We start from the raw sequence: 72,089 nt of genomic DNA on the forward strand, positions 1-72,089 counted from the left end.
TCTTTTTACCCATCTGAGCCCTCTGAAAGAGTGTGGACGTCTACCAGCAATATGTGTGAAAAACATCTCTCACCTGCAAGTAAACAAGACAAAAAATGAGATGCATTTCGAAAGCACACACTTCTCAAAATAAATTTGCGATAGAAAGTACTCTTACTAGTCATGTCCATGATGTCACGTTGTCCTGACACCTCCCCCTCTTGAAGATGCTATGGAGGGTCTCTCTCTTGATCTTCATTTGTGGGGTCTCCCTCTTGAACATCATGCATAATGTCAAGACGTCTCTTTGTTTGCCTCTCACGTTGCACTTGAGACGATGTAGATGTACGCTCTTGGTGTGATTGTGGCACTCGTGACAGTGGTGTGGATGGTTTTGGGGCCACGCGTGAGGATCCAACTACTGGAGACTGGGTCAAGTTTGTTGGCTGTGGGGAAGGTATTCTAGAGTGTTCTTGAGTTGGGGGCTCTCTTTCAAGCTTAGATTGGTAATTCTTAAATTCTTCAAGAAATAGATCAAGATAATTTGGTAAAAAGGTAGAAATCCCCAGACCTTTTTGTATATGTATATGTATGTAGGTTTATATGCTTGTATATATATATGTATGTATATGTGTATATGTATGTATGTATATGTGTATATATGTATGTATGTATGTATATATATATATATATATATATATATATATATATATAAAACATATGTATATGTATATGTATGTGTATATGCATATGCATATGTATATATATATATATATATATGTATTTTATATGTATACATATAAAATACATATATATATATATATGCATATGTATATATATATGTATTTTATATGTATATATATATATGTATTTTATATACATATGTATGTAGGTATGTATATGCATATGTATATGTATATATATATATATGTATTTTATATGTATATGTATGTATCTATGTATATGTATGTGTATGTATATGTATGTACGTATATGTATCTATTTATATGTATATGTATGTAGATATGTATATATCAAAACTTAACGTTTCTTTAAAATCTGATATGCCAAACCTTAAATGTAACATGAACTATGTATGTACGTATGTATGTATGTATGTACAAATTTGTAAAAAACTTGGACAGCATCTCCTTTGCATTTTCTAAAAAATCCCAAAATAAACTTCAAAACTTAACAATGTTTCTTTAAAATCTAACATGCCAAATCTTAAATGTAACATGAAATTTGTATGTATGTAGGAATTTAGTATATAATTTAGTGTATGTATGTAGGTATGTATTTATGTATGCATATGTATATGTACATATATGTTTACATATGTATTTGTATATGTATATATATGTATATATATGTAATATGTATATGCATATGGATAGTTTATATATATTTATATGTATGTATAGGTAGGAAGGTTTACATATACATATACATTTACATTTACATGCATATAATTCAGTAGAAAGCAAAAAAGTACCTTTTTCTAGGAGCTCCTCACTTGGAGGCACATGATTTAGAGGATAGTCCAACCACCAAGGACATCTCTTATACTCCCAATCAGAAATCCCTCTCTCAATCCATTCCTTCGGGTACATTGTTTCCGAGGAATTTGGATCTGCCCATTCTTTGATTGCTTTCGTCTCTTCGTCCATTAGACCTTGGCCAATGAGTAGCTAGACCCACCTACATATCCAAAATAAAACAAAAAGCACTAAAATATTTTTTTAATGCGTATATGTATTTTTTGCAAAAATAGAATGGCATTAGAAGATATATACCTGTAGACAACCCTCTTTGCGGCATTCTCCACCTCAGGTTGCTTTTGGCCTTCCTTCACTTTTCCAATCTTTGCCCACACCTCATGGAAGACCCATGGTATGTGTTTCGATCGCTCCTCTTTCACCCATTGCATAAATGGTGGGGTGTAGATAACATCATCATATACCAATAAACCCTCCAAAATAGAGTCCGCCTCCCCTATTAGCTCTTCCCAATACAACTCTTTCTTCATATGCAGCAACGTCTTTTTGTTATCCCCAAACATCTCCAAAATTACCTTGTCCTTCGCCCTCCCGGTCATAAGCATTTGAAGCAATTCCGTCTTCCTATTTCAGCATCATACCAAAGCCATAAGAGATAAGATGTTAAGGTTAGTTTATGTTAAGGGAGGTTTATTGACATGTGACATACCTTTGAGATGAAATCCGAGATATGGCGACTGTGTAGAGCTTTTCTTTGGTCAGAGCAACCAATCCCTTCTTAGACCAATCATAGTTATATACGAGTTGAAAGAATGCATCACCATTGGGGATGGGTTTGCAATTATGAGCATCTTGTACGCTCTATCTCAAAATGTTTGTTCTACAACACGTCTGGCTTTCTCACATTTTGTCTCATATTCTTGCAACCCCATGGCATGTCTATCAATGCATGATATAGCTTGCTTCACCACATTTTCAAACGATGTCTACATATAACGAAAAGGACTCATTATCACTCACACGATTAAAAAACATTGATAATCCGTTTATTAATAAAAGATGGGAAATGCAAACACTACCTTCCACACAAGCTGTGCCAAGATTGTAGCTGGAGCATTGTACCATTGCTCTCCACTTCGTCGCTCCAAACTAAGCTCCATTAAAGCCCACCTCCTTACGTCTTCACCAAGGTAGTCCAATATGGATGATTTGTCCGCCATTCCAAATCGTTGAAACATGAAGATCTCATGTGACAATGTGGGTGTAACACTAGTGCGCACCAATCTGTTGTAAAGAGTCACAATGAGCCAAGAACTTCACAATGACTTCACAATGTCTGTAATTAAGTAGAGAACTCATTTTGAGATTGCAAAGCCAATAGCAATTCTCCTTCTTGCTTCTTGTCCACAACCAAAAATTGACATTTGACCCGGACATGGCATGAGGGGCTATGAGACCAAGCTAGAGAAAACAAAATAAAGATATTACAATATATTACTTTTAATGTTGCATAAAATCACTCTATGGCATTCAAAAGAACATACCTTCGCGCACTTGAGACATCCATGCCTTCACACGATGATTGCCATCCCAAACAAGAAACTTCTTACCACTGAGATCCTCCCACTCAGTTCCTTTGATTTCATCCTCAAATTTGTCATGTTGTACCACCCAGTATGGTCCCCATTCTTGCAAGTCTATTTGTGTGACCGCGAAATACATAGAGCTTCCAGGACGTGCAAGTGAAACTAAAAAAGGAGGAGATGCTTCGACATAGCCATGGCAGTCAAAGGAATCACGAAACACCTCAAGTTGGCTAGAAACTGTACGGATGGCTTCATTTGGAATGAGCCTGCATAAAGGGACAAATGGGGTAGAGGAATTGCGTTGTACAAAAAACTTAGTGAATACATCACCAAGCACTCCCAATTCAATAGATTTTCCAAGAAGCCTTCTATGGGTCTCCCCTTGACCAGTACTAGATTCAGGCATCTCCGTGTGAGTTGGAGGAGGTGAGCTCATTGAGCCAATTTCGTTCTCCAACACAAGCGCTTCTTCCTCATGAACAAGAGAATTATGCGCTTCTGTTTCCTCTCTAACAGGAGATACATGTGAGGACAAGTGTCCGTGATTGAGCTTCCTCGCTAAGAGTCAATCAAATATGCCCAGATCTAAGTGAGTATCCCCTGTTGTCTATAAGACACACACACCAAGCCCAAGTTAGTATATCTAAAAACATAAAAAACACAATCTTAGTAGAATCTTGGCTATTCACATCATATACCTTTCTTAGTCTTTGCCTGTTTTTTTCCTGCTTTTCTTGGAGCTATCTCTCTCTCTTTTGCCTTGAATATGAGTAGCAAACATTTTGAGCTAAATGACAGATAGGAGACGAAAGGTCAGTACATCTCTCTCAGGCCGACCATGGCGGCTGGCTGTGGGGGCCCCTCAGGGGGATGGGGGGGATGGGAGGAGTCCCTCAGGGGGCTGAAAGGGGCAGTACATGCCTGGACTGTGGCCGGAGTAACGGGGGGCAAGGGGGGGATGTGTAGGCCCTCGGCAGAGCCAGGGGCAGCGCAGACCTGTGCCCCCAGCTCTGGACTGGCCCTCTCAGCCCCCCTGAGGGACTCCTCCCATCCCCCTCAGGCTGGCCATGGCGGCTAGCTGTGGGGACCCCTCAGGGGGATGGGAACCACACAGATGTCATCTCCAAAAGTAGCTCAGAACAACAGGAGGAAATCTGGAGTGCTTACCTTCTTGGCCCAAGCTCAGAACTGGAGGAGAAGATCAAGATCTGCTGCCCCAAGCTTTGCAGAGGTGGTCTCTATAGCCAGAGAAGATGGAGATAACAGAAACAAAATCCTAAGAAAAAATAAGCAGGCCCATGCAAGAAAGAAGTGTTCCTTTCTAAGGAGATTGTATTAAAGTTCGCCACCTCCCTCCACATCCCTCCTTGTCAGCAAATCTCTCCACCTCTCTCTAGATTTTGTCTTCCTTTTCTCTCTCTAGTCTCGATCTCTCTCTCTTTTTCTCTCTTATTCAAACTCAATGAATAAATAGGGCCTATAGACAGTTACATATTATTTTCATTTTAAAGGTTACTTACATATAAAAAACTAATATAAAAAGATACATATAATACTTAGAACCAATAAATGTATAATTTAAAACATACATATAATAAATTAATATAAAAAGATACATATTTAACTTAGAATTTTTATATATATTTGTATATTTTTTATAAATTTTTTTTGTCGTGACCATTCTCAATCGTGATTGCTCCACCTTGTTTTATCATTTCAGCCGCCTTACCTGACAATGATTGATTCGGCCTAGATACCTGATCTTCTATTTTTGTTTTATAAAGTCCACATGTTCCTTTGTTTTTTTATTTTCATTTCACATTTTCGTCTCTCCTGTCCTTTCTGCATCTTCGTATTGCCTTCCCTATGGAGCACACTGTGACCTTTGAGTGGGAGCTTGATGGCTGCAGCAAAAAATCTCAAACTTTAATACTTCTACACCAGACCACGCTTGTCAGTCATGGATATCTACAAGGGTTTTTGCCTTCATCACACGCCCTTTTTGGAGTGAAAGCTACTAGGACCAATGGAAGCCTACAAGAAATCATTGCTCATTATGACATGGAGGGCAATAAAAGCTACCTTGTAGGTATTACTCGCCGAAGTAAAACATATATGCTACAATGTAGTCCTCTCTATGCTGCTGATAGTCTTGATTCTAGTGCTTGCTAATGACATTGCCTAAGAGATGTCCGGACATTTGGAGACCTCAGTGGAGAAAGAATTAGGGACACAAAACACCCATGTTCATATCTTGAGCTCCTCCTCTGAGAGTGACTTGAATGGCTCAGCAACTGTTTTGCAACTAGGTGAAGGCACAAGCAATCCAAAAGGTTCTAAGCACAATATCTCTGAAGATGAATGTATTGCTTTAGAGAGTATACTTTCAATTCTTCGTAAGAAGGAGCAACCTTCTCTTCTACGTTCATTGCTGGAAAAAGTTACTCGAGTCATCCAAGTCCAGGAGGTGCCAAGACATTATGATGGTGATTCCATCTTAGAGTTTCCACCAACATATGGCAAAATATGAAATATGGATAGAATGGAGTAAAAATATGATGGTCACCTATGGATACATCCAGTAACATCAAACATGTCTGTAAGTTGTACCGTGCATATTAGGTATTGTGTTGGTGCTTTGGCTCAGCTGTCCTTTTTACTTGAACAATAAAAGGTATAACAACACCTTCTTTCATGGACATCTAACAAAAAAGATTGCAGTTGGACTTCTGACAGAGGATGAGAAAACTAAAATAGTTTTTCACTTTTGTCGTAAAACTGCACACTGTGTGCAAGTGTGTAGATGTGTTGTGTATTACGTAATGCCTCGTGACACAACTATTACAAGAATGATGCTCCACACTGGGCTGCATTAACATCTAGTTCAGCCAGGAACTTCAAGGTCAATGTTGGAGCGCGTGAAAATGTTTGTTTCTCAAGTGTTGAAAGCCCAGAGAAGTGCAGGTCCTCGAAAAATACAGATGGATATTGTGAAGGATATGTTGTTTTCCTCCATGATGAATCAAAATGATGAGCTACCTACAAGTATTGGGGATCATGACTCTGCAATTTTTTGGAGGAGTTGAGTCCTCTTGTGGAAAACCAGAGGTGAGTATTCATTCTGTAACTTAATTTGGATGTATTTTTCTACATTTGGTCCTCTCTTTATTGTGTGAAATTACGTTTTTTAGGTTTAGACGCATTGTATCCTAGGAGAAAAGAAAATTGATGCCGGCAGGAGAGGGCTTTGATATCATCCTTCTTATACAGAGAAGATCTCGCTATTCATTTATACAAGGTAGCCGTTTCCCAGGACAAGGTGGCCCTGATGATAAATGTTATGTCTTTAAGATGTCTTTGCGAGGACCAGCATCAGGAGTGGACTTGGTGAATCGCGTGCGGTGTGATAGTGGAGGTGACTTGGCAAAGTCCTGGGCTTTGTTTGATCACACTCATCAAGTTTTTGGTTGGCCAACAATGGCTTGTCATGTTTTTGGTTGGTCAACAATGGCTTGTCATGTTTACGACCCAAGGTGAGACTACGTACTTCTATTTTTTCCTTTCTTTCATTTACCTTGAATGATTGCTGATTGAAAAAAATTCTCTCCAAAATCCTATAGTGTTCAAGAGCTATTGACAATTGCCACATGCGAAATGAAGGAGGAGGATACAAAAAGCCAAGTACTATTTTGGGAAATGCTGAATAGCACAATGAAGCAATGCGGTTATGCACCCGCACACTTCTATGGGTTTATGGTGGCTGATGAAGCAGGGTCAAATTGGTGTGCAGTTAGGACCGTTTTCAATGGGTTTCCACACAACATTATGGAGGATAGGGAGCGAACGTGCTTATTCCATTGGAAACAAAGTTTGCTGAAGCATGCTAAACAATGCGTGAAGGCAGAAAGTCGACAACACCATATTGACTTGTGTGAAGAATGGAGATTGGCAACCAATAAGGAGTCAGCTTTCTTAAAAAGTAAAGAAATTCCTATGAGTGGTGGAGAAATGGACATGTTCATGAGGGAAAACAAAAAATAACCTTGTGCACATATGCACAAAAAATAACCTTGTGCACATATGCACAAAAAATAACCTTGTGCACATATGCACATAAACTCTAGCCACATGATAGGCTACAAATCATCAATTGAATCCTAATACAAAAATATCATGATTAGCACATGATCTTCATCTTCACACTACCGCTTAGTCCACCATCCATATGGCACCTCAATCGGTACCCTCGTACACAGTGCAACACCTCAATCGATACCCTCGCACCTCACTACCTATTCTCATAGACATAATCCATGTTAGTTAAACAGTTAATTGAAATCACATCAATCAATCCCAAAATTGTCATAAGCAATATACGTAACCATAATATTAAATCACATGTACCCACTGGCACGGTACACACGGGCATCCTTGATATAAAATAAGAAATATAATTCACAATAACACAAGAGTAATTCTCATAACATTCCCTTTTGATTGGGTTACAAGTGTCCTTAGTTGCATAAATCCATGAGAGGATGGCTTCATGATTGGTGTGGAAAACTTAATCAACACATAATGCAGATATGTAACAATCCAGTCCAATGAACATATGTGAAATGAGTCTAAGTGTCCCATGCCACACAGAGGCACATTCCACATACACACATAAGATGGTACAAGATAGAAGACATAAATGTGTCTAGTGTATCTATATGAAATCAATTAGGTGTCCTATACCACCATATTAATAACTTCATATATCACTCCTTCATAATAGAAGTTTGAGATGGAGTGGCCAATTCCCCCTAAAACTTGAATTTTGACATAAATTTTCTTTATCTTAAAACTAATTAACAATTTTTTATTTTAAATTCTTACCCAGAAAGTCATAAATCAATATCTATGGCATAAAAAGGATTTAGAGAAAGTGTGATAAAGTTTACAAGACTGTCAAATCTTGTTTTGAAGGTTGAGATGGTGTTGACTCAAATTTAAATTGTTGAGATGTCTTAAGATATATGTTAGTAGTTAAATTAAAAAATTATAGTTTTCTCTTTGAGTGTTTATAATTATTAAATTTTAATCTCTTAGCATACTCATCTAAATGAGATCTAATGTTATAATATTATGGTTGAACTTAAAGAAAGTCTTAGTAATAGTAATCATTTAATATTCCTTCAGCATTTTCATTCTTGATATTCATGCTTGTTTGGGTTAACTTGAAGTGTGGTAGTACTAATCTTGATATCTATGCTTGTTTGGGTTAACCTGAAATGTGGTAGTACTAATCTTGATATTTGTGCTTGTTTGGGTTAACTTGAGTGTGGTAGTACTAATCTTATATATTTTTGTTTCTAAATTTTCTAGTTATAAGAATTTGAGAATGCTAAATTTTTTTAACTTACTCAATTTGACTAAGTTTTAACCTTGGAACTACGGTTTACTATCTAGATCTTTTTAATCTAGAAATGATAAAAAAAATGCAGAAACAAACGTGAATTGTTGTATAAAAAAGAAGTGAATACATGCCTCCACCATTTGATATTGTATTGGCGTTGATACCCTCTTGCTGTAAGATGTTTGGCATTAGTGGGCATGTAGAAGTTCTTCTTTTTCATAAGATAACTTTTAGCATAATGTTCTTCTTGATGACGACATCTGTAACATGTAATGACATATTTCTTGGATTCTTTGTCATTAGTTGGGTTATGTGTGTCTACTTTCTTAAATTTCTTAACTTTTGTTGTTTGATTCTTACGATTCTACTCAATTATTTTAAGACTTTTTTCTCAAATTTCTCTCGAAGTTCTCATTCTTTAGATAAGAACACATGAAGAGAGTCTATTTGATCTTGGATTGTGGGACGTTGTGGAAATCTTCTATAGCTGAAACTTGAGAAAGAACAAATATTTATGATGAGAAGAGAGTCTAAAAATACATATCTTATTTGTGTTTTCAATGTTGTTGAAATAATATGGCAAAATAATTTGATACTCCAAAAACATATTTATTAAGCATGGGTCTAAATACTTTCTATGAATACAATGGATAAACTTTTCTTAAAATCAAATATCTAAGAACTTTCCAATGTGCAATTGGAATTAATTGAAAATGTGTATAAAGGACCTTAGCCTAAGGATCTAGATTTTCAGAAATTTTTGGATTATGGTCCAATTAAGGTTCCTATGGGCCAATAGGATCAATCCAAGTGTGGGGAGGAGATAAATCCAATGAATAAAAGAAAATACCCAAAAATGAGTAAATGCCCACATAAGATGAAGAGTTGACTGAGTACAAGGTTTATTAGTAAAAACTATGAGATATTACTAAAAAAATGAGATATTTTGGTATAATGATACATTTTTGACACCTTGGTAAGGAGAAGGGGGGACTTCAAGGAGGCGCCTATTTCACACATGTGGTGGAGTTTTTAACTCAAAAAAATTGTGATATTTTTATCTCTCCTCTCTCCTGGATCAAACCAAATCAAAAGGGAGCCAAACTAGGTCCAAATCTTGTCCAAATTCAGCAAACTCAACCTGGAAAATTCTAGAACCTAGTTAGACTTGGTTAGAGGCCTCCCTCACCTATAAATAGATCCTTAGTCTTTTGTAAAAAAATGTGTGAACTATATATACCATGCCAGTATTATACTAAAATAATGATATTTCTTATTATCCCTTAAAAATCCTCTACTTTTGGAGAGAGTGGAGCCTCTCTCTCTCTCTTCAACCATCCTTGGAGCTTTCCTTTCAACACACAAACCAATTGATTGGTTGGGGGTTTCTTCTATGATAGAGAAGCAAGCAAAAACAAGAGGTAAAGTGTAATTTTATGGTTTTTCTCTACTATTCTTAATGTTTTCACTTCTCAACCCCTCTCAAGCTTGAGAAGTTTCTTAATTAAGTGTTTATAATGCAAATCAAGCTTTTCTTAAATGTTATAATGAATAATTAAGAAAAGTTTACATTTATGCTTAAATTAGAATGCTTTTATGTTTATCTCGCTCTCCCCCAAAGAATGGTCATTCCTATGACCAATTCTCTATTAAATTGATGCTTCTCATGGAGAAATTCTTAATTCACAAATCAAACTCTAGGCTTGGGAAGCTAGAGGTTAAGAAAATAAATTTTTATACTTATATGCTTGAAAATTATGGTAATATTATGAGATAAATCCATAAATTGGATTTAAGGTTAAAAGATAGTTATACTATCATAATTACATTACTATGTCTTATTCTTTTCAAGAATATTGAAATTTGCCAGTAATAGCAGCGGAGCTATGGCAAAATTTTTAAGAAATTGATACATAATTCATTCTTATGCGTAACGTGAAAAGAGGACTTCCTACCATATTCTAGGATTGAATATCCTAGGCTAAAAGAATGATTTTCATCACATTCAATGGAAAACTAATTTTTAAGATTTATGTATAATTAAATAATTAAGAAAAGAGAAAATTATGGTAATTATATTTAAATGATAAAAGAGAAATTCCTATGACATTTGGAATTCAATCATTTAAATGGGAAAAGTGAAATTCCTAGCATATTGGAATTAATGGATATTTTATTTAAATTCAAAGATAAATTTTAGATAAATTTATTTTATATATGAGAAATATTTAAATGATAAAAGAGGAATTCCTATGACATTTGGAATTCAATCGTTTAAATGGAAAAAGTGAAATTCCTAGCATATTAGAATTAATGGATATTTTATTTAAATTCAAAGATAAATTTTAGATAAATTTATTTTATATATGAGAGATATTTAAATGATAAAAGAGGAATTCCTATGACATTTGGAATTCAATCATTCCTAGCATATTGGAATTAATGAATATTTTATTTAAATTCAAAGATAAATTCTAGATAAATCTATTTTATGTATGAGAAATATTTAAATGATAAAAGAGGAATTCCCATGACATTTGGAATTCAATCATTTAAATAGTAAAAGTGAAATTCTTGGCAAATTGAATTAATGGATATTTTACTAAAGAAAAGAGGAATTTTAGATAGATTTATTTTATGATAAAAGAGGAATTTCCATGACATTGGAATGCAAATAATTAAATGCAAAAAGAGGAATTCCCATGATATTTGAGGCCCAATAAATTAAATGAGAAAAAGAGAAATTAAATTAAATGAGAATATGGAAATAGTTGTCGAGAAAAAGAACCTTTATCTAGGCCAAGCGCTTGGCAGAAATCTAGAAAAAGTCCCATTATCGGTATCCAAGTAGAGATGTGAATGGATGTGATAAGATGTAAATGGGATGTGATAAGATGTAAATGGGATGCGATAGGATGTGAATGGATGTGATAAGATGTAAATGGGATGCGATAAGATGTGAATGGGATGTGATAAGATGTGGTGTGATGAAAATGAATGAGGATGAGATGTGAAGTAAATGGATGTGGATGTGAATGATGAGATGAGACATTCATGTCACCACAAAACTTGGATAGTACTTTGAATGCGAATAAAGAAAATTTTGCATTGTCTTTTGAGAACTCCTTGTGAAATATAATGATCTACGTATTAAAATTGTAATCATCATGACTCGTCACTGCTTGTGCTATTGTCAATTTTAAGCAAGTGTCATAAATTGCACGTATCTTTTGATGATTCAAATGTCTTATATACAAGAGCAACATCCTTTTGGTGACCTGTTGACTTTGAAGTGGAAGCTCCGGATGATCTTGAGCCTCCTGCTCTCTTCACGAAACCATCATCACATACAAAAACCTTGTACCAATGTTATATGTTTAATTAACACAATCGACAAAGTCCACGTAAATCAAATTCTTATAATTTAAAAAACGTTCGGCTCTATTACCTGTTGATTTTCATCACCCTCAAGCATGGATCTTGTCCACAAAGGGATCATGGCCTTACAATCTTCATGCACAGTACGTGCCAAAAATTTACCCATGTATGCCAAACCAAGATGGTCAGTGATTGTTGCAACCTCCTCCTCCGGAAGGCAATTGGGTTTCATATGTCCTAGCTTCATCGAACATCTTCATTAATATCTCCTTTGCCAGGCAGGTACTTGAAGTCCTGGACTATAGAATCAGCTTAGTAGATAATTGTCAACTCCTTCCTCTATCTAGCCCATGTCTGCTTCACTAAAATTTGCCAAGGCAGCCAAGCAATAGTCTTCACGAATATTGAAATGTTGCATAATGTCTATTAATAATACATAATCAGCTTGGGTTGCCATAGTAAAGCTGGGCAAGGAAGGTAGTGGCAACTCCCCCTGTTCATTCTCACTAGATTTACTGTCTTCCAATTTAATAGGTGCTGCATCGAAGGGGATAAGGGATGCATTACCCTCAAAGGTTTCCTTTTCGGCCTCTGCCCTCTCCTCTACTGGGTCTACAACCACCTCTTCCTTAACCCCATCATCCTCGATTGCCACTTGAGTGCTTGCCAAAGTCACTATCTCGCGCTCTAAGTCCTCAATAAGAAGATACAGAAAACAAAGAAAACCATAACTAAATTGGAGCAGGCGACACTTCTTTGAGTGTATTGGGCATTTCTCCTCTACTCTATTTCTGGCTGGGAATCTTTTCAAGACAACAGATAAGCCTTCTCTTCATGACTTTGTCTATTGCAAAATTAGATGGATGAACATATCGTTCACCATCGGACATAACGATATTGGTAGAAACAATGTCTTCATACTCCTGCTCACGGTCACCCAAAACAATCCTACAAGAATTAATGACGTTCTCAAGAGAAAGTTCCTTGTTGAACATTGAAGACAACTCATGCAAATGCTCATGATCTTGTGCATTGTACAAGAACATAAATAGCTTTTTTGCACAAGACTCCCTAGCTCATCATCCAATTCATAGACAATGTCCAACTCTTTTGAAGACATGCCTTAAAAAAACATTTCAGCCGATTAGAACATACACGCTTATTATACATGGGGTTAGTACCTGGGGATAAGGAGATTTGGATATACACATGCAAGCCCCCCTGTCGCTTGGTACTAACACCAAAAAAAGAGGGGTCAGTACCAAGTGCGGTAGAGGGCTCACACGGAATTCACGAGCCCATCACTGCTTGGCACTGACCCCTAAATTTAAAGACTTAAAGGGGTCAATTTTTTTTTTGAGATGAATCCTTTATATATTAAATAAAAAACATACAAGCGGCATATTTTGTATTTTAGTTGTATTTTGTAAGCTGAAATAGTCTATCTTCCAGGCCTAAAAATTGATGGCCTGCCCTAACCTTCAACGTGAAAGCCTATGAACTTCCTTGGCCTTTATATTTACAGAAACAATATGAAGGTTTTTGCTTTAGTGGAGGGGGGCTCAAACCGGATCGCCCCCCTCCTCATCGTGTATGTGTGTGTGTGTGTGTGTGTGTGTGTGTGTGTGTGTGTGTGTGTGTGTTCCTTTTGAGTGTTTTTGAGAGAGAGAGAGAGAGAGAGAGAGAGAGAGAGAGAGAGAGAGAGAGAGAGAGAGAGAGAGAGAGAGAGAGGGAGGGAGGGAGGGAGGGAGGGAGGGGGGAGGGAGAGGGAGGGAGGGAGGGAGAGAGAGAGAGAGAGAGAGAGAGAGAGAGAGGAGGGAGGGAGGGAGGGAGGGAGAGATGGGCATACATGCAGAAAAAATTGAAAGCTTCAGTTTTCCAAGACGAAGGGGCGATGGAAAGGGACGGCAACGTATCTTACTCAACGCAAATGGGAATTTGGGTACGTTTCTCAAAAATATTTTCCCCGAACACTACTCCCAAGGGAGATTTGGGATGTTATATCGACTCATACCACTTGTGCAGACATTTAAAAGGTCAGACGCATTAATGACGTGTCAATATGGTATGTACTATGTGCTCACTCCTCTCCTTTCTTGCATATGTTTATTTTTTTCACCTCTGAGTCTCTCACAAAATAGCAAGAGCCAAACGCCATCGCTGTTACATCCATCGTCCTCCGAGTCTTTGACTACATCAGCCTCCTCACAATGCCCCCTAAACTAAGATAAATGCCATTGGCCTCTACATCCATTGCAAGTATTTCAGAGTTCTTTTAGACCCTCTATTAACGTTTTGCTGGTTTCGACCTATGGGTTTTTATCTGTGCATTGCTTGGTTCTGATTTGTGGGTTTTTGTCTACTTTATATCGCTTGGTTCCAATCTGTGGGTTTTTGTCTACTTTATATCGCTTGGTTCCGACCCCATTGTCATAATGTTTTTCATGGGGTCAGTACTAAACGATTTGAAGCCCTCTGGATTCCTATCTGTTTTATATCCCTTGGTGGCGACCCCATTGTCATAATGTTTTTCATGGGGTTAGTAAGTACCAAACAAGCAATTCAAAGGCCTCCGGAATCTTGTCTACTTCATATATCGCTTGGTACACTGACCCCACTGTGATAACGTTGGTCATGGGGTTAGTATAACAAGCAATTCTAAGCCTCTGGACTCTTGTTTGTTTCATATCGCTTGGTTCTGACCCCATTGTCATAATGTTTTTTGTGGGGTCAGTACCAGGCCAAACCCTAAACCCTCTGGAATCCTGTTTGTTTTATATCACTTGGTATCGACCCCACTGTGATAACGTTGGTCATAGGGTCAGTACCAAGCGATTCTAAGCCCTTTGGACTCTTGTTTATTTCATATCGCTTGGTTCTGAATCCATTGTCTTATAATGTTTTTTGTGGGGTCAATACCAAGCGATTCGAAGCCCTCTGGAGTTCTGTTTGTTTTATATCGCTTGGTGGCAACCCCATTGTCATAATGTTTTTCATGGGGTCAGTACCAAGCGATTCAAAGGCCTTCAGAATCCTGTCTGCTGCTTCATATCGCTTGGTATCGATCCCATTATCATAATGTTTTTCGTGGGATTAGTACCAAGCAATTCGAAGCCCTCTGGATTCCTGTTTGTTTTATATCACTTGGTGGCGACCCCATTGTCATAATGTTTTTCATGGGGTCAGTACCAAGTGATTCAAAGGCCTCTGGGATCCTGTCTACTTTATATCGCTTGGTACCAACCCCACTACAATAACGTTGGTCATGGGGTCAGTACCGAGCGATTATAAGCTCTCTGGACTCTTGTTTATTTTATATTGCTTGGTTCCGATCCCATTGTCATAATGTTTTTTGTGGGGTCAATAGTACCAAGCGATTCGAAGCCCTCTCGAGTCCTGTTTGTTTTATATCGCTTGGTAGCGACCCCATTGTCATCATGTTTTTTGTGGGATCATTACCAAGCAATTCAAAGGCCTCTAGAATCCTGTCTGCTTTATATCGCTTGGTTCTGACCCCACTGTGATAACGTTGGTCATGGGATCAGTACCAAGCGATTCGAAGCCCTCTAGAGTCCTGTTTGTTTCATATCACTTGGTTCCGACCCCATCGTCATAATTTTTTTCATGGGGTTAGTACCAAGTGATTCAAAGGCCTCCAGAATCCTAGCTGCTTTATATCGCTTAGTTCCGACCCCATTGTCATAATGTTTTTCATGGGGTTAGTATAAAGCGATTCGAAGCCCTCTGGAGTCCTGTTTGTTTTATATCGCTTCGAGACCCCATTGTCATAATGTTTTTCATGGGGTCAGTACCAAGCAATTCAAAGGCCTCCGGAATCCTGTCTGCTTTATATCGCTTACCGACCCCACTGTGATAACATTGGTCATGGGGTCAATACCAAACGATTCTAAGCTCTTTGGACCCTTTTTTGTTTTATATCGCTTGGTTCCGACCCCATTGTCATAATGTTTTTAATGGGGTCAGTACCACGCGATTCAAAGACCTCCGAAATCCTGTCTGCTTTATATCACTTGGTACCAAACCGGTCAGTACCAAGCGATTCTAAGCCCTCTGGACTCTTGTTTGTTTCCTATCGCTTGTTTCTGACCCCATTGTTATAACGTTTTTCATGGGGTCAGTTACCAAGCGATTCAAAGGCCTCCGGAATCCTATCTGCTTTATATCGCTTGGTATCGATCCCACTGTCATAATGCTTTTCATGGGGTCAGTACCAAGCCATACAATGTGCTATGGAATCCTATTTGTGTTATATCGCTTGGTACTAACTTTTTTAAATGTGTTTCTCATCACGCTTTGTTTATTTTTTTAGATGGCTCGTACCAAGTCAACTACTCAGAGGCTTGAAAGACCTACCAAGTCACTGCAGGCGCAAGGCAGAACAAGGAGGTATCAAGCTCACAAGGTAGTTTTGTAGGAGCTTCGTCGCATTGAGCGACACATGCAGCTTGCGATATCCAAGCTCCCTTTCTAGAGGATTGTGCACGAAATTTATGAGCAATGGAGTATTGGCATGCAGTGGCAAGCATCTGCATTATTATGTCTTCAAGAAATCACTGAGGACTGGATCATTGAGTTTTTTAAAGATGCTTACTTTCTCGCCGTTCATGCCCATAGGTTGACAATAATGCCGAGGGATATTGATACCCTTCGTCGATTTACGGTACAAATACGACCAGATGCTTGTTCCTATTTTTGTAAGCGATCCTCGAATGCGGCGTATCCTTACAGTCCCCCCCTCCATCCTCGTACAAGGCCATCTGAGAGCTCATGTGCTTCACAAACAGGGACACCCATTCACAGAGTAGGTTAAGACTAGAACACTCTAGTGATGATGCCCCTCAAGCAGAACCTCACACACAACTAGAACCGGAGGCACAACCATAACCGAAGGACCAACCACAGCTCGAGGCTACTGCAGCACAGCCACAGCCCTCCGCTACTACTGCAGCACAGCCACAGCCCTCCGCTGAAGTTGAAATTGTTGTAGTAGAAGAAGAAGATGTAGACAGGATAGAGAGGGAATTAAATCTAATTAAAGCAGAGAATATCAGAGAATTGAGAGTTTTGGAGGCTGCTGGCGCCAGTTAGAGCGGCATTTTCACTTCGGGGTCAAAGACTTGTCAAGCCTCTGGATGGATATGATTTACATGTCTTGATGAATAACGTAATGGAAATCACAGATAACATTGTCAATATTTTACTATGGTATGTATAGTATATATTGTGCTACCCTTTCAATTTAACCTAGCAGTCATACCCATGGAGTTCTTAGTCCCGAGTCTACATGTGGCAGTGCATGAAAAACTCACCAAAAATGCCTTAAGTTGTCGCCTATTTGAACTTGAAAAGCTTGATGAAACCTGTCTCTTTACAATCTATAGCATGATTTTAGAGAAGCTCAGGCGTAAACAATGGTTTGATGAGTAGCTCAAGGACAAACAGATGAATGAGGGTGACATGGTCCTCTTATTCAGCACCAAAACACATAAGAAAAGTCTCAAGCTCAGGGGCTTAGGACCTTTCCTAGTCTCTGAGATCACACTACAAGGCGCTGTGCGCATTGAAACACTTGATGGTGTTGAGATGGCTAGTTACTTCAATGGTAGCACACTTAAATGCTACTATCGCCCTCTCACCGAGGCCACCTTGAAAGCCATCCATGATAAAAACAATGAAAACAAGACCATGACGATATGAAAAAAATGCGCAAGAAGAGGCCAAAGTAAGGCAAGCCAAGCTGAGGCAAAAGATATCATGGTCAACATGGCCCAAGTAGTTGACTTAGAAGAAGAAGACTGGGAGGTGAAGCCAGCTCGGTTATGGTTAGGAATGACCACACCAACCAGCTTTGTCCAAAAATTAGCTCTTGTTACTACAAGGGCTAGTTACAATTTGACAGCACTGATCGGCAGGGCGGCTTGCCTCCTCCAAACCCACAATCTTCTTCACCACCCCTTCCTCCAGCATATCAGACTCCTCATCTGCTTCTCCTCACACACAACCCCCACCCCCACCACCCCCCTCAAGCACCTCCACTCTTCCCCTTTTTGGTGCCCCACCTTCTTCTCCCCCCCTTCACTTTCCCACTCCACCCCCCTCGCCACTTTCACTATCCCTCAACTTAGGAATGCACACAGCATTCCAGGATATCCCCTCCACCTCCACCAAACCCCCACCTTTTCTCGATGCGAGCCTCACCACCCGACCTTCATCATCGACACCCCCTCCACCCTCGTCGCCGGCTCCGCCGCCACCCACTAACCCACCACTCAAAGAAGGGGAGATCCCACCACCGCCACCATCTGAGTACGAGGAAGTTGACCCTTCGCCGCCAAACCCTTTGAATTGGTGTGATCCTCTAGATCGCACGGAGTTTGAGCAGGCCATCACCATCCTTCTTGGTCGACATCTCCAACATCACCCCATCACCCACATCACCGACCACCTCGACATCCATTTCCTTCGCCCATACCTCGATGCCAAGCACACAACCTGGTGGCGTGATCACCCACCCCGAACCTGCGGGTGAATACTACCCGCCGTCGCTGCTCATCCCATAACATTTGATCTCATGGGGGGCGAGCAACCGACCTGGTGATGGCTGTTCCTTAGTAAACCCTTCATCTAGGACGTCTGCTATAACACGCCCCGTGCACTAAGGATCAGCCCGGATTACCTTCCCATTCGAAGATGGTGGGCTGGGAAGACGTTCCATGATAAGCAACAGAAGAACTTGAAGTTACAATTCAACTTCCCTTGGTTCACGCCCCTGTCACCACAACATTCATGTACTGAAGAATCCATGGTCAGGCGCTTCCACGAATTCATCTGCCGCTATGACAAGGTCCTCGACCTAGTGATGATTTCCACAATCTGATTCTTCTACCTCATCACTCATCACCTTACTAGAGTCCCTCCTGACCTAGGACCATTACTTCGAAGGAGCCCAACGCCTCGCCTTTGACATCAACAAAGGGCCCACACTCAAGTAGTTGTTCGGCTACTACGAATGAGTCATGTGGGTGCCTGCTTGGCGGCTCCAAACTTTTGAAGACATGATGGAGACAACCTTTGTGGATAAGCCGCGTCTTCCATTGTGCCCTTCCCACTCCTACCTTGCGATGGGACTTCATCCGCACTTACTCTATCGACGACTATCAGATAACTTCTTCAACCGATTCCGATGACGGACCTGGAATCAGGAGGGGGGATTGTTAACCACTCTAGTTAACATGACCTTTCTCGTGGCTACGTTACTTCCTTTGTAATTCATCTTTTTGTAACCACGCTAAGTGCTAAGTGCTAATTGTAAATGAGACATGGGATGACCAATCTTACGGCTTGTGTAATGCCGGTCATAAGGAATTGATGTTGTACATAGAGCTAGTTAAACTAGGAAGACTAGTTTTGGGCCACCATTTGTAATTGGGCACAGCCGGACATTGTAAATATGAGCTTCTGTATATAAGACATTTTATGAAATATGAAAAGCCTTCTCTCCCTCTCTCCCTCTCTCTCTCTCTCTCTCTCTCTCTCGCTTATGGTGACTTACTTCCTTGTGAGCTTGCTTTCTTGTGATTGTTGGTGTATGTTAAATAGGAATGCTGTTGCTCTCCCTTCTCTCCTTCACTCCCTTCTCATTGCTCTCCACCTTGTCTTGTTTGCATACGATTGCCATGAGGTAGAGGTTGAGCTCTCCATAGCTCCTTCCCTCTTACTCCTCCTGCCTAGATTTCTCGGATCTCTCTTTGGGTGACACAAAGAGAGTGTAGAGTGAGCCCCTAGCGGCCTCACATCGGAGAGTGTTCCTAATAGGGTTGGCCAAGTGCTAATCACCAAATTCAACCCTTGCATAAAACTTCTTCTTCTTCTCTTTGTGCTTGTGAGGTATCATGTTAATCCATTGACAAGTATGCAAGTAAGTACTCCATCTCTATGAAGTCAGCCCCACCCCAGCTATGAGCATCGACAAGGGGAACCTAGATGCCTTAAACTAATGTATTGATGCCCTCTTGTTGCAAGTCTATAATAACACCATTTGTGATTACTAGTAGCACGAAATACCTATGAAGATTGTTGGTTACTGCTTGAGCAACTATCAAAGTAGCATGATTAATAACCGGACCAAAGTTTGTAGGGCCAGCCAAGTATATATGGAGTATTTCTTCTAAATATGCCTCCAAAATCCTTGCAACTATCTAATAACCTCTTCTAACTGCTTATTGAGATTAAAGCAAAAATTGTCATATCTTGATTAGGTCTTTAGACCTCCCACTATGCCTTTGATATAGCTTTAGTTAGGTTTTCTTTAGCCTCTTTCCCTCTGTTGGCTTGCATCAATGATCAGCTCTCTACCCCAAGTACTTTTGATAATGGTTTTAATGTTGTACTCACTCCAAGGCGTGGACCTCTAGATCCTCATTCTCATTGACTTCATGCTATGAGAAGTGGCAACATACTAATGCCATTGGTTGGATGTTTGAGCTACAGATTTTGATGCCTTGCCACTTGTTGAGGCATTTGTTCGATGAGGTGGATGTATGTGCTAAATGGTCCACACTTCGCTACCTCGACACAGATGGTTCACCATTGTTCCCATAATGTCCCACACTCTTAGCTTGCTATGATTATGTTCTATAGGTGGATGTATGACATATAGATTCAAGTGATGATGATGATGATGTATCACACACACATGGACATGATGATATTGATACATGTGCACATATAGATTCAGATGATGATGATGATGATGATGATGATGATGATGATGATGTATCACACACACATGCACATGATGATATTGATACACGTGTACATGTGTACATGGGGATGATATTGATACATATGCACGTGATGATGATGTATTTGATAGTGATGTGTGTGAGTTAGATCATGTGGACATGATCTCAAAGGGGGTAGGGATGGCACTGAGACCATTGTGAGTTAGATCATGTGGACATGATCTTGAGGGTAGGGATGACGCTGACCATTGTGTGGGTGATGATATGCCTATGACTACTTACCTTCCCAGGGATCATTTAGATTCATTAGAATTATGAGAATTACTCATGTGGACATGATCTTGAGGGTAGGGATGACGCTGACCATTGTGGGTGATGATATGCCTATGACTACTTACCTTCCCAGGGATCATTTAGATTCATTAGAATTATGAGAATTACTCATGTTATTGGGAATTATATTTCTTATTTTATATCGAGGACGCCCGTGTGTGACATGCTAGTGGGGTAAATGTGATTTGATATTATTGCTGCCTATTACTTAAGACAATGTTGTGGTTGATTGATGTGATTTCAATTGATTATTTAACTAACATGGATTATGTCGATGGTAGTAAGAGGTGCGAGGGTGCTAATTGAGGTGTCACACTATACGAGGGTACCGATTAAGGTGTTGTACAAATGGTGGTGGACTGAGCGATGGTGTGAAGACGAAGATCATGTGCTAATCATCATGATATTTTTATATTAGCATTTAATTGATTTTTTGTAGCCTATCATGTAACTAGATTTTATGTGTGTAACTAGATTTAATTGATTTTTTGTAGCCTATCATGTAACTAGATTTTATGTGTAACTAGATTTAATTGATTTTTTGTAGCCTATCATGTAACTAGATTTTATGTAGCCTATCATGTAACTAGATTTTATGTGTGTATGTGCACACAAGGTTACTTTATGTGAGTATGTGCACAAGGTTATTTTCTGAGCATGCATGTACAAGTAGTTGTATATGTATAAGCCCATTTGATTTATTATTTTTGGAAAAGGTTTTATCATGTGTGAATCTTAGAAACTTGGGACAAGGTTATTTATATGTTAATAAAAAGCCCAAAAGTGAAAAAAGGTGCTATTATTGGCTCCAAGGGCTAAAAATATAAATATAACATAAATACCACGTATGGGAGAAGGAGCCACACATGTCAAGGGGGAGATTACACCCAATGCTCTTGTTCTTATGTGGTTGAGTATTTTCTTCTTCTTATGTTAAGATATGATGTGTTAATTTAATGTGTCCGCCCTTGTTTATTTGAATTGCAAGTTCACGTAAATACTTAGATAAAAGGTTCATGTTTCCAGTGGTATCATAGCAACAAAGGCCAAGTACAAAAGGACACATCATTCAAAGCTTAAATTCAAAGTTTTTTTAAGAGGTAAGCCTAAACCCATAACTCCTTATTGATTTAAATTCATTAAAGCATGTAATTATTATGAGCTTACAAAAACTCTGCAAAAATCCAAGGCAAAAGTACAAAATGATTTGTCTCTTTTGGTGGACAAAAGATAACAATTTCTTCAGACCTTGGGACAAAGTAGTGAAAGACATTTACCCTTCGGGATAAACTTATAACCAAAGCTTTGAGTTTAAATCAAAGCAAAGTTAATGAAAAACTTTTGCAAAAATGGCAAACGGAGGTAGATAATGGTGACACGTTCTTTGTAAACGAAAAATCAAAGAGGGCATCATAGCAAGATCAAAGATGAGACATGGCTTTCTCATGGTATGAGGGTTGCAAATATGCAAAAATAATAGTAGTTTGTGAGTAATTTTTAAATCGCGTGCAAAATGGCAAAAAGAGAGAGAGCTTCAACATTAAACATTTTAGTTAGTTTAGTTTAAACTGTGGCCATATCACCAACCTCCCTCTCTTTTCTTGTGTGCATCTCTGACAAGCCTAATCTGTATCTACACGGAATCTTATACAGGCTGCTTGGATTTGAACGGCGTCAAGGGAATCTCCATCCTTAGATACTATGAATCCAGAATCGATGTAATCTATGGACAAGGTATATTTACTCATCTTTACAAAGAATTTACGCAGTCCCTCATGATCTGCCACATTCTTAGAGTATATCAGAATATCATCGAAGAAGACAAGAACAAAATCACCAAAAACAAGACTATCCGGAATTTACTTCATCTATCGTACCATAATAGAATTGAGTCTCATTTTAGGGATCCATCTGTCCAACCTAACCCCATCTAGTCCCATGGGTTAGCCAACCGCCCAACCACTGTAGTGATGGGATCCATTTAGGAATTTGGTTAGGTTTTGTCCCGGGTACCAGGGAAAAGAGTTCCCAGGCCCCCTAGTCGGATCTTCATGCAAATTTCAAGCTAGTCACACCACTTACACACCCAATATAAAATTGCCTTTTCACAGGTTCAGCTATCTTTAAAACAATCTTTTAATGAAACCATAGTATCACTGATCATAATCCTCCAAAATATCTAACATGTTGCTTCAATATGTACTGGTGAACCAAGCTTCTCAATTTGAGGACTCACCTATGCTCACCACCATCATGTGGCACTTGTGCAATTGGGATGGCCCTACTTTTTGCTATATATAGAAAGCATGGGTGGGGAGATCTCACTTCCTCTCTAGCTCAAGTTGTGGAGGAGTCCATCTTGTGTTCTTTCCATTTGAGTAGTTTAAGTCTTGTGCTCCCTCTCTTATCTTACAGGTTCAGGTATCTTCTTTTAGGGTTAAGTCTTCTCCTTGCTCTTGAATGAGGATGTGCTCTTAAGTTGAATCCATCTTGTGTTCTTTCCAGTAGTTTAAGTATTGTGCTCCACTTTGTTATCTTATAGGTTGAGGTATCTTCTTTTAGGGTTTGCTTAGGGTTGATTTGAGTCTTCTCCTTGGTCTTGAGGGAACCAAGGCTGTGTTGTTTTAGGCATGGTTTACTTGCAGATAAGCTCCCCATGTGTGAAAGGCTTGGGGTTGAGCCCTTGTGCTAGTGCGCCATTATCTTATTCTTGTGAGGTCTTTCTTTGCTTGGGTGGTGTGGTGTGAGCCTTAAGGATGTGGGTGACATTGCCTTATGAGCAGAAGAGGTGGTGAGTTAGTGTGGGTGATGGTGTTGCTTTTTCATTTTCTTTTAGATTAGGTTAATTCTCCTTTACCATCTTCCTCTCTTATCCCATTTCCCTTAGGTTAGCCCATGCTTTATTTGTTATTCATTTACTCAAGGGTTTGGGTGAGATTAAGCTCTTGGGTGGCCTCCCATGGGTATTCACTTGGAATAGAGAGAGCATCTCGCCACACCGGTGGCTTAAAAGTATCCCCAAACATCTTTGTTTGGGAAATTTAAGATCCATTTTGGGACCTAAATGATCTCAACATGGGGCCATATTAGTAACATTAATAGTTGTTATATCTAATTATATAAGCCTTGATATTTAATGGTTGGTCGATTTGTTAATTGAACCCCTTCACCTAATTATATCTAATTATATAAGCCTTGATATTTAATGGTTGGTCGATTTGTTGATTGAACCCCTTCACCTAATGAGATGGATATTTTGAGTCTATTATAGAGATGTTGCCTTCAATAATTCATTCTTGAGATGAGAAATTGAATGGCATTCAAAAGAAGTCAAATATTGCTTCACAAAAGTTGAGACTATTGAATGACTCAATGAACGAATGGCACACCATCTCTATAATAAACTCAAAATATCCATCTCATCAGGTGAAGGCAACATCTCTATAATAAACTCAAAATATCCATCTCATTAGGTGAAGGCACACCATCTCTATAATAAACTCAAAATATCCATCTCATTAGGTGAAGGCGCACCATCTCTATAATAAACTCAAAATATCCATCTCATTAGGTGAAGGCACCATCTCTATGATAAGAAGAAAGTTTTGTTCTTCTCATATGTTGTGTAAGCTATGCATTAATATTTTCAATATTGAACAAAGTTGCCATTTATGTTATCGACTCAAAAACAAAAGAGTTTTATGCTTCTTATCTCTTATATGTAAGCTATGCGGTGTTAATATGTATTTTATCCTCAAGATTACATGTGTGATTATATGTTATCGACTCAAAAACAAAAGAGTTTTATGCTTCTTATCTCTTATATGTAAGCTATGCGGTGTTAATATGTATTTTATCCTCAAGATTACATGTGTGATTATTGAGATACATTGGTGCATAATTAAATTCCATGTATTTCTAGGTAATTGGTTATCTTGTCAAAACATTGATATCCTAGAAATAGTACCATGTTTAATGAAAAGTATCAAATACTATAAAGATTCAAACTAACATGGTGGACTTTATAATCATTTCAAAATGGGGAGCACAAGATAAAGTTACACTTGCTATTTTTCTTGGCTTTTTGATATTTCAAATTAAGAGTACTACCTTCTTCAATTAGAATGAGCCTCTTGTATTGAAAAACATCACCCCAAGCTACTTTGAAAAAAGTATATCAATCCAATCATGTATAAAATGTGTGAGTTGAGAATTTCTCAATTTTGTGATTAGGTTGGTAAAAAGAGGCTATAACTTAGCAAATTGCAACTCTTTAGTAGTTTTAAACTTACTATAAAAGCGATCAAGAAAGCACATCTTTCTCTTTCATTCAGCCATAATTCCATTCTTGAAAGTCTTTGCTACTTTTGTATTAATGAATGTTCATATGCCTTTGTGTAGCATTGAATATTCTACAAAAAAGATTTCAATCTTATTATACATTGCACTATTTTGAAAACCAATGGCAAACATATATTTTAATATAAAAAAAGAATATGAGCAAATACACTTTACGTGACATTTAAGTTAAACTATTAAATATTAAACATTTGCATGATCTTACATAATTGATATTTAAGAAGCTATTTAAGATGTTATTAAACTATTAAACATTTACATGGTATTACATAATTAATATTTAAGAATCCTATTTAAGATGTTAATTTAAAAAAAAAGTTTCAAAAAACAAAAAGTAAAGTGCTATTGATTTCATGATTTTTCTTTGAGGCATCTCTTTCGTTACCACGAAAATAAACTTTATCTATACATTGCATTACATACCATGAATCTAGGTTCATCAAGGCTTTGTGTGTTTTAGAATTTTGCCCCATTCTTCTAGGTCAATCACGAGAAATTGTGTCTTTCAAAATTATGTCCAACAAAGAAACCATCTTAATCTACTCCAACAAAAGTCTTGGGAAAAGAAAACATGTCTATAGGTAATGACCTTGATAACATGTCTATAGGTAATGACCTTGATAACATGTTTATAGGTGGTGACCTTGATAACATTGGCTATTCACGGATGCTTTAGTTGTACGCTCTCAATAAAAAACATTGGAATTATTTAAAAAAAACATGCTTTAGTTGTACGCTCGCAAATAAAACAACATTAAAAGTATAAAAGAAACATGCTTATAATGTAAGGAAAATATTTCCCGTTTTTAGGAAGAGCTCCATGCAAAACATAAAAAAAATATAAAGTGTTCCATAAGTTTTTCCTCTAAAATGTCAAAAAGAACCTATAGATAAAAATTACATGTTTCAAGCTAGGAACACTTTTTGTGTTCATGAGGGTAATACTAGCGAGGGCGCGGGCCGTGCGCGGGGGGGGGGGGGGGGGGGAGATGAGGGTTTGCAACAATGTTAAAAATACATGTTGTAAATGGGTGTGCAGCTTGAACATAATCTTTTGAAATCACAAGCATGTTCTTCTCCCTACATACTTTTTATGTTAATTTCCTTTTGATAATGTTCTAGTCCATTGTTTTGATAACATTGTAGAGCAATTATGTGTATTACTGAATTTATATCTCTACCTTGGGGCTGAACAGCTATGCTTGGAACACCAAAAATAAAACTTCCTTAATGATCCCAATAATAGCTTGGCAAAGAATCTTAAGATTCCTTCACCAATGGTGGGTTTGGCTTTAATTCCACTTCATACTAAAGACAACTTCATCAATCATGAATTGGTTCACCGAAGTAGCTTTTAGTGATGGAGGTTGTGGTGGTAATAAGGGAACATTAGACCAAAATCAAAATTTGAGATTCCTTCACCAATGGTGGTTTTGGCTTTAATTCCACTTCAAAGACATCTTCATCAAACATGAATCGGTTCACTGGAGTAGCTCTTAGTGATGGAGGTTGTGGTGGTAATAAGGGAACATTAGGCACCCTATATACCCATCTTGCACAAAACTGTTGTTTGGTTTACAAATGTACATTTGGATGGTTCTCATGGTGCTGGTATTGCAAGTGGCACTTTTTGTCGCTATAAGGTATTAGATGCTCTACTAGGATAAGGACATTAGTCTTTGTCATGATTATCCCATCTTAAGCAATGTACACAATACAAGTTAGGCCTTTACTTCACATGAGGACATTCTAGACTTGTGTGATTTTGGTGGCAAATTGCACACCACACTAGATATTTGCAAGAATACAAATGACTCAGAGCATAACCTACATTATCTTATGTATAAGGGACTTCAAGCTTTGGTCCCATTTTGATACTACAAAGAAAGTCTTATCTTTAGAATTCTGCTCGGCTTTTATCTTTATAGGATCATCTAGTCAAATGGCTAGACAACACAATGCGTCCTAGGTTTGCAACCCACCTGCAAAAATCACATGCACATGTAGACCTTTTCACACACACTCCAATATGAAATCTTTATACCTATTGGTTGCTCATCCATTATCTTGGCTTACATCTTTGATTCAAATATTTCGTTCAAGTTATAAATTCTCACACTGTTTCATTTTCTATTGAGTAATATTACTCATATGTGTTGCTCCACTTCTAGTAAATCCAACAATGAAAGCTTCTTCTAAAGATAAGCTTCTCCTCATATCTTAGAGATTTATAACATGAAGCTTGCTCTTCCATCCAAAGTGACACTAAGTACTCTTACCTTGGTCCAATACATTGATTTCATAAACTTGGTCAAAGATTTCAAAATTATGTCTTGGATCCATATCATCCTAAACTTTATTCATCAATTTAACTATTGAGTTAGCTTGACCTGATGTATTCTTGTTCCTCTCCCAACTTCTCTCGCCACCCCCTTCCTATTTGTCTTGCCAATGTTAACACATCTACTATAACTAAGGTAGTAACTGAAGGGGTTTGTAGGGTTGATATATAATCACTACCCCCCTTCCTAATTATTTTACCAATCTCAACATATCTACTACAACCGGGGTAGTAAACTAGAGGGCTTAGTAGGGTTGATATGTAATCATTGCGTAGTATTCCATAAAGGAATTCCATGAAATGGAGCACTAGGTACAAAATGTGACATCATAGGAGTAGCACTAGCTCCTGGGATTTTAGATATAGGTCAAGCTCCACCTCCACTCTGTCACCGTGGAGTCGCTCACACCACCACATAGACCAATCACACTCTCTCTCACTCTCTCATACAAGTATACTCTCTCAGAAGCACAAGGAGAGAGCTCTCAATAGAACAAAGGGGATTGTGTCCTTTTCATTATGAGAAAATGCCTTATATACAATTGGCCCTTATTCACACTCGGGAGCCCAAAACTTACTAACTAGACCTTGGGTGGCCAATATCTCATAATGTACAACCTTTATAGTGCCTTTGCATGACACTTATTAATGTCCTCAATTGAGGATCATGTTGTTAATCCGAATGGGATTAACATTCCCCCCTTCCTGATGTAGGTTCTGTCCTCAGAACATGTTACTAAGGTTGGAAGACCTGGTCACCGAACTCATGTCGGTAGAAGTTGCATCTGGGACTGGAGTTTCCGGAGTGTTCGACGGAATGCCGAGTGGGACTTCCAGAAGCCGGTGTCGATCATGTCTTCAAATGTCAGATGTATATAAGCTAAAAGACATCTTAAGTGGTGGTAATACAGCAACATCCCTATGTCTGAAGGCCCTTTGTTCATGTCGAACTGTAAATGCTACGCTTTAAAGCCATCATAAGGTTCTTAGGTTGATCTATGAGTACCACCAATAACTTCATGAACCTAACATTGGCCACAATTGCAGGGTCGGGCTGCGCGCCAAGCCTTGATCCAGCTCAGCAGTTGCTGTCTTTGTTCTTGAATATTCCCAAATGTTGCTGGATTGAATATAGGAAAGTTGTAGCAGACATGAGAATCCCTGCTTTTGGCATCCTTGAACTCTAGCGGCATGCATCTTCTCTTGATAGGCATGTATAGTGGATCCATGCGCAGTGTTGGTGACGCACTCATGTAAACTCTGCTGTATTCAGGCACTGTTAAAAATTCTTGTCTCCATGTAGGTTGGACTCCAAAATCTGGCAATTGTGGCACTTCTTCATTTGTGTGAATGGTGGTGTATCCACCTCTGCTGGTGTGCACAGGATGTCACTTCCTCCGTCTTTTGTAACAATAGCTGATCATGAATGTGACCAGGCAAATTTCCAGAAAGTCAAAGAGATGAGGGTTTGCTAGCTTTGTGTGTTTTGCGACATTGGCCCACAATGTTCCTTCCCCTGCCAACGGAAGTAATTCTTCTAATTTCGGGCGTGTGGCACATGAAGAGGATATGGTACATAGTGTTGCCTTGTGGGTGTGACTGCCGAATATGCTTTTGGTAGAATGTGGCGGGTGGGATCGAAAGGAGTAATCTGCATTAGCACTTTGAACATGAGTGTCGGATGTAATAGTGGATTGCCTTGTTGGATAAACTCCTCATATTCGACAGCTGTCAAGGAATCCAAAACATTTTGTTCAGTATAAGGCACAACTTTATCAAGTGGAGGTAGATTATGTACCTCCTGAGGTTGCTGTGGTGGAGATGGGATAGGTGCCAATATCTCCTTGGGGGGCGAGAGTGTTAGTGGAAAAATCTAATTCTGGCAGAGAGAAGGAAGAGTAGATACATTCAGCTTAGGAAGAGGTAGTAGGTGGCGCTCTAGGATAAGGATTAAGCAGCCTACTGGTGATATTAGAATATACAGGATAAGTGTTTTTGAAAAATGAAGATGGACCCTCATCTTCGCATTGACCAGAGTTAGGGGGTGGGTGGCTAGGTTTATGAGCTCTAAAAAAGTTTTGAATTTTAGGGGTTTCTTCATTATCAACATCCGAGTAATTTATGTGAGTGGCATCAAAATTATAGCTTACGTTTGTGAGCATAGCCTCTAAATGCTTGTGTATATTAGTATAGAGCTTAAGGATGCCAACTGGGTGATATATTAGTATAGAGCTTAAGGATGCCAATCGGGTGATATAAGGTAGACTCACAAAGATTTAAATGTTGGTGAGTATTATATACTTCTAACCACCCATGACTAATTAACCATTGATAAGTATTAGCTGCCACCTCGTAGTTGGCTGGTGTCACTGGTATGCCATCTGGAACAAACAGGTCGAGTTTGTCAACACTGTTGTCTCTAGGATGTTTGAATTTTGTAACACACGACACCAACTACAGAGGTTGAGGACTATAGGATGCAAGGGATAGAAGAAGATGTCTTGCGGGTTAGTTAATATAAGATCTCCCCTCAAAATACCCATAATGATTGTTGGGTCAGCATCTCATTCAGTATTTTGTTTAATAAGGGTTAATTCTCCTAGGCCTATATCTTCAGCTAAGTTGATGTCATATTGAAGTAATGAGTGTCAGTGTAGATAAAACAAAGTAAGAGTTTGAGGAGGGGACTGAGGAGTTACTGGCGAACTGTCCCAATTTCGAGGCACGCTCAAGGAGGTACACAGATCATCGGTGGGCTCCGGTCATCGTTGACTCCTTTCTTGTGCGGCCAATTGGCGAGCCAGATCCTGCATGCGGATATCAGCATTGCAGAGCTGGTTGGAAATGGTTGTCTCCCTGACCATCCTCTCAACATCCAGTTCCTCAAATATTATTGTTGCCACCTCCTGTGCTCTTTTGGCAGCAGTAGCTTCTCTTTGATGGGCCTCAGTAATTTGATTTAATTGTTGTGTTGCCAGTCTTTGTGTATCCTGTAATTGTGCTTCCAATTGTGATATTGTCTCTTGTATTCTTTGCGCCTTTGCTTGGTTGACGATTGTCTCATTGAGGGTCTTGATTTTCCCCGCATGTGCTTTGTTAGCCTGCTCTCTTTCCTGTTGCAGTCCTTACACTCTTTCTTGTTCTTCTTTGAGGTGGGCTGTGAGGAGCTCTATTTGTTGTCGAAGTATATCCTCATTATGCTTTACACCATCTTGGTACTCCTGCATTTCCTTAGCATGCCTGGTTGTGAGGCTCTATGTTTGTGCTATCTCTTTTTGTAGCTGCTCCTTTGTTTACTCTAGCCTTGCATTCAAGTCAGCATTTTTTGTACAATGGTTTGACTTAAAACTAAATTATTGCTTTCCAAGGCACTGTATCTATTTTCCTGTTCTTCTGTAGCCTTTAAACTCTTCATGATTACTTCTTTATGAGTTTCTTCTGCTGCTGCCAAATTTTCTTTTACGCTTTGTATCTGTGCATTCGCCTCTTCCAGCTGCTTCCATAGGTTGGTGTTCCTATCATGTAGCATGTGTGTTGTCAATAAATGGCAACACCACACCTTTTGTTCCTGTTCCCAGTTGGTACTAGTGGCAGCTCCTATTTCTGTAAGGGGATCATGGAGTAGTGCGTCTAAAGCCTTCCAATGTATCTTGAATGAATTGTTGAGAATCCACATCCTTGAAAGACCAAGTTGCGACGGCAGTGGCTTATTATCATCCAACCTTCTTTGTTTGCTTGGACTGGAAGTATCTGGGGAGTGTGGGTGCTTACTAGATTTTGCTGGATCCTCCAATTCTTGTGTTGCCACTGGTGCTTCTTCCATTACTAGTCCTTCCAAGGCATGATCCTTTGGTGTTTGTTCTTCAGCTCTCTCTATTGGTGTATCTGCTAGTCGTGAATCTTTGAGCGGGGAGAGGTCTTTGAAGATAAGTTGTGCAGGGCTTGTTGGAGGGGAGAGCTGTTGTTGTTGTTCCTACACAGTGGGGCTTTGTAGTTTTTCCTAGAGGGCCTCTTGGTATGTTTTGATCTTAGATGCCACTGTCGCTTCCAGTTGTTGAGATTCTGTTGTGACGTCTACTAGTAGCCCTCTCATTCTCTTGTTTGTCTTCTTCTCTCGGTCCTTCTTGATTTTCTTTATGAGCTCCTTTGTTTCCATTAACACTGCTTGCCCTTTCCATCCTTCCAGTAGCATCTGTAGGTTGGGCAGGGATGATAGCTAGCTGCAGGCTTTCCTCTAGTTCTGGCTCTTTTAACGGCCTTTGTGCCACATGGTTAAGTATTTGAGTTAAGAGGTACGGGTTGCTGATGTTTGACTGATGGGTTTGTGAAGTAGCAGACGTGAATCCGTAGTCGTGAGACTACAGACGTGAATTTGCAGTCTTGTCTTTTATGCATTTCATGTAGTCTTTTTTCTTGTAAAAATGACAATTTGCGATATACATTCAATGGATAATGCATGGCAAGCATCGAACGATCATTCCATGAACATTCAATATAGAACAAGGAATTCTCGACTTGACACAAATTTATATTATCACGAATTAAAGATATTCAAAAAAAGGAAAGCAATGTAATTGGCTGTTGAGTTCTTACCATTAAACGGCGTGAACTTCTTCGCACTCTTTCACGGCGTAAAACACTTAAAAAAATGGTTTACGTCGTGAAAGACTGTAGGGTGGTTCACGACATGAACTATTTTTCTGCAATTTCACGTGGAGACTATAAGATCGAATTTTTATCTTTTGTGCTCAAACACTTACACATGCACATGATGATGCATTGTTTTTCTTTTCCTGTTAATTTTACCATGGAAACCAAAGGTTCTCCTTGGCACTTTTTGGCATTTTTTGATGTAATCATTTTAATTCTATTTGGGAGGTTCCTAGTGTTCCTTCCACCCAACTAAATATTTTTGTTGCAGTGTGTTTGGTTGTGTATTGCTTATATTTGGGACACCCTTACCTTTACCTCCATGTGTCTTGTTCCATTCCGTATTCAGTGTAGGTATTGTTGTTGCCTGGGTCATTTTCAACTTTGTTTATTCTCCACACAAGTGCAAGTGTGGGGTTTGCTCTTTTGGGGAGTTGATGCTTCAAGCGCTCACCGTCCTTTGTATATTGATTCGAACTTGTTGTGGTGTTGACCATGGACTTTGGTTTGGGTACCCATATTGCTATATTGCCTTGATAGTAGCCTTGTGCTCGCAGTAGGTCTTTTCGGACCCATTGCTGACGACAATCATGAGGCCTCTGTAAGTGCTTGAAGTTCTGCCACTTAGTAGGTGCTGGCAATGTTCAACTTTTGAACTGGGCCTTCCCTTGAATACATTTATTACTCATTGTCTCCTTCCTCTCTGGTTGATCCTTGAGTTGATTCTTGGGCACCCATTTATGTGTGCCCTTGTATGTTGGGTATTGTGTAGGCACATTCAACACAGTGGGTGCAGATTCTGTTTTCTGAGTTGTTCTTCTACAATGATGATTTGTTTTCCTTGATTTGTTGAGGTCCATAATGGTATGGACATGACCTTCTCGCCGATGCTCAGTGATACTGTTCTTTCTTCCCATTGAATATTGCACTTGTTGGCACAGATCTAGGATCATCCTGAGATCATCTCCTCTTCCATTGTACTACCTACACGCATTACAAACACCTTTCCGACCAAGGGATTATTACTGATGGAAATATTAACATTTAAGTGCCTTTGCATGGCACTTATTGATGTCCTCAATTGAGGATCATGTTGTTAATCCGAATGGGATTAACAGACATAGTTGTGTGCTAAAAACCTTTTCAAGTTTAGGGCACTAACTTTGTTGCCTTCAAGTCTATTTCCACATCATCTAGTGTGGAAAAGATAGTTAAAATAAAACAGAGAGGATTGTTGTACCTCCTTTCTAGAGCATAGTGAAATCCTTGACGGCTCTATGCAAAATAGCTAGAGTGAAGGAACCCCTTTATCATTGAAAGAGAATTAAAAGGGACAACATATTTTCTTTTCATCTCTAAAAGTATCTACTATATCCTCTATTGGTGAGCCAAATAGTAATTAGCACAGAAAAGAACTAGATTATAATAGATAGTTTTTTGATAACTATTATAATTTCATCTTTTTTCAATAATATGTTATAATGTATGTAGTCTTACTTTCCTACTTAAAATTTTCCTCAATTGGTCATGTCTTGTGTCTGTAACTATGGGCATGAATGTTAATTGTACAACGTGTTAGAATTTAAGCTTCAAGATCACATTACGAATGAAACACTAACGACAAAAAAATGCATAGCTTGTTGCACATCTCTCTCCTCAAAGTTAGGTGGTAGCCCAGGACGCTTGCACAGAGGAAAATCAAGAAGTATCAGAGCCGCGCCTTCCACGAGTGTTCACACTACATAATATATCCATAAAGTACATCACTTGGGACTTCATCCTAACTTACTACCATATGCTCTTAAAGCGAAAATCTCCATAAGTATTCTATAGGACCATTATAAGTGTCCATCCAAGTTGTAGATTTGGATACCATTGCTTCATATCCTGAATGTATGACCTTTTGGTATATTTACCTTGACTCCTTAATATAAGATAATGGTAGTAGCTCTTGCTAACCCTAGGAATGGATTAACAGTAAAACTGACTAATTTATGCAAAGATGTTTATACCCTCTAAAGCTTAGAACTAAATGCACATGCCCAACACACCATTCTCAATGTCATGGCACCACACCCATGCCACCAAGCATTACATCATCACTTCACCCAAAACCATCCTATCATACCTTTTTGGTCATAACATGTCTACCATGGACATCGCTCATTGTTATATCCATTTCAGTCATTGCCACTCGTTCCATTATATTACCCTACATAAAAAGACTTATCTATCTCCTTGGAACATGTTGTATTGGGCATTGTGTACCTTAAGCACCATTCTTGGAAGTGGGAGATGAGGCCTTTCTAGCGGAGCTAAATTTGGCATCAAGTTTCAAAAACCAAAATTCATTCTTTAAAACTCACAATAAGGCCCTACAATGAGTAAAAAATAAAAAACGAATAATTAGTTGGTGTGAAGAAATTAAACCTTTTAGCTAAAACATTAAAAGAAAAACAAATGTTTTCTAAAACCTTTATGAGACAGTTGTACGGTTACCCAGGTACCTTTTCCCTTCCACATCAAAAGGTAGCCCTTCAACCCAATAGCTAGCCTAAAAGGGATACGTTGCTAGGTGAGAAGAGTCTGTTAGCCCTTCAACCCAATAGCTAGCCTAAAAGGGATACGTTGCTAGGTGAGAAGAGTCTGTGTGCCACGTGCGTGCATGGAGGCCAATGCCCGGAATGCTACCTCCGTATGTTGGGCTTGGTTAAATTGGCTCGCCGATATCAAGGAGGGCAAGCCTCTCTCGATCTCCAAAGATCTTGAGGACCTGTGTGCCAAGATAATGACATCCTTCTCACAGGTTTCGCATAGATCCATAATCCTCTATAGCTTGAAGGAGGTTGCTCTCCTTAATGAGTAATAATATTGGGATACGATTGCACAGGTTGCTCCATGAACAAGAAAATGTTGGTCGTCTTGCTTTTCAAACGTTAATGTTGACTTGAATTGATCATAGGTGAGAGCAATGGTTTTTTCCAACACTGAGGGTTACTTGGCGTATAGAATCAGGCAACGCGCGTGCATATCAATCAATCAATCAATCAATGAAGGAAGAAGAGGAGGTTACAAAGAGAGAGCGACAACAAAGATGCTTCATTGTAGGAGATGGGAAGCCATTTCCTTACAGAAGATAACAGGCTGGCATGATGGCGCCATGGCCATGGGGCAAGCGGGCCGTTCACGGCCGTTATGCTCACAGCGAGGGACCCTCGTCATCAATACTACAAAGGCCGGGCGGGGCCCGCCTCATGAGTCACATCACGAGGCACACATTCCAAACGGACACACAGCGTCCGTGACAGAAAAGGCTGCAAACTATAAAAAGCTCTCCAGAAACAATGGCAAGCGCACATGGCCCGCTCCTGCTCCCTGGAGAAGTTGGCGCCAGCTTGCGCGAATAATATAATATTTGCTTTTTTTTATTCCACCCACCCTACGTGGCTCTTGCCACTTGGACTGTCGGAACCACTTGCCGTAACATAGCCCCATCACGGACTTCATTGCCGGAATCACTTCTCATGCAGGTCCCTGACTCGTAGAACCTATGACAAATTTACCATCTCCCACACCGCTTCCAGCATCGCCTCTACCTACCGTCGTTCGACGTGAAGGACTCCGCGAAGCCCACGGGCCTGCTTGGCATGCTCCCGTTTGTATCGTCCAGATCGCTGTGCGCAAAGAAGGCGGAGGTCGAGGACGCGGAGACGTCCGCAAAGGCCTGCCATTTCTTCAGAGCCTGCGGCAGTGTCATGTCGAGATCGATGCCGATACCCTCATCGCCCTCAACATCCGTCGGCTTCCACTGTTCCACCAGCGGCAATAGCACGTTGACGGCATGGCCCATGTCCGGTCGGTGCCAGGCCTCCCTTGTCGTGCAGTGTCCGGCAAGCTCCGCCACCGATCGGATGCTCTGGAACGATTCGTCCGTCACCTCCAGCACGGGATCGATGGCGCGCAGGAAGTCGTCATGCTTGGAGGTCATCCGCCGGAACCATGCCACAAGGTGGACGCTTTCCTCCGCCTGCGTTTCGTCCAGCGCTTTCCGCCCAGTGATAAGCTCCATGAGGACGACGCCGAAGCTGAAGACATCGGATTTGGTTGTGACGCGGCCGGTAACTGCAAAAACAAGGGACGGAAATCTCAATGTGTTCACCATAGATTCCCGTTCATAGAAGTCCGTTCTAGGCATTCCGACAGCACGGAAACAGAGAACAAAAACAGAATTGTCCGGAACAAACCTGCGTACTCCGGAGCTAGATAGCCGAACGTGCCCGCAAGCCTGGTTTCGACGGAATTTTTGTCTTCCGACGCAAGTTTGACAAGGCCAAAGTCGGAAACTTTGGCTCTGTAATCGTCCCCAAGGAGAATGTTGGACGGCTTGAGGTCCCGGTGAATGAAGCTCGCCTGATGCGCCAGCCCATGCAAGTATTCCATGCCGCGAGCCACATCTAAAGCTATACTCAGCCGCCTCTTAAGACTCAGGGGCGGCAGACTGAGCTTCCCATACTCAAACAAATGCTGGCTGAGAGGGCCAAGCGGCATGTACTCGTACACCAGTAGCCGCTCATTCCCTTCAATGCAGTAGCCCAACAACGCCACCAGATGCCGGTGCCGGACTTTCGTCAATACAGCAATCTCCGACTGAAACTCTTTCAGCCCTTTGTTGCTCACAACAGACGCCTCCATCCTCTTGACGGCAATCTTTGTTCCGTCGTCCAGCTCCCCCTTGTACACTACGCCAAAGCCGCCCTTGCCCAGCACATTCTCCGGGCTGAAATTGTTGGTCACATTCCGCAGAACTTGAATAGAAATCACCAGATTGCCTGCCTCCACCATCTGCACCCCTTCGCCGCTCGCCAAGCTCTCCGTCCGGCTCTCCGTCAAGTCGACCACTCTATTTCCGACGGTGATCTTCACCAACTCCGGATCATCTGGCCCTCCTGCAGGATGCACCATTACTGCATTTGGATTCTGCACCCTGCTGTATTTCTTCCTTTTCTTCACCAAAAATAGAACCAGCATGCCCGCCAAGAAAGCTACGCCCACAGCTCCGGCAATGCCTCCGGCGAGGACTCCGACAGAAGAACGCTTGTGTGGCTTCTCTTGCGGTGACGGTTGCCCGGTCGTTGACGGTGCTGGTTGCCTGGTCGTTGACGGTGCGGATGGGTTGCTTCCAGTTGGCGAACCTCCCGTGCCAACCACTGTGGCAGGGGGTGCGGTGATGGGCGGCTGCGCGCCTGTGGTAGGGGTTGTTGGAGCAGGCGCCCGTTGGAGCTTGTCGATGATAGGATTGCCAGTGACATTCAAGTCCACGCCCGGCAGGGCCGGCACAGGACCCGAAAGGTTGTTGTTCTGGAGCGACAGGCGGCGGAGCGAAGGGAGGGAGGCAAGAGACGATGGAATTATTCCGGTGAGACGGTTGTCGTTAAGAATGAGGTTCTGCAGAGAGGTGAGATTGGCGACGGCTGCAGATATGATGCCAGAAAGCCTGTGGCTGGGAAGGTTTACGCTGATGACTTTTCCGGTTGCAGGGGAGCACGTGATGCCCATCCATGTGCAAGGATCGTTGCCGCCCCACGATACAGCCAAGTCGCTCGGATATCCTACACCGCCCAAGAAAGCGATCAGCGCGTCCACTTCTGGCGCACAAGCACCGCCCAATTCCTGCGAGCAAAAAAGGTTCCCTGCAAAGGTAAAATTTGCCGGATTGAGAGACGGAATCTTGGGCAGCGCTCCGTCAAGATTATTGTGCTGGATGAAGAAGGACGTGAGGGAAGAGGAATTGGCGAAAGTAGCGGGGATTGGTCCGACAAGCTGGTTGTCATTTAATCTGCACTCTTTCAAGGTGACGAGGGAGCCGAGGCCTGCCGGAATGGGGCCAGAAAATGCATTCACCTGAAGCCATAGCTGGGAGAGTGTCTGCATTGCTCCGACAGGCTCGATGGTTCCGTTGAGGGGGCTTGGACCCAGCTGATTGTTGAGCTGAAGAGAGACGAAGCTAGCTGTGGAGTAGGATGCCGGAATGGAGCCAGAAAGGTAGTTGTAAGCTAGACGCAGGTTCTGCAGGTTGGGCAGGGCTGCGAGGAAGTTGGGCAGGCTGCCGGAGAGATGGGTGGAGGTGAGAGAAAGGGTGGAGAGCTGCTGGAGAGCAGCGACGTTGGTTGGAAGAGACCAGCCGCCGGAAGATTGATTCAAAGAAGAGTAATCCAGCGAGATTAAGGTGAGGGAGGTGAGGCCGAGGAAGAAATCGGCAGGGATTGTCGTGAAGGATTGAAAATCCAGGTACGCTGTCTGCAGGCGGGAGAGGCCGCTGAGCGATGGAAGGGGTCCGGTGAAGTTGTTCCCCTGCAACCCAATGGCCTGCAGATTCACCATCTGGTTGAGCGACGCAGGAAGTTCGCCGATTAAGTTGGTATTCTTCAGCTGAATTCCGGTGACAGACGTCCCGTCGCACTGGATGTATTCCCAGGCGCTGCCGCATGGATCGTCGCCGGACCACGCCGGAAGCTTGGCCGTGCCGCCAACGTTCTGCAGGAGCTCCTTCAGCACGGCGAAGTCCACCGGATCCGTCGCCCCCTCCGCCGCCGTCGCTAGAAGAAGCGCCAAGGCGATGGCAACGAACAGAGTGGAGGTCGGGGCCATTGCCAAGTTCCCGACTATCTCCGTTGACGGAAGCTTGTGACGGAAATATTTGCTGCAGATTATGCCGTTGTCATATAGGTCAATCACATCTGGACAAAACTTGCAGATCAAGGGCAAGCAGAGACAAGTAGCTACGGCTGTAACAGAAACACGACATCGATGGGAATGGAGAAACGAAGAGAAGAGAAGAGAAGAGAAGGTCTTGGCTATATGGCGACAGAGGAGACGATGCTAGGGCCGAGAAGGTGGAGAACATAAATTGATTTTAGGGCGGGGCACCCTTCCCTTGATTTTGTTACCTCTACCTGACACTATTTTTAAGGGAGGAGGGGCCACCATTCTCTCGATTTTGTTAACTCTAGTTACTCTACCTGTTGATTGTGGAGTTCCAAGCCGGATGACTAGTTCACGCGTCTTGGATACTAAATGTGAAGATTTTTCAAATTGACTTGATTTCTCGGAAAAAAAAAATATTTTCAACCAATCAAAATAAGGACAACTCTTAAAATTTATATGCTGGTTTTATAACAAAAATATGTGAAAATTTATTAATTAAAATAAGGTCTACTTAAAATCTCTACAAGTTTTTTAAAAAAAATTTGCGGTGCTAGAATGTTTTTTTTTTTCGAGTTGTGTGTGTTACATTGATTGAGAAAGAAAGAATGAAAAATTATATTACTTCAAAGACCAAAATGGCCTATGAGACACAATACAGATCATAAAGTTTATGTAGGTCTTAACTCTTAGAGTCTTGACCTAAGCTAAATCTCTGGCTTAGCAAAAGAAATCCCCATTGGAAATTGATGTTCTTTTTATTTTAGTTTTTTATTTTTTATTATATAATAGAAAAAAAATATTTATCTGTTACAACTAGTGGCCACATGTCAAACTACCCCTCTCTACCTAGTACATATACATCACATCATGTTCATTAACCACCGTGATTAGCACAAGGTGGGATGTAAACTCATTATAATCATAAAGCAACGCATTTGGCAAAAATGGATGTAAACTAATGAAATCATTAGGCACCATAAATAGCAGAAATAGGCCTTTAACATGCAACTACATCACACAGTAGATAAATTAGCTTCACAAAACATGGAAAAGTCGCATCGAAGACCTTTTTAGGTTTTGCCACATAGATAGGCATGTGTTTCCAAGTGAGGAGATGAGACTAATGAACCAATCAAAATAAGGACAACTCTTAAATTTAAATGATGGTTTTATAACAAAAATATGTGAAAAATTATTCCTTAAAATAAGGGCTACTTAAAATCTCAACCAGTATTTTTAAAATTTTGCAGTGCTAGAATGCATTTTTTTCGATCACTTGTGTGTGTGTGTTGATAAATTATATTACTTCAACGGCCAAAGAACCAAAGAACAGAGAGAACAACACAAATTAATCTATAAACTACACCAAAAATGTCATTCAACCATGCATGAGGTAAAATCGCTTGCTTCTAAATATAAATACAAGTGTTTTAAAAAATAAACCTACAATAGTTATCATCTAATAGATATAAACACAAATATCAACACCAAACCTTAAATTATTTTAAACACAAATATCAACACCAAACCTTAAATTATTTTAAAAACAAATTAGTCATTGAATTCCTCACCCTTGTATCTCTTGATCCTTGATCCCAAATGCTTTAACTGGCCCATTTTCCCTAAAGCTCACTATGTCCTCTTCTTGTAATTTGTTCAGTTATTCAAGAAGGTAAATGGCCCATGCATTTTATCTATTAGAGGTGTTCTTGGTGATGCCAAAGCGCCCACAAAGAACAACTTTGTCATGTTAAAAAAGAAAGAAAGCATGTGAACCTGCTCTATATATAAGTGACCTATTTGTGTCTGGTTAAAGTTGACTTTGCTGGATTTCATATTGTTGGTCATCAATTGAGTCGTGGCATTCCTCAAGCTTTAGTTGGAGCATAGGATGCGGCTAGTTTAAACCATTGGAGTAGAATTGGGTTGGTTGGGCTAGAATGGAGCAAGGTTGGGACACTACCGATGAATTGAATAATCGATAGCAGTAGGGCTAGGTTACACAGTTAAGATGAGTTGAGTAGTGATACACCTTAATTATGCGCCAAGCCTAGAGAGATTGAATCGAAGAAGTGTGAACTACGTACTACATTGCATGTAGACAAGTAAGGTACAACACAAAGAGAGAGAGAGAGAGAGAGAGAGAGAGAGAGAGAGAGAGAGAGAGAGAGAGAGATTGAAATGATTGATTGATTGTGTGTCATGGTCTTAACCAACCAATAAACCACATTTGGTCAATGGTCATGTTGAAGCTCAGGGGGTGCACTACTAAGAAACCCTATGTAGTATCACGTCTGCTCAAGGGGTATTTAAAAAACCCCATTACTTGTGAATTTTTCATGAATAAAATGACCCCTTTTCCTTTCTGGACTTACGGCTTTTTAAAAAAATCAATTAAAAAAACCCCTTTTGTAAATGTATTTTTAAAAATTTACCTTAAAATTTTGAATTAAAAAACCCCTTCATTTGAACTCACGTGCTATACTTACATATTTTTGGGTGAACCCTTTGAGTGTTGAAGTGGTTAAAAAATGAGTCAGATGACTAGTATGTCAATATGACAAATGAGTTCTTGACTAGTATGTCAATATGACAAATGAGTTCTTCTATGTGTAACCAACCAAGGTTACAGAGATAAAAAGTGTCTACAAATTTTTGAACCCCTTCATAGGAACATAAGAGATAGCCTCATTACAATAGAAAGAGACTTAAAACTTTAAAAAAACAATGATTTAGAAATCTTACATTTAGAGACATAAAATTGTCATTTTTCAGAGCAAGTACAAGTTGTCATTTGTGTTTAGATTTCGTAGCAAGTATAAATGAGAAGATCCCTCACCAAGTAGAGAGTGAACTACTCAACATAGTTTTTTCTTTGAACCCAAAATTATTGAAGGGGAAGAGTTGTTACCTTCCATCATCTAAACTCGAGACATGTGTTAGTACAATGCTATCCACATTTGGAAAGGCAGGAGTCATTGCCCACCCCACCTGTTAAATGGTCACAACAAAAGTACTCAAAGAAAAAATGACATTCGTAGTAATATGAAAAGGAAATACATAAGTCTTAACCAAGTAGATTTTTTTCTTTATCTCATAGCAAAATATCATTATACACTAATAGCTAAAGCAATTAAATCAATGAAGGGTTAGAAGAACAAAGTAAATAAAAAATATATTTTTGGTTAAGCAGGAAAAAGTTTTAAAGAATCGTAACATTAATATTTATGTATTATTTTTTAAGAAGACTTTAATTTAATCATGCATGAGGTAGGTTTATGCAGTTACCCATAATACACATTCGCAAGCCAAAAGGCTATGTGAAATTTGAGCAAACAAAGTTTTTTTTTATGAAAAACAAAATCCTAACCTTTGTCGACCACCCCCTCTTCCTTTTTTCTTTTTTATTAATTAAACCACCACTTAAATAAAATAAAATAAAAAATTAACCCCAACTTTTTTCGTGTAACAGATGATTTCAAAGGTTACCCCCCAATTTTACTTTTTTTATTAATTACTCCCCACTCCCCTGCCCTACCCCCTTCTCATTTTTGGAACCTCCCCCATTTTTGAATAAATTAATATATTTTCTTTACAAAATAACTTAGTTCCCCCCTTATTTTTTTGCATTGTCTAAATACCTATTTTCCCTGTTTTTTGTGCTCTCTCTCTCTCTCTCTCTCTCTCTCTCTCTCTCTCTCTCTCTCTCTCTCACGGATCTATTTTTCTAGGAAAATAGAGTCTTAAAGAAACTTTGCAAGAATTGATTTAATTCAAATAACTCATCAAATACCACATGCTCAACATATTCAATAATTGAGAGAAAACAAATAAAAATACTTAGCTCACAAAGCATGACTCCAAGATTGGGTGCAATCATCCCCCCTCATGTATGTGGCCTATTCCCCACACATGAGTATTTACGAGATACTTTATTCCAAATTAGGCCATAGGCTCCAAAAATACAAAAAAGCTGTTTTTCTTGCACAACACTCTCTTATGCTCAAAATAGAGGGCCCATAAATGGAGGCTAGGGTTTAAAGCATATCATGCTTTTATAAAAATTATTAAAGATCAAGTCTATGCTTAATAAACTAAGGCTTTCCAAATAAATCAAAATGTGCACAAGCTAGCACATGTATATACAAAGCTTGTTTACAAAAATGGTGTGCCAAGTAATAAATTTGTACAATTCCTTCTCAATCTTTGGAATCCTCTTCACCAATAAAATAACCAACAATAAATTGGTGAAACAAATATTCCATAAGTATACAAACCATGATCACACACATGTTTGCCAGGCGTAAGTAACTCGGGAATCACCCCTCCATACAAACCAATTGAAAAAAACATTGGAGGCCCCAAACATATGTCAATATCCACCAAACGTATTAATATTTATAATGGCAACACCCATAATATTAACATAATTCGGCTTGATGTAGTACAAAACATACAATTACCAGAAGCAATCTACCGCTTTCACAACTGGTTCCCCAATGGTAGGCCTCCAACTAGCATGCGCCATAGGAACAACTTCCGTTGATATGGAATCTTAGACCACCATCCCTCTAAGATTACTTCCTTCCACCAGGCCCTACCTTTCCTAATGTTCCATACCCGATTAGCCTTCTCAGTGATCCAACACTTATCTTCTACCATCATATGGTACACTTGATTTGTTGTACGTTGGACAATGTCCTGAGGCTTTCAAAATGCCTAATCTAACCAAGGTTACTGATCCTACAACTGAGGAATATCACCAAATGGTGTAAGTCCTACACTCACCTTCTCCCATAACTGTACATATCCACGTGGAACCCGAAAATATTGACGGATTTTTCAAAAAGATAATAAGTGGCCTCTACGTGGCAACAAAGTATCCATAATTCTCATTAGTCCCAATCGAGCCATTCTATTGAATTTTGGCCACTCAACAATTTTGTCAAGCTACTCCAGAAGTCATGAAGTAGCCAACACCTCACCTGCCATAGAATTCAACTACAACCGCTGATTTGAAGGCTTCCATTTAGTGTGTGCAAACACCTCTTTCCATGAGATCAGAAAGGAGAGGTGAAGCCACCATTCATTACATCCCACCATGTACCATCAATCCTGGTATTACCATACATAAGTACGACCTCCTCTATGATGGCCTTAGCCATTTCCACCCATGGCTCTTGAGATACACACATATCTTGCAATAAAGGCAATCTCCTCAACACCATATGTAATTTGACATCTAATAGGACTGTCCCTCCACTCCTAGTAACATGTTCACAAGAGATCCACGTCTACCCTGGCTTATTTCTTGCTCTTTTCCATAGCATAAATCTAATTAGCTGTTGTATTTGATGCAAAGCTTTTCCCATCCATGGCAATAAAGGTAATAAAAAAAATATCATGCTAATCATAATGGATTGTGCCACTTTGAGCCGAACATGCATAGGCTAACCTTGAGATTTCCAATACATAAACTTATCATTTATCCTTGCAGAAATCCACGCCAATAAAGCTTGTGAATCAACATCAACTTCAATTGGATAACCCAAGTGGTGTGTGATGCATCCCCTTTGTATGACTTGTCCATTCCATCCCAAATCAAGCAAATCGCTCTCAGTACAGCTTATCAACCAGATTTCTACATATTAATGTATAACCCTGAAGCAAGACCAAAAGTATCCCAAATAGCCAGAGCCTTCTGAACATTATCTCTTTGAGCCTTAAGGAACATGAAAGAATCATCTGCCATGCTTGGCTAAACAATTTCTCTCCGCTTGGAAGAGTAAGCCCTACAACTTCATCGCCCTCCACCAGCTTATCCAGTTAAGATAAGATTGGATGTCAATTGGATTTGTAATAATTGCAAACAAGAGAGGGCTAAGTGGGCATCCCTGCAGCCCATTCATTTGATGATCTCTCTCTCTCTCTCTCTCTCTCTCTCTCTCTCTCTCTCTCTCTCTCTCTCTCTCTCATAATATTTAAAACCTATCCTCATCTCATAAGCCTCTCCATGAGCTCGGGATTTTTTTGGCTATGGAGAATCGACCTCTGCATTGTAATTGGCCCTTGGGGCAATGAGTTTTGTAATACATTTTGTGGTTGGGTATGGTCCGTTTAGTTAGTGTGTATACAATTAATTTAGTTAGTCTATATATAACCAAAGTGGGATGTTTATGATAATGGGTGGAGGCTGGTGTGAGAACCCATTAGGATACTCGTCCTCATAGGTAAACTTACATAGTTTTACTCACTTACTCGATGGCCATCATGGCACTACTAAAATATTATGCAAGATTCATTGAAGCGTGTGCTTTTGTGTCCTTTCACTAAGGATGATGAAAGATTGAAGTTTCAGAGTACTTGTTGAATGGCTACGGGTCTCATTTGGATATTTTTTGGGTCTCTTTTGGTATCATTTGGGTGAACAAATGTGGACTCATGGTGATTCATGTTAGGGATGAGTGGGAACACCATAATGCTACTTTTTTTTGTATAAATGCCCATGGATGGAATGAAATAGACACATCTTGTTTGGCCTCATTCCTCTCATGAGACAAATTTTCCATTTTGCTATTATCAAGGTCATTAATGTTTACATTTTCTTATCATGTATAATGTTCCTTACTCTTAATTAAGAGAACATGTTCACCAAAATAGGAACTCTTGTGCCTTGCATGAGGGAGAAGAATGTAAGGATATCATAGATAGTTTGCACCGTTAGCCATAAGTGGTAGAACAACCCTCTCTTAAGGGCCCTCAATCTTTCCTCCTTCGGTGTCACCACAAAGGAGTTATGCACTTGGGTAGGGAGAAAAGGAGGAGAGAGCTATGGAAAGCTCTATCTTAACCATAATGCCAATGTGAAGAATGGGGGAGAGAAGGAGATTGAGAAGGAGAGGAAGAAGAGGCGTCCACGTATCATCACTCATATACTCACACACAAGCCACTAGCAAGCAAGAGTTAGGCATGATTGTGATTGATGCATTAGCACCAAATGCTGAAAAGAAGGAGTTATCAAACTATACACATGACGATTGGGCATTCATTGTGCACATGTTTGAAAATCATTTTCTCAATTCTTTACCCTTGTGTTGTTTTGGCAGCAAGTAACATATGTGTTTTATTTTGTAACACCCCTTTATGAGGAGTAGTCATTGTGGTGAACACTTGGGCACCCGGTGATTCCCAATTTAGACACTGGGATGGTGGCCAAGTGTGGCCATATGGTTAAGAGATAGCTTATGTAGACTTGGCACTAGGATGCATGCTTGTGTGGGCTATGTGACTGCATTAGTGAGTGCTAGACAATAAACTGAGGACACACTATTCTCAGGTTATAAGGTCCATTTGAGGGTCCATACGGTCTCAAATTGCCGTGATGGGAGCTACGCAGAGTCCCTAAAAAATAATGTTTGTCTAATATGGTCCCTCTTGGATGGTGTGGTCAGTTGGTCATTTTGGACCAAGTCAAATGTGTTGAAATTAGGGCATTGTGATGAGCTATGGTGGATCAAACACTAGAATCAACATCATTAACAAAGTGATTAGGAAACAATTAAGATGTAATTAGTGGGTAATTAACAAATAGATTAATGTAGGTATGGATACTCAAAAACCAACAAATTCTCATTAGGGCAATGCCTCAATTTATAGAGTTTACATCAAGCATCAAATCCCACTGATTTCTCCATGATTCACTCCACCTCTTTTCCCTGATTCTCTCCACCTCTTCACTTTTCCCAGAATATCTCCACACTTCCTAAATCTTCTCATGCTACCCTTTATTCTCTCTCAGTAGATTCTTCTCATCTTTTCACAGGTTCTTTCACATTTACTCATTCTCTTTTACAGCCTCTAACCAAGGGCTTGTTCCCGCACACACCCTATTCACTTGTATATTTCAACACCTCCCCTCAAGTGAATGCTCCTAGAACACCTAGACCCTATACCAAGTTTGCCTCCCCTTACTTGATAGTCCGCGACTAGTGCCTACACCTCCCCTCAAGTTATCTTAGCACACCTGGACCCTATATCAAGTTTCTCTCTTACTTGATACCCTGCGACCAGTGCCTCGAGTCCCTAAACTCATAGTCCTTGACACTCTCTCTCTCTATGTGTCCAAGGCTTACTATAGTTGCCCGCGACCTTGACTAAAGTTCTCACACATACATCTCTCTACCACGTGGCCTAAATCACGGTGGCTCAGAGGTGGTTTTACTTTGTTGGGGCAGGTTACATTGGGTTGTGGGGTCTCTCTCTCTCTCTCTCTCTGAGATTTTCACATGGCTCCTCACTCTTTGGAGCCTCACATCTTCTCTTGTCTTCAGTCTTCTTGTCGTGGCAGCTTCTCTCCACGCGTCCGTCTCTTCTTTCAGAATTCTTGGGGCAGCTTCTCTTCTCGTGTCCATGTCTTCCTTTAGATCTTCTTGTGTGGATCTTCCTCTTGGAAAGAGACATTCTTCTTCTTTCATGGTTGGGGCCATGAGCTTGTCCGTAAGGTCTTTTTGCTCCATGTGAGCAACATGTTTCAATGTTTTGCTGACAGTTTCTTTGGGCTTTTGATGTTCATCTTGTATCATTATGCAATGCAAACCCAAATTTATGCGGGAGGTCTTACCTCTTGCCTTATTCTGGACAAGGTCAGTGTCTGATCCCATATTTACACTGATGCAATGTGCTCAATACATAATGCGTATAGCATTCATTCTTATGCACATTCCAAATGCAACTCTGGTTGTGAATAATCTTGAATTTGAGTGAGATTTACAGGCATTAACCAAGGGTTAAATGCAAAATGATGATTATCACAAATTTATCAACATAATTTTACCAGAAATTACATTAAATCAAGGGTAACCAATTTGTATGAAAATTACATTAAATCAAGGGTAACCAATTTGTACGAAAATTACATTAAATCAAGGGTAACCAATTTGTACGGAAATTACATTAAATCAAGGGTAACCAATTTGTATGGAATGGTTGGAGTATCAAACCAACTCCGAATTGCAATCTGAAGTTATAGGGATCTGTATCAGATACTAATGGTTAATTTGAACCCACCAAAATACAGTGATTAGCACTGATTAATCATTGATTAGCAAATTAATCCACTATTTTGTGTGCAAAAAATAGAGTATGCGGGGAGTCCAGATCTGGTGCCTTAGACTTCAAATGAGCTCAAATGCTTTCAAAGCCATCAATAGCAATGAGTCTAGTAGAGGATTAAGCCAAGAAACACAAGATTTGACCAAATATTGAAAGCTTAATCTCTGTTTTACCAAAGTCACCTGCAGATTTGATGAAGAGCTTGGATCTCACTGTAGACTTGATGAAACTGAATTCTGTCTTCACCAGCTTGTAGAGCAAACACCTTGGGCTAAGAGGAATTAGATAACTTTGATTTGATAAAGTGGTAATGTCAAAAACTTCTCAGAAAAAAGGCACCAGCGAAATTCGCGATTCTCCCTCATTACTTGGCAGTTTGCGCTTTTGTTTGGATGAGCTTAAAGAGCATAGAGTTGGCTATCATGTGCTAGAAGGATTTGGCCTAATTTTATGTGTGGAAGGTGAATGAGTTCCTCCACTGGCTGGGGGTACAGAGGTGAGTTGAAAAAAGAGGAAAAATTATAATTTTCTACTAATCATAATTAGCAAAATAATTAGCAAGATAATGAGCTCACAAAATGATGGATTCTAGGCATGGCTCTGATACCATGTTGAAATTAGGGCATTGTGATGAGCTATGGTGGATCAAACATTAGAATCAACATCATTAACAGAATAATTAAGACTTAATTAGTGGGTAATTAACAAATAGATTAATGTAGGCATGGATACTCAAAAACCAGCAAATTCTCATTAGGGCAATGCCTCAATTTATAGAGTTTACATCAAGCATCAAATCCCACTGATTTCTCCATGATTCACTCCACCTCTTTTCCCTGATTCTCTCCACCTCTTCACTTTTCCCAGAATATCTCCACACTTCCTAAATCTTCTCATGCTACCCTTTATTCTCTCTCAGTAGATTCTTCTCACCTTTTCACAGGTTCTTTCACATTTACTCATTCTCTTTTACAGCCTTTAACCAAGGGCTTGTTCCCGCACACACCCTATCACTTGTATATTTCAACAAAATGCTGGCTAATGTGGTCGACCTACATCTATACCAAACCTGGGTACTATATATAGACTAGTTTGTCAACCTTAGTTCATCATCAAATTCATTATGTTCAAGCACTCTTGTAAGCAAGACATCCTCCATCCATAGTCTATTTAGATTACCATACGGGTGAAGAGATCTATAAATTTTTCTAATTAAGTTTTTACAAGTAATAATATTGTTTACTCTCTCCGCGCAAGTGACGTGGAGCTATGGCATGCTTCTTTGGTCACTTGAATTTTGGCACTTTTTTTTGCCTAAAAAGATAAGAGATGGTGTTAAAGTTACCACGACTTGAGGCCCCTATCAAACATATATGGGAGGGATACATTTTGGGCAAGATGCAATAGATATCATTTTTAAAGAATGGATCAATAAGGGATATCCAAAAATTAAAGCTTATATATAGTGATGTATGTGGTCCTATGATGCAACAAGCATCATTCCTAAAATATGGATTGTTGGTGTCCAATTGAGACCCAGCACTTGAGTGGTTCTAAACCACCTAGTCAGCGGCTCTGGAGGAGACGTGACTAATGCCAATGTTCCCAACACAATAAGCCAATGCTAACGCATTGTGCCGCCGATTTGCCTATGCTAAGGGAGTTAGTTGTGACAGCGTAGAGGTTAGTTCTTGCATTTGATGAGATTCCTCACGTGGCTCTTAATTCTATTTCTAGATAGGAGTCACGTCCAAACAAGAATGACGTTGAGCCCAGATTCCAGTGAGAAGAAATATCTAGACAAAAAGCATTAACGTAAACTAGGAATCAAACAGACTTGCCGCCGATTTGCCTATGCTAAGGGAGTTAGTTGCGACAGCGTAGAGGTTAGTTCCTGCATTTGATGAGATTCCTCACGTGGCTCTTAATTCTATTTCTAGATAGGAGTCACGTCCAAACAAGAATGACGTTGAGCCCAGATTCCAGTGAGAAGAAATATCTAGACAAAAAGCATTAACGTAAACTAGGAATCAAACAGACTTGCACACAGTACAAAGAATGGAGAATCACACCAACAATCATTGTATATCAGAGTGAAGGCTTAGCCCAAAGTACAATGCAATAGCCCACAGTTGACACTCCCTACTCCCTTCTCTATCCCCCCTCCTAGATAGTTCCCTTTTTCCTTGTACATCTGCCGCCCGGGTACTACCCGTTGGGGCAAGATTCAATTATAAGGTTGTTACAAGAAAGTTGTTACTCAACAGATATACTAGGTGGCGAAATTGGCGGCAAGGTTGGGCGTCGGCCGATGGTTGGATGATCCCCAACACCTAGTAATCATGGTGGATGCTACGCCTGTAGCGCGAAGCCCACTTGATTCCTTGTTTTTTCCCTTCACGACGCCGCTTTGGTTCTTTTAAAATTGGAAAATTTGATCTCCGAAATCCGGTCTAAACCTAGCCCCCTTCATCTGGTCCTCCTTCCATGGCAAGGCCCCTAGAGACGAACTTTATTGGCTTGTCTGAGGCATAGCTGGGCTTGTAAGCCCTTTTCTTGATGCTTACCCCTGCATCCTCGACCCTCGTCCTTTTCCTGATGCTCATCCCTGCATCCTCGACCCTCGTCCTTTTCATCCACCTATCGCAGAACTGTACATCAATGGGCTTGGCATAGGGGTACTTCTTCGTGGCCCTTTCCATCACTTCAATGGCCATCCATGCTCTCCAAAGGCATGCGGCTCAATTTTCTCTGGGATGATAGCTGCATTTTTGAACACCGTCTACTCAGGCTCTCTTGATCTCCTTCTTCCCCCTTGACTCCACTTCCACCCATATGGTGGTTTTCCTATCAAAGTTACCACGACTTGAGGCCCCTATCAAACATATATGCGAGGGATACATTTTGGGCAAGATGCAATAGACATCATTTTTAAAGAATGGATCAATAAGGGATATCATAAAATTAAAGCTTATATATAGTGATGTATGTGGTCCTATGATGCAACAAGCATCATTCCTAAAATATGGATTGTTGGTGTCCGGTTGAGAGCCACCGGTTGAGACCCAGCACTTGAGTGGTTCCAAACCACCTAGTCGGGCTCCAGAGGAGACGTGACTAATGCCAATGTGCCCAACACAATAAGCCAATGCTAACGCATTCTGCCGCCGATTTGCCTATGCTAAGGGAGTTAGTTGCGACAGCGTAGAGGTTAGTTCTTGCATTTGATGAGATTCCTGACGTGGCTCTTAATTCTGTTTCTAGATAGAAGTCACGTCCAGACAAGAATGACGTTGAGCCCAAATTCCAGTGAGAAGAAATATCTAGACAAAAAGCATTAACGTAAACTAGGAATCAATCAGACTTGCACACAGTACAAAGAATGGAGAACCACACCAGCAATCATTGTATATCAGAGTGAAGGCTTAGCCCAAAGTACAATGCAATAGCCCACAGTTGACACTCCCTACTCCCTTCTCTATCCCCCCTCCTAGATAGTTCCCCTTTTTCCGTGTACATCTGCCGTCGGGGTACTACCTGTTGGGGCAAGATTCAATTACAAGGTTGTTACAAGAAAGTTGTTACTCAACAGATATACTAGGTGGCGAAATTGGCGGCAAGGTTGGGCGTCGGCCGATGGTTGGATGATCCCCAACACCTAGTAATCATGGTGGATGCTACGCCCGTAGCGCGAAGCCCACTTGATTCCTTGTTTTTTCCCTTCACGACGCCGCTTCGGTTCTTTTAAAATTGGAAAATTTCATCTCCGAAATCCGGGTCTAAACCTAGCCCCCTTCATCTGGTCCTTCTTCCATGGCAAGGCCCCTAGAGACGAACTTTATTGGCTTGTCTGAGGCATACCTGGGCTTGTAAGCCCTTTTCTTGATGCTCACCCCTGCATCCTTGACCCTCGTCCTTTTCTTGATGCTCACCCCTACATCCTCGACCCTCGTCCTTTTCTTGATGCTCACCCTTACATCCTCGACCCTCGTCCTTTTATCCGCCTATATCGCAAAATTGTACATCAATGGGCTTGGCATAGGGGTACTTCTTTGTGGCCCTTTCCATCACTTCAATGGCCATCCATGCTCTCCAAAGGCATGCGGCTCAGTTTTCTCTAGGATGATAGCTGCATTTTTGAACACCGTCTACTCAGGCTCTCTTGATCTCCTTCTTCCCCCTTGACTCCACTTCCACCCATATGGTGGTTTTCCTGTCAAAGTTACCATGACTTGAGGCCCCTATCAAACATATATGCAAGGGATACATGTTGCATGCAAATGAAGATCAATATAAGGATGCAACAAAAAAGATACTTAGGGCTCTTGTAAAGAGTTCCACTTTGTAGATGAATGTGGGAGAGGGTTTGACAATAATCCCACATGGGAACTTTTGGGAGTTCTAGAATTTTTGTATAAAAGGTGGCTCATTTGAGAGCATAGACACATTGGGCAAACTCATGTTTGAGCTCTCTTGAGACTAGCTCTCCCTCTTCTTTCATAGAGGTGCAAGCTCTTCTCACTCCCCATCAACATTGTTGTAAGTTCTATTCTTTTGTTAATTCAATGCAATGAGTGATGTTTGTCTCTCTTCTCATGTCTATTCTCTAGTATGCATGTTTCTTTGTTGATAGCTTCAAGGTTTGTGTGCATGCTAGGGAGTAAGATCTTGAGAATGAAGGATGCTTTGAGCTTGTGTATGCAATAGCTTAGCTTTCTTCTTGTTTGGATGTATGGATGAGTGGAATGTGGAGTTGAGTGAGCAATAGCAAGATTGAGCTTGAGTGTGTGTTGAGTCTATGTCATTAGTAGTAGTTTTCTTAGCATTCTCTCCATCAAATGGATAAGCTTTTGTGCACCGGTATGGGTTGAATCCCTAGCTCCGAAAGGGATGCAAATCCCATTGGATTGAGCTAAGTGTGGATCATACTACTCTTGCTACAAGTGAGAGAATTATTCCGTCTCTCCATTGGCACCGCTGCCGGGGAGAAGACTCAAATCCGGTTGAGAGTGTGTGGAAACCACCACTATTTCCTCTTTTGGTTGCAAAACCATTGAGTAATTAGGTTAAGTTCGGGTGTGTGATCCCGGTGTGAGTGGATAAGGTTAGGATAAGAGAAAAAAACCATTGAGCGGTTGAGGTTTCTCCCGCATTGTTTTTTATGTTTTATTGCTTTTATGCTTTTTCAAGTACTGTTCATTATGCTTACATTCATTGTTTTTTGCCATTTCATGCTTTCATGCTCTTCGTTAACACGTGATTAGTAAAAAAAGAAAAAAGAAAAAGAAAAGAGGTGCGTTGCTAAGCTCTTCCATAGCTTATGCAAGCTCCATAGACTCCCAAGCGTGAAGCCCACTCAAGGAAGAGAGGAGAGAGGGAAAGAGAAGGGAGAAAGGAAAAAAAAGGAGGAGAGTGGTTGCAAATTTTATTTTTTATTTTTGTTATATATATATATATTTTTTTTAAAAACACACAAAAGGCATAGGCTGTTGCATCGTGGAGAATGGCCGCGTGGAAGTATTGAGTGGCCGTTGAAAGAGCCTTGAAGGCGGCCTTAAGAAAGAAATATAAATCTCTCTATATATAGATATATATTTTTATTTTACAGTTGCTTTGAGAGCTGCATCGTGGAGGGGGTCGCGAGGCCAACAAGTGCAGGCGAAGGCGGCAATAATATATATATATATATATATATATATATATATATATAATCACGTGGAAGTAGGCGCCCAGAAGCGTGTGAGGCGTAGGCGCCCAGCTGCAAGAAGGCCGGGCAGCAAAGGCTGGTCAGTGGAGGGCGCCTGGGTGAAGTGGCCGAAGGAGAAAGAAGAAGGTGGTGAAGAGGCCTCAGCTGCAGACGGCGGCTGGAAGGTGACTGTGTGGAAGCGAAGGAGTAGAGGGCGGCTGTTGGCGTGGGGAGGCACAGCACTTGTGAAGGCACCAGCAGGCGAGTCGAAGAGGAGAGGAGAGTGCGTAGAGGCAAGAAGCCGCCTCAGAGCGTGGACAGCAGCCGAAGGCGGCTGAAGCACCGACAGAAAAAGGGCAGCAGGCGGAAGGCCTAGCAGTGCCTGGCTGCAGCAGCAGCTGACGTGGCCAAAGGTGGCGTCGAAGCGGCTGGCACTGAAGCGCGAGCAGAGCGAAGAAAAAAAAAAAACGAGTACACTGAAGGCGTGGAAGAAGTCGGCCTGTGTGGAGTCGTGAAGGCGATGCAGCAACTCGAAGTGATGGCATGAAGGCTGTGTAAAGAAGGCCGCGTGGAAAACAGCTGTAGCAGGCGACCAGAAGCACGAGGAGGCGTTGACGGCGACCCACGTGGATGCAGCGACACCTCCGGAGAGCAGCGAGAGCGGCGAGGCGGATAAGGTAGGTGGAATTTTATTTATTTATTTTTATTATTTTTATTATTTTCATTAATTTTTTATGTTTATTTTATATTTTTAAATAAAAAAACAAAATAAAAAAAATAATATTTTTTTTAAAAAAAAAAGAAAAAGAAAAAGAGATTAAAAAAGAATAGAAAAAGAAAATAAAAAAAAACAAAAAAAAACAAAACAAAACAAAAGAAAAAAAAGAAAAAGAAAAAGAAGGGAAAAGAAACAATTTTTATTTTGAAATCATTGTTCATCATTTAAATTTTTGCATAATTAAAGAAGCTTGCATTTTTTATTTTTATTTTTTAGAAGTATGTAAATGATGCATAATTAGTAAACTCATATTTTTTGGCATGAAATTTATTTTTAAAAAAATAAAAAAAAATAAAAATAAAAACAAACAAACTAACAAACAATAAAAACCAAAAAAAGGAGGAAAAAACAAAAGAAGACAAAAGAAAATTTTTGATTTTTTAGGAGTCTATTATTTTTTGCATATTCTGTAATTCTTCATATTTTTAATTTTTTGCATAATTAGTTTAACCTGCATTTTTTAATTTTTATAACTTTGTGCATAATTAGTATCTTTTTTAGTGTGATTCATAATTTTTGTGTTTAAAAAAAAGTAAAAATCATAAAATCATAAAATCATTAAAAAAACATTTAAAAAACAAATAACAAAAAAAAATAAGATAGATAGTTACGCCACACATATTCTTTTTTAGTTGTCTTTAGTGGTTAGGTAGGGTAAAAAATATATATATATATATACATATATATATATATTTTTATCAAAAAAAACAAAACACAAAAACCAAAACCAAAACGAAACAAAAACACATAAAAAAACCAAAACAAAATTTTGACCTTATGCACTTACGGTCGGGACGTCGTGTAGATTCTGCCATAGGGCCTAGGGCACCTTCTAGAGTACCTACGGAAGAAAGTGGGACCCAATCGGTAGGCAATTTGGCAGATATTGCTGAAACCCTGTCTGAATCCCAATCCGATACCCTTTCCTCTAGAACAACTAGTTCATTGTCCATGGACAATCTAGGGCCGACAAATAGTCATCCCGTAGCCCCAAATAGAACACCCACAAGATCCTTTAATCCATTTGAAGCTGACACCATGGGGTTAACACTTAATGTGAGACTCCAATATGTCTACACAAATGCTCAAGGAGCTGAGATCTTTAGGGACCCACAACAACGGTATCTTGTTAAGATCGCCGACATATTCTCAGAACTTGATAGAGCACCTCTAGTCAATGACCAGGGTAACATGTATATGGGTGGAGATGGTGTTCGCTACGAAGTCACCTACCACCCAGAAAAGGTAGACAAATTAGGGGAGCTCTCTAAAACCGAGTTCTTAGACTTATCAGAACTTTCCAGAGCAAGGGAGTCTAGAGATGACTGGCTCATTGAGCCGGACATGCCTGGACCATCCAATGCCCAATCCTCAAAGCCATCCATAGATGATTTACTTCTTGTAGATCTAAATTTGGAAAGGGATAGGAAAGGCAAGTGTAAACTGGATCAGGGGGCTGAATGCCAATGGGAGTTTGTACGACAAATTCCTGTGACAAGTCTTACAGGATGACCCACTTCAAGAGGTCTATAAGGACTCGTTAGAGGGATATTATGCCACAACTAGATTGCCACAGCTGGATCTTCCTCTAGCTCATGAGGTGGTAGTTCAGAAGCGTGCAGGACACATGAACAGAATAATTGATAAATGGGCCAATGAATACCGAACCTTAGATTGGAAAGAAATTCGGGAACTCACGTGGAAAGGACAACCATTATTTATGGAAGTGTTCTCAACAAATACAGCCAAACCAGGAGAGACAGCCTTTCTTGGAGAAACTGTTGCTCCTCCCCTACGAGAGTTCACTAGAGAGGGACCTTCAACATCTAAGTGGACCACTGCTAATAGCCCAACTCTAGCACCAAGATATTGTCCTACACCAAATGTGCGACCACCGGTCACACCACAACATCTTTCTCATTATAACAATCGGAGGATAGGGGAGCCAACTCGGCCTCCTATAAATGCACCTCCTGAAATGCGGGTGACAAGATCTTTGGAGGGGTTTGGTGAGGCTGGTAATAGGGTACCCACACCAATTTTGGAAACATATGGACCATCTTTCCAAAGAGAGGAACAATTCCCACTGAGAATGAGAGGCCGTAGGCCCTATGATGAGTATTCAAGACAAGTAAGGCCATCAACTCTTCAGAAACTGGTAAAGAAGTATGAAGGGTCGGGAGATCCATACGATCATGTAGCAGCTTTTAGGCAAGCAGTTCGAGCTGAGCAAGTGGCTGATAAGCATACTCAAATTGAAGGATTTGGACTCACTCTTGAGGGAAAAGCCCTGGCTTGGTTTCAGGCATTAGAGGCTTCAGACAAATCTTCTTTACGAGTTTTGGAAGAGAGATTCATTGCTGCTTTTTCCTTGATGGGAATTCAACATGACACGGTAGCACACATCTACTCTTTCAAGCAAGGCGAGAATGAGAGTGTTAGAGACTGTGTAAATAGAATGAAGCAGTACATTAATCGTTGCCCAGAAGATGAGAAGCCCGCCCAAAGTCGATTAATTTCTCTCTTCTTAAAAGGCCTTAAAAATTCGACACTGCATACACATCTCTATGCGAAGAAGCATACAAGTTTCAATGAGTGTTGCCATGATGCTATGGATTTCACCGATAACTTCAAATTCCAAGATGGTTCTGGCCCTGAGGTGAAACCTAGAGATCAGTGGGGTGATGACCAAAGATCAGGGTCTAGCGCGCTAGTAAATCCAGACCAGATAGCTAACCTAGTGCTAAGGAGATTAGGACAAACCTATCGTCCACCCATGCAGCCACAACAACAACAGCAGAGAATGAGGAGTGTGCTTCCTACAGGTCCTCATCTTTGTGGAGCATGTGGCGGTGACCATAAAACAGAGGACTGTAATACCTTTTCTCCTCTAGTCACAAACCAACCCACAAAGAAGTGGTGCCAAGCCTGTGCTTGGAACTTTACTCATACCACACAGGAATGTACTCGCATTGCGAGAATGAGACAGGAACATGAGCAGCCGAGGGGTGGAGTGGCTCCACAAATGTATCAACAGTATACTAATTTTGAACGTAAGCCACCGATGACACAAGAGCAAGCACGACCTGTTCTTGGTGCTCAACCTCCTGCTCCAGGGACTGCTCCTGTAAGGGTTGTTGACTATGACAATTCAAATATGTGTAGAGAATTGGTAAACCCAGGCTATGTGGAGGAAGAATATGTATCATATTCATCCAAAGAAAATATTTTTGAAAGTCCCGCATACCCAAGCCCAGCACTGGACGTTCAACCAGGGGAACAAAACTCTTTAATGTTGCTAGGCGGCTACCAACCTAGGACTCCAGGCCCCTCAGGTCAATGGCAGCCAAGGAAAGTAGAGGCCAAACCAATGGGCCCCTGTTATGAGTGCGGAGAACCCCATTGGGCTCGTGATTGTCCACATCGCTCTAGGCAAGCATCTCGATCCAATACAACAATACAACAGTTTCCACCAATTGAAAGATATTGTCTAGGGTGTTGTGTAGAACACTTCCCAAAGGATTGTCTGCTGAAACCACATGAGGAAGACACCTCTCAACCAAAGGTCTCACTCAACCTTGTAGGTACAGTTCCATCGCCACCTTCATCTGAGAATGAGGATGTCGTGCCACTTAGAGTCATGACTAGATCACAGACACGAAATGCAGAAATGCAAACTGATGAGACACCTCGAACTAGGGATGCAAAGACAAATCTAGTGGACAAGACCCTACAGTCCAATAGAAAAAAGACCACTAGGAGGAAGAAGAATCGAAGCAAACAAACTAAAAGTACATCCACTAGTTCTCAGGAAACCTCTAAACAAAACATAAGGGATAAAACTTTTACATCCCAAGAAGTGCGTGAGGAACATCAACCTCAACCTGAGCCTAGTGTTAAACAAGATGAGGCTAGTACGACTGAGGTTAGTTCTGGGGGTTCTGTTTTTGTGGATAAAGTGAATGAGACTCTAGAGGCCATCATTGATGCTCATAGAAGTCGCATTACAGCCTTATCTGAACTACCCAAGAAGCTTCAAGAATACCCAAACCCTCGTGAGGAGAAGATCAATCTAGCTGTACATCAGCAACTCATTAGGGAAGCTCAGTCAATACTTGAGGGACCACCACCACCTATTCCTCGGGGCCCAGCCTCTCTTAAGCCAACATTAGAAACCATACCGGAAGTGTCATCAAGTAGAGAAATGAAAAGTGAGCTCATTTCACAAGCTCATAGCGAAAGGTCTGCACCAATTGACACTCCATTGAAAGATGAAATTCTGCCACCACCTAGCCTTGTCTTCCCATGCAATGATGAAGTTATTGATGCTAATGAGGACATGGCAAATGAAATGTGGGCCGCAGTAACTGAGAAAATTAATGAGAACATGTCTTCTGTTAATTCGCCTCCATTCTCTGAGGTGGATTTTACCAGAGACTCGGAAAACAAATTTAGACACCCAAGCATCCAGGAGGAAGTTCAAACAATTGTTTCTCCTAGAAGTAAGCATACAATGAAAACCTTACCATCATATCTGGGAGAATATGAGAACTGTTCTCAAACCTTGAGGATACCCTCCATGCATAAAAGGTTGACAAAGGAGAAGGATATGAGTATGGTGCAAGCTATTTTGTCAGCACCAGTGGCTTGTACCTTACCTTTGCTTGAGTTGATAAAGCTTAAACCTGAGTTGTGGAATGATATTGCCACATGTTTGTCAGAGCAGGTATTGCTACAAAAGGGTCACCAAGAGTGTACTATACACCCTGAGACAAAGCATGTTATGCCAGTTCCTATCAACAAAGTAGGAAAATTTTGTGAAGACGATCAGGGAAATGCTACCCTCCCATTAGAAGTGCAAAAAGTATCTTCAACTGGGCAAACCAGCTATTAGGAGTACAAGGATGTGCTTGCAGCTAGCAGATGGAAGCTTAGAACATCCCCTTGGGCTGCTTGAGAACATATTGGTCACCACATGTGGGATTGAATATGAGCACACCTTTGCAGTAGTGGATTTTGGAAAGCATCCAAACTATGAAGTGATATTGGGTAGACCATTCATGCGACAATTTCAAATGATTCAAGATTGGGGATACAATTACTTGTACCTCCGACATGATTCTGTCATCACAAGGGTCAACCTAAGAAATCACTCATATCGTGATGTAACAAGGTCTCCAATAGATGAGTTTGATTCTGCTTCATCTGAGGACTCAAGTGATACATTGTCAGATGGGCGAGAAGATCTATGGATGTGTGGAGCCTCATGTAGGGATTTCAACACAGAGAGACTTAAGGGTAATCGAAGTGTATCAGACGAGGCATACATTCCACAACCCTTCCCTGAGCATTTAATTGATCTATTAGAATGGAGTCATGTCCTTGCAACATTATCGACATGTGCTTTACAGAAGCCAATTCAATTTTGTGACTCAGATGGATATGATATTATTCCTATACGAATGGTACAACCACGTGCCCTTCTAGATGATTTGTACTATAGGAATGCATCCACAACAGCATTGCATGTTAAGGAAGTCTCAGCTACTGCACGAGCTTTATCGTGTCAAAGGGGTAATGTTTCTACCTTACCCAACCCACACTCAAAATCTGCTCTTGAAGCTCCAAAACAAATGATGTGGATAATTGATGAGTACTCAAGTGAGGGCCATGGCTGGCATGTTCCAACTACTCTAGTTGTTGCTCAAAGAAGGCCGGGCAAGAAGGAATTATCAATGTGGCTACCCAAAGCTGCGTACAAACTTGTACCATCTAGTCCAGTTGCTAAGCCTCTTAAGAAGCACATCATTTCCAAGCTTAAACCTTGGATTGTCAATCGATGAGTCCCAAAACATGTGCTCAAAGCACAAGGCTATTATGAGGGTGCAACAACAATTTGGCTTCCAAAATGCCATGCTTTGCTAGGGGTAACAGAGTCTTTCAGAAAGATTCCAAAAACCACCCTTGATTGTCCATATCAGTGGGTGCAAAAGAAATCAACACAAACTCTTAAAGATAGGATAGGTGGCCGTGATAGCACCTACAAAACAACTTGTGTTGATCTTCCTAAAACATGTATTGAAACACCAGTTGTCCCAAATTCTCCATGTTACACAATTCCATCATCAACTGGTGTACCTAAGACACATCCAACTCCAAAGGAGTCTCATTTGAGCATAGATTCTAGCATTTCAAAGCCTAAATTCTCTTATCTTGCTCAAATTCCAAGACAATTGATAAAATTTCCACTCAAGAAGGACATACCTAACACCAAAGATAAGGCATTAACACTACAATTGAAGCTCTTTGGTAGATCAATGTTTGTATAGTGTGGTTCCTTATGCCTTTTGAGAATTATATTCTTTTTGAGATGATCTCCACTACCAGCGCAAGGGTAAGTACATCGACTCCACAATAAGATCGACAAGCCAGGGCACTTTTATCCCACTGGGTTTTTCTCCTCGGCTATATTCGGTGTTTGGCACCAATGGCAAATTTTATTTTTTTTCTTTTCTTTTCGTGTTTGTTAATAAAAATTTTGCAGAGATCTCCGTAAAAAACAAAAGCATCAAACATGCCCCAATAGTCCACCTATCGTGCAAACAAATTAGGAAGGGGGGAGACATGCTACGCTTACAAAGATCAAGGAGGAGCAATCTGCACAAAATCAGCAATGCATCAATGCAAACGAACAACATCAACAGGGCACTACAACAGGTGTATTCAAATCTTAATCTTTATTTCTTTATGTGCTCTTATCTTTCGAATATATGGTTTGCATGTTCACACAATGTTGGCTGGTTTAAGTTTTTGATTAGTTGTTAAAATATGGTGAGTGAATTCTAGAGTCTTAGAAGACTTAGGAAAAGATATTTCTATCTAAAGACAGTGTAGGATATATACCAAGGGAATATGACAAGTTCTTATGCTTTCAAGGTATATTAGTTATCCCTAGTGGTAGCTACCTCTTAGATATGAGCTAGGTGCTAGGAGTAATAAAAATTTATAAAAAAAAATTATACCCTAAAAAAAACATATATATACAAAGTAAATTGAGACATGACGTGTCTACAGCCATGAGAAATGCTTGGTAGGACCTGGGGTTGTCTTAGCACCTTGGGGCCGATGCCTTGGTTTCCATGGGGTGAACACTGATGTCTAAAAACTTCAGAAGAAGAACTTTGAGGAATCTATCGCCTTGATAGATGTTGGTAGGACTCGGGGATACACTATGGGCCCTCAAGACCGATGCTTTCATCTTCATGGGGTACTCCTTAGGTCATAAAAGAAAGAAAAAGGGTCTGTCGCCCTTGAGATACTTAGCGGTCTTTAGATTCTCTTGGCGGAGGTCTCTTGGCCATTGCTTGGGTCTCTTTGGGATAGAACCTTAATCTTTATCACCTTCTACACACATATTAAGAAAAAGAAAAAAAGAAAAAAAAAAAGAAAAGAGTTCCAATCACCTGTGCTCATATTTAGGAGTAGGTTTGCCACTTAGGAATAACTTACATACTTGTAGGACATTGAGACTGCGGTCATAACCGGCAGTGCAAAAAAGCACACTTGCCTTTGCATAGCATTATCTACCACTTAAGTCTCACTTTGACTAGTCTTTACTCACCCATTTTAGTACTCATTACAACTTTAATCAGCCCTGCACTTGATTGCTCACGTGTGTAATTATCATAGCTGGTTTTTCTTTTCTTTTCTTCTTTTCAATAAAGGACTTTACTCGTATCAATTGTTTTTTTGTTGCAGCTCTTGCTACTACCGCGCTCGAGGACGTGCGCAAAATAGGAAGGGGGGAGTGTTGCATGCAAATGAAGATCAATATAAGGATGCAACAAAAAAGATACTTAGGGCTCTTGTAAAGAGTTCCACTTTGTAGATGAATGTGGGAGAGGGTTTGACAATAATCCCACATGGGAACTTTTGGGAGTTCTAGAATTTTTGTATAAAAGGTGGCTCATTTGAGAGCATAGACACATTGGGCAAACTCATGTTTGAGCTCTCTTGAGACTAGCTCTCCCTCTTCTTTCATAGAGGTGCAAGCTCTTCTCACTCCCCATCAACATTGTTGTAAGTTCTATTCTTTTGTTAATTCAATGCAATGAGTGATGTTTGTCTCTCTTCTCATGTCTATTCTCTAGTATGCATGTTTCTTTGTTGATAGCTTCAAGGTTTGTGTGCATGCTAGGGAGTAAGATCTTGAGAATGAAGGATGCTTTGAGCTTGTGTATGCAATAGCTTAGCTTTCTTCTTGTTTGGATGTATGGATGAGTGGAATGTGGAGTTGAGTGAGCAATAGCAAGATTGAGCTTGAGTGTGTGTTGAGTCTATGTCATTAGTAGTAGTTTTCTTAGCATTCTCTCCATCAAATGGATAAGCTTTTGTGCACCGGTACGGGTTGAATCCCTAGCTCCGAAAGGGATGCAAATCCCATTGGATTGAGCTAAGTGTGGATCATACTACTCTTGCTACAAGTGAGAGAATTATTCCGTCTCTCCATTGGCGCCGCTGCCGGGGATCAATAAGATGCAATAGACATCATTTACATTTTGGACAAGATGCAATAGACATCATTTTTAAAGAATGGATCAATAAGGGATATCATAAAATTAAAGCTTATATATAGTGATGTATGTGGTCCTATGATGCAACAAGCATCATTCCTAAAATATGGATTGTTGGTGTCCAATTGAGACCAACCAGTTGAGACCCAGCACTTGAGTGGTTCCAAACCACCTAGTCCGGCTCCGGAGGAGACGTGACTAATGCCAATGTGCCCAACACAATAAGCCAATGCTAACGCATTGTGCCGCCGATTTGCCTATGCTAAGGGAGTTAGTTGTGACAGCGTAGAGCTTAGTTCTTGCATTTGATGAGATTCCTGATGTGGCTCTTAATTTTGTTTCTAAATAGGAGTCACGTCCAGACAAGAATGACGTTGAGCCCAGATTCCAGTGAGAAGAAATATCTAGACAAAAAGCATTAACGTAAACTAGGAATCAAACAAACTTGCACAGTACAAAGAATGGAGAATCACACCAACAATCATTGTATATCAGAGTGAAGGCTTAGCCCAAAGTACAATGCAATAGCGCATAATTGACACTCCCTACTCCCTTCTCTATCCCCCCTCCTAGATAGTTCCCCTTTTTCCTTGTACATCTGCCGCCCGGGTACTACCCGTTGGGGCAAGATTCAATTACAAGGTTGTTACAAGAAAGTTGTTGTTCAAAGGATATACTAGGTGGCGAAATTGGCAGCAAGGCTAGGCGCCGGTCGATGGTTGGATGATCCCCAACACCTAGTAATCATGGTGGATGCTACGCCTGTAGCGCGAAGCCCACTTGATTCCTTGTTTTTTCCCTTCACGCCGCCACTTCGGTTCTTTTAAAATTGGAAAATTTCATCTCCGAAATCCGGGTCTAAACCTAGCCCCCTTCATCTGGTCCTTCTTCCATGGCAAGGCCCCTAGAGACGAACTTTATTGGCTTGTCTGAGGCATACATGGGCTTATAAGCCCTTTTCTTGATGCTCATCCCTGCATCCTCGACCCTCCTCCTTTTCTTGATGCTCACCCCCCTGCATCCTCAACCCTCGTTCTTTCATCTGCCTATCGCAAAACTATACATCAATGGGCTTGGCATAGGGGTACTTCTTCGTGGCCCTTTCCATCACTTCAATGGCCATCCATGCTCTCCAAAGGCATGCGGCTCAGTTTTCTCTGGGATGATAGCTGCATTTTTGAACACCGTCTACTCAGGCTCTCTTGATCTCCGTCTTCCCCCTTGACTCCACTTCCACCCATATGGTGGTTTTCTTGTCAAAGTTACCACGACTTGAGGCCCCTATCAAACATATATGCAAGGGATACATTTTGGGCAAGATGCAATAGACATCATTTTTAAAGAATGGATCAATAAGGGATATCATAAAATTAAAGCTTATATATAGTGATGTATGTGGTCCTATGATGCAACAAGCATCATTCCTAAAATATGGATTGTTGGTGTCCGGTTGAGACCCAGCACTTGAGTGGTTCCAAACCACCTAGTCAGGCTCCGGAGGAGACGTGACTAATGCCAATGTGCCCAACACAATAAGCCAATGCTAATGCATTGTTCCGCCGATTTGCCTATGCTAAGGGAGTTAGTTGCGACAGCGTAGAGGTTAGTTCCTGCATTTGATGAGATTCCTGACGTGGCTCTTAATTCTATTTCTAGATAGGAGTCACGTCCAGACAAGAATGACGTTGAGCCCAGATTCCAGTGAGAAGAAATATCTAGACAAAAAGCATTAACGTAAACTAGGAGTCAAACAGACTTGCACACAGTACAAAGAATGGAGAATCACACCAACAATCATTGTATATCAAAGTGAAGGCTTAGCCCAAAGTACAATGCAATAGCCCACAGTTGACACTCCCTACTCCCTTCTCTATCCCCCCTCCTAGATAGTTCCCCTTTTTCCTTGTACATCTGCCGCCCGGGTACTACCCGTTGGGGCAAGATTCAATTATAAGGTTGTTACAAGAAAGTTGTTGCTCAACAGATATACTAGGTGGTGAAATTGGCGCCAAGGCTGGGCGCCAGCCGGACGGTTGGTGGATGATCCCCAACACCTAGTAATCATGGTGGATGCTATGCCCGTAGCGCAAAGCCCACTTGATTCCTTGTTTTTTCCCTTCACGACGCCGCTTCGGTTCTTTTAAAATTGGAAAATTTCATCTCCGAAATCCGGGTCTAAACCTAGCCCCCTTCATTTGGTCCTTCTTCCATGGCAAGGCCCCTAGAGACGAACTTTATTGGCTTGTCTGAGGCATACCTGGGCTTGTAAGCCCTTTTCTTGATGCTCACCCCTGCATCCTCAACCCTCGTTCTTTTCTTGATGCTCACCCCCCCTGCATCCTTGACCCTCGTCCTTTCATCCACGTATCGGAACTATACATCAATGGGCTTGGCATAGGGGTACTTCTTTGTGGCCCTTTCCATCACTTCAATGGCCATCCATGCTCTCCAAAGGCATGCGGCTCAGTTTTCTTTGGGATGATAGCTGCATTTTTGAACACCGTCTACTCAGGCTCTCTTGATCTCCTTCTTCCCCCTTGACTCCACTTCCACCCATATGGTGGTTTTCCTGTTGGTTCTTATCTGGCATGTGCCCTTCCTTCTTTTTCCAGGTAACTCCGTTGGTTAGGAGCACTGGCAGTCCTGCCCTGTGCATGGGCTGTTGCCTCCTCACCCGGATTCTTGTGTCATAAGATTCCTCCGCTTCCTTGCACTGCTCGGGATTCGGGTGAAGGGTTTTTTCCTAGCGCACTGATTCTACCACTTGCGAGTTGCTTTGCCCTTGTTTTTCTATTTGAGACATGTCTAATTGGGTCATGAATTTGACTTTAGAGAATTTACCTTGAAGTTCTATAATGTGAACAGATTTCTTCGATATGAACTTTTTCGGTGTTGCCTTTTGACCAGGTGTCGAAGTTGTTGTAGCTCCATCCAAAGGACAAAATTTCTTTGTATGCCCTTTCTCCTTGCATTTAAAGCATGTAAGATTTTCATTACAAACTTTGGTTTTTTGCTGGCGTTGTCGCCATTTTTTCGTTTTGGTGTGAAAACCAATTTTCTTTTCTGTCCACTGTTTGAATAAGTGAACGTGGATTTCTTTTCACTTGACATTGGTTTTGATGAATTGGCGCCAACCATTATCTTGTGAAAAACCTGAGCAGCCTGAATAGCTTCCTCAACCATTTTAACTTTGCACTTCTTCACCTCGTATTGATAATCACGAGATAAAACATTGATGAAAATACGACACAAGGTATGATCATCAGACTTGGCTTTGGCAGCCAACTGTCTAAACTTTTACACATAATTATCAAAAGACTGATTAACCATGCTAATTTTTAACTAGCTTCGCAATAGCTTGGACAAACTCCTTCTTGAATGCATCTTCAAATCCTTGCCAAGTAGTGGGAATAGAATCTTCTTTAAGATCCTTGCCAAGTAGTGGGAATAGAATCTTCTTTAAGATCCTTCCACCAAGTCAAAGCTTTCTCCTTTAACCAAGTGAAAGGGTGAAAAGCAAAGTGTGTAGTCCACCTGTTGAGCCATGCATCCACACATTCTTGTGTCTTCTCCTTCTTCTCCCCGCCATACACTTTTTGTGCAAAAGATGGAGCAACTGCTTTGGTAGGAGTAGATGAAGTGGCTAGAAGAGCTTTCTGCAGAGTTAAGATCTGCACTGTGAGTGATTCCATCTCATCATGGCACTTTGTTATTGTAGCCTCGAGATGCTGTGTCACCTCCAAAAATTCGCTCTTTACTATCGCCTCCTCTTCTTCTTCATGGAATTTAAGATCTTCCCTTCCAGAATTGGGATGATCACTCATTTCATCGACATTGTCATTGACTGAAAAGTCAATATGAGCCATGGTAGATGACTTCTCTATGAATCTGGATTATACTTTTCTTTACCCTTCTCTTGACCCCTCTTGACCAAAAGTTCTAGCAAATTAATTCACTAGAATCAACTACACATAAGAAAAATGCTTCAATTAGCATTAGTGGCTAGATAGTGGAAAAAAAAATCATGAAAACACCGTCTAGAATCAATCTAAATGGATAAATTATTAGTACAAGGCATGCTAGCAATAATAATATGCGAATAACCCGCATTTATCTAGTGTGAGTACATAAAAACGTATTAGAACACCAACAAATAATCCTCGAAAATAAGAATTTTGGAGAAAAAGAATTACCATGATTTTTTCCTAATTTTCTAGGGCCTCAAAATATGCTAATTTTGAATTCCACCAAACCTATCTTATGGCATTCCAAACCTATATTTTTCCAGAAAATTTTTAACAATTAGATTTGCCAAAATACCATTGATATTTTAAAAATACTAATTTTTAAGGTTTTTAAAAACAATTTCTAGAATATTCATATTTTCTCCTGAGAATCCCATCGCTCACGAAATTTCCAATTTCGCCCGACAATTCTCAAATCCAATAAAAATTTATAATTTTAATGGATTTCCTAATTTTATGAGTAAAAAATAGTTTTTTAAAGGAATTCGAATGGTCAAGGGCGCCCAAATGGACACACCACATTCCAATCACCAATCCCAGATTTTCTAGAAATTTAAAATAACCTTTGTCTAATTTTACACTAATTTTTAGGAATTTTTAAAAAATTTTAATTTACCCCAAACGCATTAGAATATGAATGGTCCAAAAATTTTGGAATCCCAATGGTCTTTCTGGAATACGAAAAGCCAACAATTTTGGGAAAATGAAAAGATAAAAAAAATCAGAATGTGAAAGGTCAAAAGTTTTCGAAATCCGAAAGGTCAAAAAGTTTCCCAGAATTCGAAAGGTCAACAGGTTTCCTAGAAATTGGAAAGCCAAAGGGCTCCAAGAAAGAATTTTCACGAATTCAAATCTCTTTTTTTTTCACTTTTTTTCTTTGAAAAGCTTACAAGGTTTTTTTAAAATTTTAAAAAATCATTTTTAACATTTTCAAAAAGGTTTAAATTAAAGCTTTATTTAAGCTTTTTTTAAAGCTTGAAATAACGAATTTCGGGGGGGGGGGGGTTGTGTGCCCACCCGCCTGCACAGCGAACCCCCCCTCGCGTGCACGTAAGCACGAGAGAGAGAGAGAGAGAGAGAGAGAGAGAGCGCTCCTCCCCTTCTTTCTTTCTCTCTCTCTCTCTCTCTCTCTCTCTCTCTCTCTCTCTCTCTCTCTCTCTCTCTCTCTCTCGCGCTCCTCCCCTTCTTTCTCTCTCTCTCTCTCTCTCTCTCTCTCTCTCTCTCTCTCTCTCTCTCTCTCTCTCTCTCTCTACCCCCTTCTTCTCTGTTAACAGAGAGGAGGTTAAATTTTAATTAAATCTCCTTAATCATAATTATAACTTAATTATGATTAATGTTTAATCAAACTGTGCCTTCTAAGAGGCGTTCACACACGCAAGAGAGAGAAATAGAAGGAAATTCAGATTTTAAGGGAAGAAAAGAATTTTACATGCACGAGAGAGAACCCAATGCATCAATTGGCTACCCCACATTGCATTTCAGTAGAAATTTGGCAAAAAATTGATAGCATCTCTGCGAAAAACCTGCCAAAATGTATTTAAAAAATATTTTAAACCATAAAAATGCTCTAAAATTTTCTAAATAATTAGGAAAAATTTCCAAAAATTATAGAAATTTAGGAAATTTATTCTACCAAGAATATTCGTCATAAAATGTGTGGTATTTTGGTAGAAATTCCATAAATGCTTATTTTAAACTAAGAAAAATTACAAAATTTCCTCGCATCGTCGATCATTGAAAGAAGAAACACGCATTCCAACTACCATATCGATGATCCACGTGTGTAATCACCAAAACAAACCAAAAAAAATAAAATTTACTTAAAAAAATGCTAAAAATTAGAATAAGAAAGAAAAAACAATAATAATTAACTAGAGATTAGTCTGATACCACTGTTAAAACCCTAAGATCTCTCTAGATAATCATCATGCATAAACCAGGCATAAACTCATCCACCCAACCACTCCCAAGTCCAAGGGATGCACACATGAATTACAATGAAGTACCTCATATCTATGAAGTACCTCATATCTTAACCTTGATATCCCATACCACCCCAAGAGGTATGATTCCAATCCAGCAGCACTCAGCTCTAGTATGAAATGGCAAGAGAGTAGATACAATCCTCTATACAAGAGAACATCCCTTGAGTGTGCCCCATGCCCCTATTATATATGAGGGCCCTCAAGTGACTCTTGACTCTCCATTTCCCATGTGTGACCCTTGGATGCATGACCCTAACCTCAACCCTTAAGGTTAGCCCTAACCCATGCTCCACTAGAGCTTGTTCCCATGCTCACAGGCCTAATGTGGGTTAGCCTCCTAGTATATGCACATATAATGTGCACATAACACTCTTCATATGTGCGAGGGCCGTTTCCCTCCAGCCAGTTATATTCTTTTGTGTTCTTTCTTCTTGGAGCCTATGCTGTACTTCTTCTTTTTCCTTTTTCTCCCTGTTGAGACTCGACACATTCTAAATGAATCCCCTAGCAAGGTGAATTTCTATATTGACTATCCAAATTCAATCCCTACTGGGAACCCACCCAGAAGTGAATACCCTTCAGGACAATCATCACTTCTAGGTGGGCTCCTAGAGAATTAATCCAAATTCAATACCTGAGAGGGAGAAATGATTAATCGGTCATGATAGAATTGTTTTCTAAAAGAGAGAACCCTTGAACTCTAAGAGAAAGAATTAAGCAGTCCTAGGATAGACCTATTCTAATAGATAGAACCCCAAAACTTTGAGATAAAGTTGAAAGAGCTTCACAAGATCCTAGGGAGGAACAAACAACCCCGAGGTTAAGCCTAGTTAAGCACAATTGATGATCTTAGCTACATGGAAATAGAAATTATCCCCAAATTGCTAGGTCAAATCACTCTTGATAAAGAATAAGGAAATTCAAGACAGATCGATCATAATAGACCGTAAGGATGAGTTTCTTGAAATGCCTAAGAAAGCCGTAAGGGAAGTGCAAATTTAGAAGACTAAATGAAGAAGCTACAAGCTTACCCTCACTCAAGAGAGGAAATCTCAAGGTTAAACAACACACAAGATTTGGTACAGTAGACCCGACCAACTTCTTCCATATTTCCACATAGAACCCCTCTTATAATGCCATTAGAGCCAGTCATCATAGAAGAATCTTATGAAGGGAGTGTCTCAAGTGAGAAACTAAAAAAGGAAACACCAATGGAGGCACAACTGTAATTACCCAAAAAACGCTTGAGCCTCCTAAAGATCTTGAAAAGGAACATTAGAAGAGCTCCAACAGCTTGTAGAAACAGAGAATATGAGGTTGCTCCATGAGCGTCATAAAATAAAGGCTTGACCGAGAGAGGCAATATGCGCTCAAAAATCCCTAATAATGGGAGGATACACAAAGAGATAACCCTCTGAATGGGAGAATCCTTAATAGTGGGAGGATATCTAATAATGGAGGATACATAGAGAGACAAACTTCTGAATGGGCATGGGTACCATATAAATCTAAGCCTAACTCATTAACCGACCGCATCATCCTACATGGGTACAAATGACAAGTCGATGACAGTCTCGCTAGTATGCTATCTCTAAGGCTTGCACACTAAAAGGAGAAATGAGAGCCTTGAGAGAAATCCTCTTAGCCCCAGTCACTAAACCATGGTCGAATACCTAAATAATAATAATGGGAGGATACATAGAGAGATAACCTTTTGAATGGGCATTGGTACCACATAAATCTAAGCCTAGCTCATTACCAACCGCACCATCCTACATGGGTACGAATGATGAGTTGATGACAGTTGCTAAAATGTGCCATCTCTAAGGCCTACAGTAAAGGGAAAATGGGAGCCTAATCTTCTCAGCCCTAGGCACTAATATAACCATGCTCAAATACTTGGCATACAAGCCGAAATCTTGGGATGGAGTCCATCAATGGATGAAAGAAAATACTAAACTTGTTGGAGAAATTAAATTTGCGGAGCTTGACCAAGATGTAAAAAAGAACCCATGAACATACATTTAAGAATGTACCAATCAGTGTAGTTGTTGTGAAGTACTATAAAGGAGACAATATGAATGCCACCATTCTAACCAAATTGGAAGGAATGACCACCATTGCGATCCTTGATGTGGGAGCATATGAGTAAGCATTAGTGCGACCAAAGATATGTGGCAAAGATGGGGAATCAAGCCCCTTAAAAGAGCCAAAATAGTCCTCAAGCTAGGGGATAAAAATTTAGGAACCCCTATGGGAATCCTGAAGGACATTGAGGTAACATCATGTGGCATGACCTACAAGCATACATTTTCCATGTTGACTTTGGAAGACCCGCAAATTATGACATAATTCTTGGAAGACCATGATTCACAATTGGGGTTATGATGTCATTTACCTTCGTGTCAAGTGGGAAATACCATTAAGGTGAACCTAAATGGCCATATACACAAAGAAGTCACCAAAATACCTATCGATGAGGTGGGGTCAAATATGATAGCTCCTTAGAATTAATATATATATGCACCATTTTAGTGGAAAAAGTGGCTTGAAAAAGGCACGAAGAAGCTTTTATAGCTTCATTACCCGACCCTGAAGAGAAGGAAAACTGGATGTACTTACTAGCTTATATCGATGTACTTACTAGCTTATATCCAGCACCCATGGGAACATAGTTTTATGATGAGAATGGTAGATATAAAATTCCAGTCAAGAATGTGATCCCAATGATCCAACATAGTTTTATGATGAGAATGGTAGAGACAAAATTCTAGTCAAGACTACGATCCCAATGATCCCAAAAATAGAGACATTAGTTTTATCGTGGGAAGAAGGAAGCAAAAACAAGGAAAAAGTCTTCCGATAAACCAAAACTGTACCAATTAGAGGCTTTAACGCAAGTCTTGCACCAAGCAGCTCCTGTAATAGTAAAGA

At 40.3% G+C, this 72,089-nt stretch overlaps 2 protein-coding genes and 1 long non-coding RNA gene across 3 annotated transcripts in view; all 3 read right to left on the reverse strand.

Annotated features, from left to right (window-relative positions):
* The window catches only part of LOC147624293 (uncharacterized), an 8,495-nt gene extending 6,230 nt beyond the window's left edge, over window positions 1–2,265 (reverse strand). Inside the window, exons 1-2 of the mRNA XM_086819818.1 lie at window positions 2,188–2,265; window positions 1,776–2,102 (exon numbers count right to left, since the gene is read on the reverse strand). Of these exons, the coding sequence (XP_086675944.1) occupies window positions 1,776–2,083 (308 nt within the window). The 5' untranslated portion in view covers window positions 2,084–2,102; window positions 2,188–2,265. The remainder of the gene's footprint in view (window positions 1–1,775; window positions 2,103–2,187) is intronic.
* A 79-nt stretch (window positions 2,266–2,344) lies between these two features.
* On the reverse strand, window positions 2,345–2,912 carry LOC147624294 (uncharacterized). Its single transcript, XR_015269133.1, has 3 exons — window positions 2,834–2,912; window positions 2,558–2,762; window positions 2,345–2,464 (listed from the first exon to the last, which is right to left on the reverse strand). It is a non-coding gene; the product is annotated as an uncharacterized LOC147624294 (long non-coding RNA).
* Window positions 2,913–35,370: 32,458 nt separating this feature from the next.
* LOC147624295 (receptor-like kinase TMK3) lies at window positions 35,371–39,589 on the reverse strand. The gene is made up of 2 exons (XM_086819265.1): window positions 36,536–39,589; window positions 35,371–36,413 (listed from the first exon to the last, which is right to left on the reverse strand). The coding sequence occupies exons 1-2, from the start codon at window positions 38,937–38,939 to the stop codon at window positions 35,884–35,886; spliced, it is 2,934 nt and encodes a 977-aa protein (XP_086675391.1). The 5' UTR covers window positions 38,940–39,589; the 3' UTR covers window positions 35,371–35,883.
* Between the last annotated feature and the right edge of the window lie 32,500 nt (window positions 39,590–72,089).

Source organism: Cibotium barometz, chromosome 25 (assembly GCF_041138505.1).
Source record: "Cibotium barometz isolate CiBa-2024 chromosome 25, ASM4113850v1, whole genome shotgun sequence".
Lineage (NCBI taxonomy): Eukaryota > Viridiplantae > Streptophyta > Polypodiopsida > Cyatheales > Cibotiaceae > Cibotium > Cibotium barometz.

Coding starts and splice junctions, on each gene's coding strand:
- LOC147624295 (XM_086819265.1), bottom strand. CDS start 38,939: ATGGCCCCGACCTCCACTCTGTTCGTTGCCATCGCCTTGGCGCTTCTT. Junction 36,414..36,535: donor TCTAGCTCCGGAGTACGCAG/GTTTGTTCCGGA, acceptor TTGTTTTTGCAG/TTACCGGCCGCGTCACAACC.